General features: G+C 32.6%; 4 protein-coding genes across 6 annotated transcripts; 2 read left to right on the top strand and 2 right to left on the bottom strand.

Annotated features, from left to right (window-relative positions):
* Nucleotides 1–15050: 15050 nt before the first annotated feature.
* Nucleotides 15051–18340, top strand: LOC115722348 (tubby-like F-box protein 3). Of its 2 annotated transcripts, none has more exons than XM_030651541.2 (6): nucleotides 15051–15717; nucleotides 16830–16917; nucleotides 17047–17176; nucleotides 17267–17446; nucleotides 17528–18011; nucleotides 18108–18340. In XM_030651541.2, the coding sequence occupies exons 1-5, from the start codon at nucleotides 15415–15417 to the stop codon at nucleotides 17997–17999; spliced, it is 1173 nt and encodes a 390-aa protein (XP_030507401.2). In that variant the 5' UTR covers nucleotides 15051–15414; the 3' UTR covers nucleotides 18000–18011; nucleotides 18108–18340. The 2 variants fall into 2 exon arrangements, with proteins under 2 accessions (XP_030507401.2, XP_030507402.2); XM_030651542.2 differs by having other exon boundaries at nucleotides 15054–15717; nucleotides 18118–18340.
* Nucleotides 18341–18454: 114 nt separating this feature from the next.
* Nucleotides 18455–21447, bottom strand: LOC115722347 (inactive beta-amylase 9). The gene is made up of 3 exons (XM_030651540.2): nucleotides 20882–21447; nucleotides 19773–20255; nucleotides 18455–19671 (listed from the first exon to the last, which is right to left on the bottom strand). The coding sequence occupies exons 1-3, from the start codon at nucleotides 21125–21127 to the stop codon at nucleotides 18772–18774; spliced, it is 1629 nt and encodes a 542-aa protein (XP_030507400.2). The 5' UTR covers nucleotides 21128–21447; the 3' UTR covers nucleotides 18455–18771.
* A 503-nt stretch (nucleotides 21448–21950) lies between these two features.
* Nucleotides 21951–25932, top strand: LOC133031210 (uncharacterized). The gene is made up of 6 exons (XM_061104652.1): nucleotides 21951–21974; nucleotides 23052–23123; nucleotides 23214–23427; nucleotides 23869–23959; nucleotides 24507–25662; nucleotides 25759–25932. The coding sequence occupies exons 1-6, from the start codon at nucleotides 21951–21953 to the stop codon at nucleotides 25930–25932; spliced, it is 1731 nt and encodes a 576-aa protein (XP_060960635.1).
* Nucleotides 25933–44832: 18900 nt separating this feature from the next.
* LOC115722666 (protein KAKU4) lies at nucleotides 44833–52415 on the bottom strand. Of its 2 annotated transcripts, XM_030651930.2 has the most exons (12): nucleotides 52186–52415; nucleotides 51075–51178; nucleotides 49717–50020; nucleotides 48974–49038; nucleotides 48624–48739; nucleotides 47931–48043; nucleotides 47747–47847; nucleotides 46878–47060; nucleotides 46437–46699; nucleotides 46229–46323; nucleotides 45503–45578; nucleotides 44833–45418 (listed from the first exon to the last, which is right to left on the bottom strand). In XM_030651930.2, exons 3-12 carry the CDS (start codon nucleotides 49997–49999, stop codon nucleotides 45088–45090), a joined length of 1626 nt encoding a protein of 541 aa, XP_030507790.2. In that variant the 5' UTR covers nucleotides 50000–50020; nucleotides 51075–51178; nucleotides 52186–52415; the 3' UTR covers nucleotides 44833–45087. The 2 variants fall into 2 exon arrangements, with proteins under 2 accessions (XP_030507790.2, XP_030507789.2); XM_030651929.2 differs by lacking the exon at nucleotides 51075–51178 and having other exon boundaries at nucleotides 52186–52414.
* Between the last annotated feature and the right edge of the window lie 19674 nt (nucleotides 52416–72089).

Below are 72089 nucleotides of genomic sequence, written 5' to 3' on the forward strand. Positions count from 1 at the left end.
ATTTACAATATTTTTGTCTTCCAGCAAAAAAGAATAGTGTATTTATAATATTTGTCATCTTGTATTGTATTTGGTCAGCGATTTTTTATATTATTAAATTAAAATATGTGGAACCCGACATTACAATAAACAATAGTGGTATATCATTTCTTGTAGGAACGTACATAAATCATCCAATCCAATGACAACTCACCGATTCAATTACAACCGATTGCCAAATATTAGATATCTAATTGTGATCAGATTGGATGTTATTTTTAAATATCTAATTGGATTGGATCGGATGTTGGATGGGGTGTCCAAAAGTCCAATACATCTAACATTCAATTAAACTAATTAGTATTTTTATTTAATTTGGATAAATAATTAAATTTTATATTGTTATACGTAAAATATATGTATGTATATATAAAAATTAATATTAAAATTTTACTTTTTTTTTCTTGGATTGGATAGATCTAATCTAATCCAATACATGGACTTAAAAGGATCCGATCCGATCTAAAAAATATTAGGTCTAAAATATTGAATAAATCTAAATTAAACCAATAAATATATATATATATGAAATACATCCAACGGATAGAACCAATCCAATCCAACATCCAATGGATGTTGGATCAATTGGATGATTGAAATTAATTTGAGTGGATCAGAATAGTAAATTCTAACATCCAATATATAATTGGATCGAATATGGATAGATTTAAAAATATTGAATGTGAACTAATAAACACCCCTAAATTTTTTTATACTGATTGGCACCTTAGAGGCCTCTTATTATTTTTTTTTAATGCTTAATATGAAGGTTGCGACTTTGTGAGTATCGTTGGTATTTCCATATGGTTAATGTGAAAAAAAGTTAAAAAGTAACAATAAAAAAATTGAAACTTGGCAGGATTCACGATAATTAAAGTGTTGTGCATTACTTATATATGTTAATAATCAGAATATTTAGCATGTTTTCTAGGCGGCATAAACTAATGAGAATGGAATGTTTTGTTAGGTACTATCGACATCTACAATCGATCACATGTGGTAATAATTTTTTGTCTGTTTTTTCTCTGGGAAACATAATTTCTTCCTTGGCATGATAAAAAGTGATGATAGCTCCTTATGAAAAAAATATCATGAAGATAAAATATATTCCTTCCTTTCATCTTTAGTACTGAGTAGGTTTGGTATCATAATTTTTTATATGTTTTAGTTTTATATATAAGGTTAATGCCAAGAGAATGGTTCTTGTGATATCATTCCTCCATCTATAACATTATTCAAGCAATAAGAATTATTCTATCCCCTACTATTATAAACCAAAGCATATTTATCATATTTTTTTTTATAAAAGAAAAAGGAAAATTCTTGTTTTAAACTTTTACAACACAATTATATTAAAGTTGATATATGGTATAGGGTGATTCTACAATGCACACCTTTAGAAGGGATGTACTGATGCACCCTTAATTTGTTTTGGCATCCAAAAAAAAATTTTAGTCTAATTTTTTTTCATATTCATGTACGTTATAGCTATTTAAGATAACCTACAAAATTTTGAGAAATTCAGAATAATTTACAATATAGAAAACAATGTTCAAACAGTCTATTTTACACGCGTATAAAATAAAATAGTCACGCGTGCAACACACTGTTTGAATGTATTTTTCGGCGTGTTAAACTTTTTCAAATTTTTTAAAATTTTGTAGGATGTCTTAAATAATTATAACGTACATAACTATGAGAAAAAATTTAACTAAAAAATTATTTCAATTGTTTAAATAGATAAGGGTGCATCAATATATCCATTTTAAAAGGGTGTATGATAGAATTATCCTATAGTATATATATAATTCCCACTAATTTCTTTTCGTTAATGATATTTTTATTATTAGTCGCTTAAGAATTATAGATCTTAATCTTATCCAAAAGCATTTTCTTAGGGAGTTTCGATTTTGACAAAGACTTTCATAGATTAACAACCGACAGACAAAGCCCTCCTCCTAAAACTCCTATCTATTCCCTTTATTTACATATCACATCTTTTCATTTCACTCGTAATTTCGATTTTATTTCATAAAACACAAATACAAATTTATAGTATTTGTGTTTTTTTATTCGTAATTACTTATTTTATTTTTCATCACGTTGCCTTGCCATGGTAGTGTGATGGAGAGAAATAGAGAATAAGTTGTTTTTGGAGTGGCGGGCCCACCCAATTTTTTTGCCAACCTTTAGTAATCATAAAAAAAAAAATAATAATAGTAATAATAAAAAAGAAAGTAAGAATAACACATGTTATACTCGTATGGGTAAGGTATAAAATGTGAAATGCACGGTGATTTTGGTAAGTGGTAGTTTATGCAGTAACTTCAGTTTGTGGAAAAAATGGTTGAAATATGAATATTATATTTTAAATTATTTATGTAATAATCAAATAAATATATAGGGTAAATACCATTTTAGACCCTATGTTTTGCAAAAGTTACAGATTGGACCCTGTATTTTGTTAAATGACAAAATGGACCCTGTGTTTTCTAAAATAGTAAAAATAGAACCCTGAGCTTAATTTTTAACAACTTTTTTTTTAATACAACCAACTTGAAGACAATGCTTAATACGAACAGATACAAAAAAATGTAAACAGTTTTGTCATAACACTTTTAGATCGGATTATAATTAAACTTTATTTTGACAAAAAATTAATTCAGGGTCCTATTTGTACTATTTTAGAAAATACAGGGTCCATTTTATCATTTAACAAAACACAGGGTCCAGTTGGTAACTTTTGTAAAACAGAGGGTCCAAAATGGTATTTACCCAAATATATATAAAAAAAAAAGGTAAATACCATTTTAGACCCTGTGTTTGCAAAAATTACCAATTGGACTATGTGTTTTGTTAAATGACAAAATGGACCCTGTATTTTCTAAAATAGTACAAATAGGACCTTGAATTAATTTTTAAAGTTTAATTATAATCCGATCTAAAAGTGCTATGACAAAACTGTTTACATCTTTTGTATCTGTTCATATTAGGAATTGTCTTCAAGTTGGTTGTATTAAAAAAAATTGTCAAAAATTAAGCTCAGGGTCTTATTTTTACAATTTTAGAAAATACAGGGTCTATTTTATCATTTAACAAAACAGAGGGTCCAATCTATAATTTTTGCAAAACACAGGATCCAAAATGGTATTTACCCAAAAAAAACTATGAATTTTTGCAAGGTAGATTTTTTTTTTTTTTTTGCTGGGTAGAGTTTTTATTGTTGAATTGTGTCATTTTCATATCTCTTGAGTTTTAATTTTACTCAATTGGTCTATAGTATTATTGACATAAATACTAATAAAGTAATAACATAGAGAAAACATGCATAAACGAATGTATTATTTGATTCCATAAAAGAAAAATGTATAATGTTATGCAAAAAATATTTGTGTTTGTAATAAGTTAGAATAAAGTCTGATATATATTGAAGACTGACCAATTTTGCACCTTACGTGTTAGTATTAAAGGTACACATGAGATTCCGTACAACTCCATTTCTTTACTTAAAGTTAAGAAAAGAAAAAGTGATCTCAATTAGATTGAATGACATGTCATCGAGATCAGTTTTTATTGTTCGAATTTTAAATGAAAAAAAAAAAAAACTCAAAATGCTTTTTATCACAGTGATTTGGAGTTTGGACCATTTGGTTGTAATATTACATAGTAAGAATGCCACAAAAAAAAATGTTACATAGTAAGAAAATACAAGTAAATGTACATCTTGTTAGAAAAATTAATAATATACCCAAGATCTATTTGTATATAACATAGAACACAATAGTAATATATAATAATTAGGTATGTGTACCTGATTGATCCATAGCAATTATCTCTGATTGATCCACAGCAGTTACTCCAATTTGATAGTGCAATACTATCAACTAAGTCTTCCTCCCTAGATCTCTAAATCAGAAGGGCTTTGTTTTCTCGATTATCAAAAGGTATCCAATTGTGACGAGTCAATATGTATTTATGCAGTTAGGGAGGACTTAGCTACAAAACCCCATTGGCCGGGCTCGCTCATCAAAGGCTTCAGTCAACTAGAAAAGCCCACACTTCTGCTTCACCTAGACTTTACTCACAGATGCTAAGCCCATTAACAATTGATCACCAACAACATGGGCTAATACAGCAAAGAACTATCCAATCAACCCAAGTTTTAATAAAACCAATAAAACTTAATGTAAGCCCAAATAAAAGTCTAACATTCTCCCACTTGGGCTACATTGATTTTAATACATATATATTATATATCAAAATAATTTTGTTTGAAAACGACTCATGGGTTGAACAACAAGAAAACATTTGTGGCCACTTTAAAACCGATAGTTCTCTCGATAAGATCTCAACATACCTATTCAATTTAACCTTTGATAATGAACTATGACAGTCATATTGTTTTTAGCTCAACAAAAGACATTCATAATCACAAATACCAAAGTATTAAATCGACATGGTCAATAAGTCTAGTAGTGTGGTAAGGAATTATGTTCAACATGTGATCAATTTAAAATAACATAATATCCTTATCAGTCCTCAATTTCACTGATACCGTGATGCTTAATAAATAAGCCAGTGAAATTAAACATACACAACTTAATAAATAAGTCAGTGTCACTAAATTTGCTTAAGAATTAAGCCAACAACATATCATTGTCATTAAGCAAATATACTTAAAATACAATGATCACAACAAGATATGAACTACATGCTTTCAATTCAATTATTCTCGAGAATATAACAAAGCCTAACTGAAAGCATAAACATCCAATAATCAAAAAAGTATTGGCCCACAAAGTAGTTCATAACATCAACAAGTAAATTACATATAAATGTAATCTCAAAAGATAAAGCAAGAAACTCCCACTAACCCAAAGGAACAAAAGATTATAAAATGCTCATGTGAACAACATGTAATCAAACAATATGGCACTTAATCCTTTGGTTAGAGGATCTGCTAACAACAACTTGGTCTTTCAATATTCTATCACAATGTCTCCTTTCTTGACCAAGTCTCTAATAGTAAGATACTTTATTTCCATATGTTTAGAAGCACTACTAATCTCATTATTCTTTGAAAGAAAACAACAATATTATTATCACAATAGATTAGTATAGGAGAGGAAATAGGATCAATTAGTCGTATCTTTAAAATCAAATTCTTTAACCATAAAGCTTGCAAAGATGTCCCATAACATGCAACAAATTTAACATACATAGTAGATGATACGATTAAAGTCTATTTAACACTTTTTTCAAGAAATAGCAGCACCAACAAAAGTGAAAATATAGCCAGAAGTTGACTTTAAATCATCTACATAACCACCAAAATCTGAATAACCAACAACTTAAAGATTGTTGACATGCTTATACACAAGCATAAAACTCTTTGTTCTTTGCAAATATCTCAAAAACTTTCGTCGCAACCCAATGATCATGGTCAGGATCAGATAAATATCTCCCAAGAACATCGACCATGAAAGCAATGTCAAGGTCTAGTGCAAACCTAAGCATACATCAAACTCCCTACTACACTTGCATATGGGATATTCTTCATTGCTTCTCTTTCCAAGTCGTTCTTAGGACATTGCTGCTTAGTGAACTTGTCCCCTTTCAGAATAGGAACAGAACCGGCTTTACACAAATTCATGTTGAACCTTTTGAGCACACGATTAATGTAAGATTCTTGAGATAAGCTAAGAAATTTTCAATTCTTGTCACGATGGATCGCAATCCCCAAAAACATAGGATGCCTCTCCAAGATCTTTCATATCAAAATTGGTAGATAGAAAACTTTTGGTCTCATTTAGTAGTGACAAATCACTGCTGGCAAGTAAAATGTCATCTACATAAAGAACAAGAAAAATATGATGACTCCCACTGATCTTCATATAAATACACTAGTCAAACTTGTTCTCGATGAAACCCAACAGTGTCACAACCTTATTAAACTTCAAGTACCACTGGTGAGATGCCTGTTTGAGACTATAAATGGATCATTTCAATTTGCAAACCAAATTGTCATTTCCATTTTCCTCGAAGCCTTCAGGTTGAGACATATAGACTTCCTCATTCAATTCTCCATTCAGAAAAGCAGTTTTAACATCCATTTGATGCAACTCTAAATCAAAATGCGCAACTAAGGCCATAATAATTCTGAATGAATCTTTAGTGGAAACAGGTGAGAAAGTTTCAGTGTAATCAATACCTTCTCTTTGAGTAAAGCCTTTAGCCACTAAACACGCTTTAAACCTTTCAATCTGTCCCTTTTTATCCCTTTTAGTTCTTAAAAAAAATTCATTTGCAACCTATTGGTTTAAAACCATCAGGTAATAGAACTAACTTCCACATATACATTATGTTTGTCCATGAACTTAATCTCATCATCCATAGCTTCTATCCATTTTGAAGAATGTGGACAATTGGGTGCTTCACTATAAGTAAGAGGTTCCACAAAATGACCAAGATCACATTCACCTTCTCCAAGGTAAATAGATTTATCATCACACTTTATTGACATCTTATGTCTTTGAGATCTCCATATAGGAGGTACTTCTGGAATAACCTCTATTTATTGACCATCATTTTGAATGACATATTCCACAATTAGATTTCTCTGATAACAAGACCCTCATCAACAACAAAACCTTCTTCAATAATAGGTTCCTCATCAATAATAGGACCCTCGTCATCTTGGATAGTAGGAGCAATATATTCATCAGCAATGGGAGCGTTATCAACTAGAGTAAGAATAAGATCGCTATTATTATCATCTCTTGAAAAAGACATAGGAATAAAATTCCTTTAGATGACTCCCCCATTTCAAGAGATGGTGAATGAATATTTTTCAAGAACATCAAAATTTAGCAAATCGAGATTCAACAATTCGCGTACCACGAGTAGGACAGGAAAAGCGATAGCCTTTTTAGCGCATTGGATAACCAATGAAATAACAGCGATTTGTTCTCTGATCTAACTTTTTTCAAATTAGATCATAAATCTTTACTTCACTGACAACCCCATACACGAAGATGATTCAGACTAGGCTTCCGCCCTACCCACAACTCAAAAGCGGGTCTCTGGGAAATCATTTACCGGGAACATGATTTAAAATATAAGTTGCAGTCATAAGTGCTTCACCCCATAAAAACTCTGGAAGATTTGTTCTACTCATCATGCTTCTCACTAATTCATGAGAGTGCGGTTTCTCCTTTCAACAACGGCATTTTTCTCAGTGAACCTGACATATTGTATTGAGAAACTACACAAATTTCTGGAAAATATTCAGCAAAAGGCCTCATGTGTTGTTTAGATTCTATATAACAACCAGAATATTCTCCTCCGCGATCAAAATGAACAAATTTTATGACTCTTCCCAATGATTTCTCAAGAACATTTCGAAAGATTTTGACTTTATTAAAAGCGTTGGATTGTCTCTGATCAGGTAGGTGAGGCCATAAGAAGAAAAAACATCGATAAAAGTTATAAAATACTTGCCGTCGCACAACGTGTTGGAATAAGGTTTACCGATGTTAGGTGGATAATCTCTTATAAAGAGTGACTATAGTGAGTACCGTTTTCTTATTTTAGTCAATTTTTCACCAAGATAATCAACCGACAAGTATCACAACCGTAAACATCAATGTGAGAGAAAGAATTTTAGCTAGAAGTAATCGATCAATTCTTTCTTTAGAAATATGACCCGATTTATCGTGCCAGAATAATAAGGATGTTATCTTAATATATGAAATTCCGTATTTTAATATTCCCAGTTTGATTATTTAATTAAATGATTAATTAAATGCGGAATAATAAAATCGGTATCGAAATGTTTTCTGTAGTTACGTAATGCAACTCGTAACTCCGCAGAAACCTTAAAAACAAACAAGGCATAAAAGTAAAAACACACAAGATTTTTGTACGTGGTTTCAACAATCCTTTCAGATTGTTACTAGTCCACGGGCCACGCCTGCAGATAAGATTCATTAGATCGCATCAAAAATACAAAGTAATTGACTTATGCATAAATGTACCCCTCTTATTGTATGCCGCAAGCTTGATGTATTCCACCTACTAACCGAATCTTGATAAAACTCCAAGTGCTCGAACTCCCTTCGATCACCTTGAAGAGTGCTTGAATCCTCCCGATTCAAGGCTTAAAGGCTATCTCCCGAAAGCCTATACAACCATCTCCCGAAGGTTGTGCTTGTATCCTCCCGATGCAAGACTTCAAAAGCAATCTCCCGAAAGCTTGTAAATACCCTTCTCCCGAAGGTGCACTGATGTTCTTCTTCGTTGTAGACTTGAATACAGACTCAAGACAATACAAACAACAAATAAACAGAGTAAGAGTAGAACAACTCTTCTCTACAAATCAAAGACTCTCTTTTCTAAAGATATGAATGAAATTCAAAGATACAAGAGAGGTACCAAGAGAGGTACTAAACAAAGACACTCTTTCCTTAAGATATGAAAGCAATTCTAAGTGTGTGAAAGAGATACAAAACCTAGCAGCTATGGGATGTATTTATAATGAATATACATCTCATAGACAGCTTACATTCTCTGAACAAGACCTCAACCCACTAGAAACTTCCTAAAATAATTCTTCAATCACCAGAATTTCCGTTTCTGTACATACAGAATCGTGGGCAGTAACTACAACTTTCCTTTTATAGAAAAGGAAAGTCTAGCTCCGGTTTTCTCTTCAAGAAACCTGATCTAAGAAAATGGGAAACTCAATACAAGATCAGATTACACAGCTGGTTAGATAAAAACGAAATGGGTAACCAAACTTACCATTTTTACCTTTTTTCCAAAAATAGGAAAGCTAGACAACTTTCCTTTCAAGTTTGATTTACACAAATATGGAAACCATATCAATATATGCCAGCCGAAATATACATTAAATAATAAAATATTTTTGTCAATTAAATATGCCAAAAATGGAATTAACAATATAAGATTTCTTATCCACAATATTCACAATATTGAAAAAGGAAGCTACGGAAGTCAATGATAATTTGAAAAGAATATCAGAGTAAAAACAGTTTCCAATTATTCGGAGTCAAACATAATGTCAACACTATAATTGGCTAAACGAAAAGAAAATCATTGGTTCACTATAAGTTTTAAGCGAAACTGAATTACTTTAAAAGTAGGAATCAAGTAATTACTGTTCAAAACAATCTGAACACTAAACTGTAATTCAAGAATAAGTGTGCCAACATAAATAACGTCCACTCCAATATAAGTGTCCACTGTAAGCATTGACTCCCTCTCAATTGGCTTCTTGAAATCCCTTAGCCTCTGGTTGTTGTTGTTTCTCTTCATATTTTCTTTATCCTTTGTTGGGCTTGAGTTGAGAAACAAAGTGAGAAGACTCATTCTTTTCATTTTGTTAGCTTGCTTGTTTCAAACCTACACACCGAGAAATTAGATCACTAAAACTCCATGTTTTATTATAAGTGTTGCAGTCGTCTCGATAAGATCGAAAGAGGTGAAGTGCATGAAGAGCTCGATGAATAATGAAAGAGTCAGAAATAGGAATATTATGATCTTTCAACTTGGACTGAACATTCACCAATTTCAGAATAAAATCTCGCACTCCTTTTATTTTTCATACTTAATGGTTGCCATTTCATCCATAAGATGTCCAGCTTTAGCGATTTCACTAGTGTGAAATAGTTTTTCTAGTACTTTGAAAAACTCATTAGTATTTGAGGTGTTTGGCAAACCATCAAAAGATGTTCAGGAATTAAACGGTTCATAGCAATGAAACTAAGATGATTTGAATTTTTTTTTTTTTTAATGTGCATGAAGAATTTTTGGGCAACAATTCTGATATTAGAATAAGATCAGCAGATTTTTCTTCTCGAAGGCATAAGTCCAAATTTATTATGCCTAAAGTAATTTTCACATCTCGTTTCCATGTCTTAAAGTTGAAGCATTCAGAATTCAGATGAAAACGGTATTGTTGTTCGTAGAAAGGAGACCGAAAAATCCAAAAATTAAAATTAAAACTTGAATAAGCAATATGAGCAATGCATTAGAAAATATTGTAGAATCAACTGGTCATTATAAACTCCCCTTTGGGGTGAGAATATAACACACACATGATCTACCTTCATGAAGTTAACAATAAAGAAAAAAATACATATCATTTAAGAATTTATTACCTTTAGAAAAATAAATTTCTTAAAAATATGTATTAATTCAAGCAAAAAACAATAATAAATTTATATATTTAAATTAATACATTTGGGCAAATAATTAAAACATATACATTTAATATTAACTCACTTCATGGAATGTGAACTAATATATGTAAATACTACCTTTGGGCAAGTAATTACACATATAGTCAACCAAAAATATAATATTTTCTTCAACATGTGAAATTTGGTGATAAAACAATCATTGAAAATTAATAATTTTCAACCAAATTTCCAAAAGAGATATATAATTGCTTTTATTATATTGATAATAAAAAAAATAAAGTGTCCACCATAACACATTATTTTTATATCAAATAATCAAGTTTTATAACTTTAGAACAACAATTAATGGAAAAATATGAAATAAAGAAAATTGGTGGAGACTACATAGTCAAAACAAATTAAACAAGAGAGTGACTATGTCATATGGGACGAGAAGAAACTCAAAAAATTTTCTATGATTGACAAATTTCGAAAAATTATCAAAAAATATTTTTAATAATTTTTAACTACATAATTATCATTAAAATAATAATAATTATTAAACGGAGTCAAAAAATTAATTAAAAATCATAGAAAAATCAGAAATTTAATTTTAAGCACGATGGAAAAAAAAAACGTCGAAAACGGACCTCCCAGCCGGCCCCACGCGCCCCCACGCGCCGCCTGCGCGAGTGGGCTTCGCGGCTGGGAGTTGTCTTCTTCCTCCAGCACTGCAGATGGGTCCAAATAGCTCGGTCACGCGACCCGGCCTTCCGCAACCCGGGTCTCCGCAGCTTTTCCGGCCAAAAATTCGTCGAAAGGTGGGGATTTTGGATGGGTTTTGCTCGGGATTGAATTTCTAATTGATCTACGCTACTAATTTCGGGTATTAAAGGTTAAATCTCTAGATTTCATGACAAAAGCAATCCGAAAATTGAAGAACACAACAAAAAAAAATTGTAATGCTAATTTTAGTTTAAATTCGAAATTAATTATGTAGGAACAACCTTAAACAATTGATAATGAGTTATCTATAATCAATTTTAGATCAAAAACAATAAAATCAAAATACACAAAATATAATTTCATATTATAATCATATAAACCCTAAAACTTTAAATTTAAAATTCTCTTAATATACACAATGATTTTATGCATATAATATATCAATAGAACGAGAATTTAATAATAAACAAAACCCCTAAAGTTTTAAGATTTAAAAACAAAAAATTGCACATAAAATAATAACAAAATTCATATGTAATTATAGATAATTAACATATGCAAATTAATTATACTAATTATAGGTTCTAAATCATATACAATAGGCAATCTGATACCACATGTTAGAAAAATTAATAATATACCCAAGATCTATTTGTATATAACATAGAACACAATAGTAATATATAATAATTAGGTATGTGTACCTGATTGATCCATAGCAATTATCTCTGATTGATCCACAGCAGTTACTCCAATTTGATAGTGCAATACTATCAACTAAGTCTTCCTCCCTAGATCTCTAAATCAGAAGCAGTTTGTTTTCTCTGATTATCAAAAGGTATCCAATTGTGATGAGTCAATATGTATTTATAGAGTTAGGGAGGGGACTTAGCTACAAAACCCTACTGGCCATTCGCTCATCAAAGGCTTCAACTAACTAGAAAGCCTACACTTCTGCTTCACCTAGACTTTACTCACAGATGCTAAGCCCATTAACAATTGATCACCAACAACATGGGCTAATACAGCAAAGAACTATCCAATCAACCCAAGTTTTAATAAAACCAATAAAACTTAATGTAAGCCCAAATAAAAGTCTAACACATCTGATATTAATGATATAATTAATAAAATTGTATAACTTACACGAGATTTTAACATCATACTGCTTATTTAGATTGTTTACTAGCATTGAAGAAATTTTATTAATAATACATATAATACTAATTTTGTAGTTAGTATGCGATTATTCTCTGAATTAGATAATAATGTAGACTTTGTATTTTGCAAATAATTTTAATCAATATTTTAGACTTAATTTTAATCAAATAATTTTTTAATATAACTTAATATTAAATTTGACTTACATAGTAATTCTTGCCAAATTGAGTTCTGAGTATTAATTTATTAAAAAGTAATTTGGCATCTTTGAGCTTATGGTATTAATTTGATATAATTTGCAAAGTACGATGTTGTTGAGGCGTTGGGTATCTACTCTGGGGTTCTACTAGTTTGTTGTCTTGGCTATCAAAGGGTGATTTTGGAGTCTAATTGTGTTACGGTTATTAATATCATTCATCATAATAAGGTTGACCAGTCTTATTTAGGTTGTATTATTAGAGCTATTCTTGCTTATTGTAAACATTTTAGTGATATTTCTTTTATGTACTGTCCTAGGATTGCTAATAGTGTGGCTCACACTTTGGCAAAGTTAGCTTTGTCTTGTTCGGTGGTTTGACCATCCTAATTGTATTGCTTATGCTTTGTAGATAGACTTTTATGATTAATGTTATTATTTGACACTTTTTTTCCTCTTAAAGTTTCTCTCGTTGAATTTACTCTGAGGTTTTAGTGAAGTTTTTTTTTTTAAAAAAAAAAAACATAACACTCAATTGTGTATTTTTTTTTTAAAACTGCTCAATTGTGTATGTGAGAAGCTAAATTAGTATATTTCTTTTTTATTTTGCTTGGTGTTGTGTTCACCCCGAAATTAAAATTAATTTTGATTTCTTATACATGCCTAATTTTTTAAAAAATATCTGCCTAATTTAATATATTAAATCTGATATTTTTACAATTTTTAACAATAACATCAACATATTATTGAATTAGTGATATTATTATTATTAAAATTCTAAAAATATGTATTGTAAGTCAAATTATCTTTAATACACGGCGTGGACAATAAAAAGAGTGAATTTTGGGGTCCTAACTCCTAACCTGAATAATTTATTTAAAATTTAAATTGGGGTCCTAACTCGAAACCTCAAGTTGGAATCTTAATTTGCGGATAAATTAATTAAATTACATAATAAATGAAATTACTTGAAGTTGTCGTTTTATGGACGCGGCAATGGTTTTAGTAACCTTCGCCCGTCGTTTTGGACCCCTCATTTTTTAATGTTATGACATTTATTTACTTAACGAAGGTTCGAGGGAGGGAGTGGCACCCACCCTACATTTCAATTGGGAAAAAAAAATTACTTAAATAAATTATAAGAGATAATAATAATAATAATAATAATAATAATAATAAAAAATCAAGTTTTTTTTCATAATTGATAGGTGGGGCACTATCTCCCTGTCACCTACCACTCTCTCTCTTTCAATTTCTAGTTGAACCCCAAAATAAATGTAAATTAATAGAAATTCAGTTTATATATGGCCAAACTTGTAGAGTTTCAAGTATCCCATCAAATATCTTTGGTTCATAATGTCTAATTTTTTTAAAAAAATTATTAGAATTATTATTTTAATAATACATACAATATAATACTGAATATAACACAAGAAAGAGGAAATAAAATTATGTTGTTGTATCTAGAAGAGACCTTTTTCTATTTTTGCATATAAAAAATGTATATTAAATGTATTATTTTATGTGTAAAGAAGATTTCATATTTCATTGGAAGTTACTAAAACTCTTTTTAAATCCACCACCATTAATAAAATATATATATATATATATATATATATATAAGATGAAGCATTTCTTATATTAAAAATAATTAAAGCCCTACTATATTCATACCAAATCTCATACTTAACGCATACAATCAATAATTAATGCACATTTATTTATTTTTTTTACCGAAAGTTAATTAAATAAATTTTATTAATTTATGGGGTGAAAAATAACATTTTCCAAGTAGATATTTTAGTAATTGAAGTTTTATACAATTACTATCTAAACTCTAGCTCAACATCATAATAATGCTTTAATGATATTTTGGACACGTGTTAATGTTACAGATCAAATTAGATCAGAAACCAACCGCACTCCAATAAAGACCCAATTTATAAAAAAAGAAAAATTCTCACCCAACTAAAACTTAAGAAATTCAGAAGAAAAAAAAAAAAGAGCTAAAACTTAAGAAGAAAAAAAAACAGTAATTATCATTATTTATTTATTCTTTTTAGAAAAAGGACAAAAATACAGTATTACCATCACAAAAGCTTTAAATTTTTTATGTAAAGATATATAAGTAATAAAGGGAAATTTTTAATTTTTTATTTTTTTTTGGTTGTGGTGTAAATTTTGGGTAAATACTATTTTAGATCTTGTGTTTTGCGAAAAGTATTAATTGGACATTTTGTTTTGTTAAATGACAAAATAGACCTTATATTTTCTAAAATGGTACAAATAGGACTTTGAATTGATTTTTTGTCAAAATAAAATTTAATTATAATCTAATCTAAAAGTGTTATGACAAAACTGTTTATATTTCTGTATCTGTTCGTATTAGAAATTATATATTAAAAAAAATAAGTTGTCAAAAATTAAGCTCAGGGTCCTATTTTTACTATTTTGGAAAATACATGGTTCATTTTGTCATTTAACAAAACACAAGGTCCAATCGGTAACTTTTGTAAAACACAAAGTCTAAAATAATATTTACCCTAAATTTTGTTTCAAAAATATTGTGTTTTGTGTTAAATTTTTACTATTATTTTACTATTGTTTTATAGAAAGATAATATTTTTATAAAAAATTCTAGCAAAATTATAAAATTTTACAAAAATCTAATAATTTTATAAAAACTCCAACAATAAATAACAAATATTTTTCAAAACAAAAGATAAACATAACATTATAACATACATTTCATTCATTATTAATTATCATCATTTGTATCTTCCATTCCCTATCTCAAAAGCAACTCTCAATTTCCCTTTCTCACCTCACCTCTCTCACCCCACCAAAACAAAATTTCCACCTAAAACAAACAAAACATATTCATATATTGATTTTGATTTATATATATATGTATAGTGTGTGTGAGTGGGTGTGTATATAGAGTGTATATAGATAGATATTGGATATGGGTTTTTGTGGGAAACAAGATGGAAGAAGATTATAGAAGAAAAAACTGATCTTGTATATTTATTATTGTTGGGTGTGGGTTTTTCTTTCTAGAGACAAAAGTTTGAATTGAAGAAGAAAAAAATGCCGATAAAGAGTATAATACATGATATGAGGATGTCAAGGTCGCAGAGGGTAGTGCAGGACGTGTCGTCAGCTGCGGCGGCGGTGGTGGATGGGTTGAGCCAGAGTTGTTGGGCGAATATGCCTCAGGAGCTACTTAGAGAGGTGCTTATGAGAATTGAAGCGTCTGAGACCGCCTGGCCTCCGAGAAAGAACGTCGTCGCCTGTGCCGGAGTTTGCCGGAGCTGGAGACTGATTACTAAGGAGATCGTTAAGACTCCTGAACTTTCTGGAACCTTGACCTTTCCCATCTCTGTTAAACAGGTTTGTTTTCTGTTTTTTTTTTTTTTTTACATAATAAAAGGAAAAAAAATGATCTTGACTTAGTGTGTAGTTATTGTTGTTTTTCCCTTATCAATTTGTTATTAATTTTATGTGCATTTGGATTTGGATTTGGATTTGGATTGAGTCTGTTTTGAGTTGCTAAGTATTTGGAGAAAGAAGGAAAAAAAAAATCTTAATTTAGGGGCTGGATTTGAATTTGGTTATGGATAATCATGTTAGTAATGGGTATAATTAACTAAGATAACTTATTTTGGGGAAAATTGATTGAATTTGTTTTTCCCATCAGCTGAAATTTTTCTATTTTATCATATGTATAATCATTTTTTGAATTCAAAACTATAAAATAGGATCTTGAGTGTGGAAAAAAATGGTTTCAATTTTCTATCATACTGAAGAGTCCTTTTTATTTTTTTCTGTTATTTGTTATGTTTTTCATTGAGTGATTGAGGTTGAGACATGAGAGATCATTTGCTTAGTCTCTCTGAGAAATTATAAACTCTAAAAAATGGAAACATTAATCATAGGAATGTTTGCTTATTATGCTACATTATATTGTAGAAAAAATGTTTATGGAAATGGAATATCTCTGTTACACTAACATCAAATGATGGATTTAAGTGGAAATTCTCTGTTTTTGTTGCAGCAGAATGAAGTGAATTTTAGAATTTTCCAACCCAAGTAATTTGTCTATTAGCGAATCTTGGCAGACTTGTTTGTAAAAATATAAAACTTAGTGATTTCCGGACAAATTTTGGCACTGACACTGACCTAATAATCCTTGTATTTCATTTGGGAAATTACTAAGCAATTTCCATTTATTGTTTATGTAAGTTCATTTGGGGACCACAGTCAATGTCACTAATGCTTGAGCCTATAATGAAATAGTTTTTTACTTTTAAAGTGGAGGACTTGTTCTTATTAGCTTGCTCCACTTGTCTAATTGACTTATTTATTTATTTATGTTGGCGCATATGATGAATAGTGAAAAATTGCTCACTTTTGTTTAGTTACTTGCTTGTTATGGAACCATAATTTCTTTTCTCATTTTCTCTAATCAAGTTTTTTTTTTTCTTAATCTTTTTCTCTTGCAGCCTGGTCCGAGGGATTGTCTTGTCAAATGCTTTATAAAACGAATCCGTTCTACCCAAACTTATCTCCTTTTTCTCAGTCTGACTAATGGTGATCATTTGCTATCTTAATTTCTGAATTTTGAAGCTCATAATGTGTATAGGCTATGTATCGGATATACTATTTTGTCGTTTGAACCATGAAGATATTAACTTCTTTCTTGGCTTGCTTTCATGGCAGCACTAGCTGATGATGGAAAATTTCTCCTTGCCGCCCGCAAGTGTAGGCGTGCCACTTGCACAGATTATGTCATCTCGCTGCATGGTGATGACATGTCAAAGGGAAGCAGTGCATACATTGGGAAACTAAGGTGTGCAATAAGCATAGATATATCACTCTTTTTGATTCATAGTACCATTTGCAGCTATTATTTGATGTTTTCTCATTTGCCTTTATACAGGTCAAATTTTCTGGGGACCAAGTTTACAATCTTTGATGGGCAGCCTCCTCATGCAGGAGCTAAGATTTCGAAGAGTCGCTCCACTAAGCTGGTGAATTTGAAACAAGTGTCACCTCGAGTTCCTGCAGGCAACTACCCTGTGGCTCACATATCATACGAGTTAAATGTGTTGGGTTCTAGGTAAGAGTTAAAGTTTTGCAACAATATACTACTATCTTAAACTAGATGTTAAAGTAGCTTCTCTACATTGATTACAAGTAGGGGTCCAAGGAGAATGCAGTGTATCATGAACGCCATTCCTTCCTCTGCAATCGGGCCTGGTGGTGTTGCCCCCACGCAGAGTGATTTTTCCGTTAGCAGTTCAGATTCCTTTCCTTCACTCTCATTTTTCCGTTCAAAATCCAATCACGTAGAAAATTTCACATCAGGGCCTATGGCCAGTCAAAAAGATGGAGTTATGGTATTAAAGAATAAGTCTCCTAGATGGCACGAGCAGCTCCAGTGTTGGTGCTTGAACTTTCACGGACGAGTAACAGTTGCTTCAGTGAAAAACTTTCAATTGGTGGCCTCTCCAGAGAATGGAACTCCAGGGCCGGAACATGAGAAGATCATCCTCCAGTTTGGAAAAGTTGAGAAAGACTTATTTACCATGGATTACCGATACCCAATATCAGCTTTTCAAGCATTTGCTATTTGCCTCAGCAGCTTTGACACCAAGATAGCTTGCGAATGAAAAAGCATGCAAGTAAGAACTTCTTTGAAATCGTTTCTACTTTTGAACTGGCATCTTTCAAATTTCAATGAACTTGTTTGAAACTTTCTCTTAATCTTTTTTTTTTAGTTCTTGTCAGGATCAGCAAAGTTTGGTGGTTATGAGAAATAGGCTGCTAGCTTATTTTTGGCCAGATTAAACTTTGATGTTTTGCCTATATTTCATGGGAAGAGTTACATGAAACGAAAGTGGATTCGAGAGACTAGGGAACATAATCATCTACATCATCTGTTGTAAATTTTTAGCTTTTGTTTTTGTACATAGTAACTCTATATTTCAATATAAAGAAATTTGGCTTTGCATGTGATTTGTGTAACGAAGGAACGCATAAAGTCTAGGCTAGTACAAGCATTTTATATCATTCATTACTCACAAATTTATTCAAGTCTAGACAAATTCAATGCAAGGAAGAAAACTTTACAGATAACATCGTTGTGATTTTATATTCCAATCCAGGTAGCAAACTTCAATCCTACTTTGATAAATCGATTAACAAAAAAATAAAATGAATGTATATGAAGTCCCACACCATAAATAATTATATAAACGTCATCCTTGTAAAACTGGACTGGCTTATAATGGTTCATAGACACACATTTAATTATGTTGCCCCTATTTGGCTAACACCTTGTCATGTTTTGTCTAATAAAAGCTCTTCATTACAATGATATAAGATGTAATACGTTCAATATTTACATGACTATAAATAAATATAAGTTCTTTTACTCCTTACTTAAGCGGCTTGCATGTTGATGCTTGATTCTGAAGATTTAGGAATAGCCCCAACAGCTTCTTCTTCTTCTTCCTCCTCTTCCCTACGCAAGTCATCTGAGTGTAACTGTGGTTGATTGAGACTACGGACAAACATAGTGAATGAAGGAAAATGATCAGGTGAGAAGAAATATGCACCCATTCTCTGATAAGTGAACAGGTTCACCATATTCTCACTCAACAAATTCTTCTTGATCTGTTCAAATCCCCCTGGAGCACCTGAAACTGATGAGTTCTGTCCAGAAATCTCAACGCCGTGCCTTCTGCAAGCTTTCTTAATCTGTTTTAGTAATAACTCGGGACTCGAAAGTGAACCATGGTGTTGGTGTTCATCTAATAAGTCCATTCCTGGCAATATCATTGTGCTGGAGTTCTTTACAAAAACCTGTGCCACTTCTTCATATCCATCTCTAAGGCATGTGTTGTAAAACCCAGAAGTCAGCTCAGAAGGGTGAGACCTTGTTCTGTTCCATGAGTGCACAAGTGGGACTTTACCAGAAACTTCCACTTCAGTATCCTTGAAAACAGAAGAAGCCATAGAAAGTAGCCGATCACCGTGATTTAAGAGCTGGTTTGAATACCAAGAGAGGAAGAAGTCGCCATAGGGTGATTCCCATGATCCACCGTTGTCCTTGAAGAAACTATTTGAGGTTGGTAGCTGATCATAAGTGGATGCATCATGAGGACCGCCAAGTCCCCAACAAGGGTTCCCAGTTGCTTCAGCATGCTGCTTCAGATTGCTAAGCATGTTCTTGTCATAACACTGGAACTCTCCAACACCAGGGATTTTATTGTCTTTTGCTTTCTGATGATGAGAAGGATAGCAAAGCTCGCCGTCAGGTCCTAAGCCAATGGAAATACCCTGAAATTGGCAAAAACAAAAGCCATAGACTATGTCAGACCACATATCAAAACAAGAGAGATTCTTTCAAAGTAATCCAAAATCTATGTTCTTATTCTCACCTGGATTGTCGAACCCATGGAAGACAAGAATGAAGACTTGAAGCTTTCACAAAAGTCATTGTAAACTTGAACTGGGGTTTTTCCATTGAGAACAGGAAGTTCATCAACGGCCAATGATAAGCATTCTTTGTAGCACTTTCCTGATCGATCAGTGAAGAAGATACTTGGCTCGGATTCACCAATCTGAGACACCCAAGCTGGGAGTGGGATCTGTGGTTCTTTAGAGGCATGGAAACAGAGTGAGACATGGAGCTTGAGACCGGCATTCTTAACCATCTCTGCAATAGCCAGGTACCCCGACCACTCATACTTTCCCATAGCCTCTTGCTCAACTATCCCCCACCAAATTGGGAGCTCAACACCTTCAACACCTAAAAGCTTCAGAGCCTTTAGTCCAGCAGCAATTGCTCTTGCATGGTTAACAGTATTGCAGTCAGAAACTATATCCAAGGGCAATCCAACGTACAACTTTACACCATTAAGCTGCAAAGTAAACAACATACACTCAGTATATTATAAACTTCACCCATTTACAGTAAAAAGGCCATAGATCGGTAAGCTTTTGAAGCATACTAAAACTTTCAGCACCAATTCCGAGTAACTAGATAAATTTTCCTTTACATCTCCAACAAATTAATGCAATTCTATCCCTATATAAGATAAAAGCACAGCCAGATTTTTCAAGTTCTGAGAAAAAAGAAAGAAAAAAAAACTTTCTACTAGGCCACCACACACAGCATCTTTGGTCTAGAAATTTGGGCCTTTCTCCATAACCCATTATGCAGTCAATAATCTCTCTATTCCACCATATAGGAAACATAAAGAAAAGGACACAAAGAAAGTTGGTTCTGAAATCATTGTTATTATTAATATTTTATTTTAAAATATACTGAAATTAAATTAAATGTTCATTGAATGAAGGAGATTTAATATGATTAAACAAATTATAATAACAACAAAATTTAAATACAACCCTCTGTTTTTATACTTAAAAACTTATATTAGAACCTGTTTTTTCTTGTTTGGTTCGCAAGAAAAAAAAATATTGCAAAAAAAAAAGTAAATCATTTCCAATTTCTGAAAGGCCAAGACAATTAAGGAAAACTCACCAATTTGGACTTTCGGCTTCGCCCAGAAACTTCCGTTGACCGTACAGGTTCGGACTTTACAGCTTTAGGTGTAAATCGAAGCCTGGTGTTAATCTTCCACTTCCCAATCTGATCGAAACATACCTTGCTCCTCAAACTAACGACGTTAAGACTCTCAACTTTCGAGCTACAAAACCCTAGCTCCCTGTAACCCAACTCCGTCGCTCCAACCTTCGACTGAGAGCTACCAATCAAAGAAACCTCCATGAATTTTATAATTATTTTTTCAACGAAATTATTTCTACTTTTCCTTCTAAAATCAAAGTTTTTACTTTTCGCAAACGAAAATCACTTTTTGGATCTAAATCATCAGGTCCAAAAAAATTTCCCAGAAAACAAACAGAGCTTATAAGAAAGTATGATGATTTTTGTTTTCTGGGAAAAAAAATATATTAATTCACGAAAATATGGGACGAAAACGAAGAAAATAAGAGAAAATTGTTTTTTGATGTTAATATTTTGTTTAAGCAAAGAAAAACTGAGAGTCCGTGGCTATTTATATAATATAAAAAATATATAAATAATTCAAAAGCTAATATTAATAAAGTAATTATCTAGGGTCTGAGACGCGCTCTTTTTTAGGGACAAGTGGATTTTCATGTTGTTTTATACTGTTTTTAAAAAAGGACTAACCAGAATCTGCCACGTGTCATTCATCTAAGAACACCAAGTTGAGCTGCATATGTGTCATTTTTAACTGGATTTTAAAATAATAATAATAATTGTGATGGTATTATTGGAAAAGATAAGTTTTTTGTCCAATTTTATCCAAAACTAAAGGGTAGTTATATTTACACCCCATAAAATTATAATTACACCCCTAAAATATAATTACATATTTAACCTTATGTAAAATTACCAAAATAGATATTTTTAATAAAAATTATTTTTATTTTTTAATAAGTGCACCCCACCACTAAAAGAATAACTGAATGTTAAAATCTTTTAAAAAAAATAATTCAAAATAGAAAAGTTTAAACCCTAAAACTAAAATCCTTCATCAATGGAAGAGAGTTTGGAAATTTTATCAATGGAGCAATCTTCTAATACAAAAGTAAGATTATTATTATTATTATTATTATTATTATATATCTTTCAAAAAGTATTTATTGGTTCCTTACAACGTTTCTCCAAAATCTCCCTTCTATTTCACAAATCCCCTAACTCACATCTCCATCTCCATGTTTATGTGTCAATCTCTTCTCTCTGTACGTTCTCTCTCTCTCTCTCTAAAAAAAGATGTTCATGTAAATTCTGCATAAAATTTGGTTCCTTTGACGATTGATGTAGCTTATTAGCTTGCTTTTTGCGTATGAACGTTCAACATTTTGCCATTCAGTTCAGTTAATGTTGTTTTCCCTCTAGTAATTGAAATTAGCTTTTGTTGTAGGTAAATAATGAATTAAAAAGTAATTGAAAATGTGCCTAACTCTTGAAACCAGTTAGTTCGAACCCCTTAGACTCATTTGTCATCTCTCTTTTTCTTTTTTTTTTTTGAAAAAGATACTCATTTTTTTTTTTTTTGAAGGAAGAAAAAGATACTCATTAGTTATTTGTTATTTGTTATTTGGGAAAACACAATAAATACAAAATACACCATTCTCTTTGTAAATCAACTTCTTTAGTTTATTAGTCCCTCCTTAATGGAATTTAACTATTCAATGAAATAAATTTAGTGTTTAATAAAGTGTGTGTATATTGGATATGCCATAGAGTAATTTATTTATTCATTTCTTGAACCAGTCAGATCTTACTATATTTATATATATATATATATTTGATGAAATGCTTGAAAAATACGTTAGCTCATGTATGCATAGGATACAGTTGTTAAATAGGTTTCTTTAGACATCAAACAATATATGCCTTTCAATAGTGGCAAAGTTATAAAAAAGTTTGTGTGTTGCAAATTTACTCTCAAATTTGAGAAATAGCATACTCAACGTTGAGCTTTGATGGGCACAACTGTCATTTCGCTTACTTTCACATAGTTCATCAAGTCTAATTATACAGATTATTTTTGTGCTGAAGTAAATATTAACATTGAAATCATTAAATTTAATATCACTATTTGTTTGAATGAAAATAAATAAGATATTAATATTTATGGAATTTGAATTATATTTTGCAGGAAGAAGAAGTTGAAGTAAGCAATAATACTTCTTCAGAATTTGATTCTAGTGACATTTTTTCAACAAATTTGGTACTATAAAATATTTATTTTTTATATTTTGTTCACAAGTTTTAAGATATGCTTATGTTTTAATTGTTTCCATTTATTACTTTTATGTAGATTTTTCATTCGAGAACATCTCTTATTGAATGGACCAAAGATAAAGGAAAGCAACATGGAATTATTATAGTAATTAAGAGATCTGATTCAGGTGAAAGTCGAAAAGCAAGAATTAAATTTGCTTGTGAAAGGAGTGGCAGCTATCGACAACAGATGAAGACAATTGAAGGAAAAAAGAGAAAAATTGATAGGAGAACATCGACAAAGAAATGTGGTTGTCCATTTTTATTGAGTGCATAAAAATTAGCAACAGCTGATGATTGGATACTCACCATCGTGTGTGGATTTCATAACCATTCAATTGCAAAACATCTTGAAGGACATTCTTTCGCTGGGAGGTTGATTCTAGAAGAGACAAAGATATTAGTTGATATTGTCAAAGTGTAATATCATGCCAAGAGAAATTCTAGCTGTGATCAAAGAAAAAAAATAAATGTAATGTCTCAACGATAAGGACAATATACAATGCAAGACAAAAATACAGAATTCGAGAAAAGGCAAAGCGGATCCCAAATGCAACAATTGATGAGAAAGCTAAGTGAGCATAACTATATCGAGTGGCATAGATATGAAAAAGATACTAATACAGTTAGAGATATATTTTGGGCACATCCATTCGGAGTTGATTTACTTCATATTTTTCCTCATGTATTAGTTATGGATTGCACTTACAAGACTAACATGTATCGTTTTCCTTTGTTAGAGATTGTTGGAGTTACATCGACTGAATACACATTCTCTATTGCGTTTGTTTTTCTTAATTCAGAATAAGAGGATAACTACACTTGGGCATTGGATAGATTAAAAACTATGATGGGCATTGACTTTCTTCCTAATGTAATTGTCAGAGATAGAGAATTACGTTAATCAATGCTATTGAAAAGGTCTTTCCTACTGCAAAATATCTTTTGTGCCGATATCATATATCTAATAATGTGTTGATTAAATGTCGAAAAAAATTTGAGTCAAAAGAAAAGTGGGATAATTTTCTTTCTGATTGGAACATACTCACTTTATCATCATCAGAAAGTGAGTATAATAAGAGACTCAAAGCACTTGAAGAAAATTATGGTAGATATTCACAAGCAATTGATTATGTCAAAGATGTGTGGTTGAATAAATATAAAGAAAAATTTGTTTCTGCATGGACAAATTTAGTAATGCATTTTGGCACTACTACTACAAATAGGTATACATTATATCTTCCTTTATTATTATATTTTGAGTGCATTTGTATATAAATATTTATTTAAAATGTATTTAATTTATTTTTATCTTGTTTTATTTATACAGGGTAGAAAGTGCACATGCAAAGCTAAAGAGATACTTACGCTCATCACAAGGAAATTTTGAGACTTCATGGTCTACAATACATAATTTACTAGAGCTACAACACACAGAGATAAAAGCGTCGTTTGAGAAAAGTTTGACGACTGTTCAACATAATTTTAAGCCTACATTATTCAAAGAATTGAGAGGATTTATTTCAAGATGTGCCCTTGATAAGGTATTTCAAGAGTCAAAGCGAGGTGATTGGGTTGGATTTGATATTCATGCTTGTGGGTGTGTTATTCGTCGCACGCATGGATTGCCATGTGCCCATGAGATTAATGAATATCAGTTAGAAGGACGAGTTATTCCCTTAGCATGTATAAACTCTTATTGGAGGAAGCTTGACTTGGTAAAATCTACCAAAAATGAAGCTAACGAAATAAGTTGTGATGCAGAGATTGAATTATTTCTTAGACGGTTTCAAGAGGTCGATATTCCTACTAAATTACACTTACAAAGAAAGTTAAGGGAGTTAGCTGAACCATCAACAACTTTTCTTGTTGAACCAGAGGTTAAAATGAATACACGTGGTCGACCACCTTCAAAATTTGATCATTCTACTCGTCGAGATCCATCTGCTTTTGAATATGTTTCTGCTAAATACGATAAATCTTTTATTTCTTCTAATTTGAATACGAAGAATAAAGATGTACGTCAGAACACTTCACAGCACTCACAATCATATCTAAAGTCATTACCATGTGAGTTGAAACCATACATTCGTTTTGTTAAAGATGTAGAAAGTGATGGAAATTGTGGTTTTCGAGCTATTGCAGACTTGATGGGCATGGGTGAGGATAGTTGGATGCAAGTTAGAAAAGACTTAAAGAGTGAATTAGTTTCTCATAGAAATGACTATAATTTACTTTATGGTTGTCCTGATAGAGTGGATGAACTACTTCATATTTTATCATATTTTAAGAGCTACCCAAGCTTTAAATATTGGATGACCATGCCTGATATGGGACACATTATAGCTTCTCGTTATAATGTTGTCTTAGTGCACTTATCAATACAACAATGTCTGACATTTTTCCCACTTAGATCTAATCCTTTGCCAGCTATTTTACACAAAATCATTACAATTGGTTTCGTCAATAATAATCACTTCATTGAGGTAGATATTTCATTTATAATTTTTAAATACTAATTTATCATTTAATCTTATGAAGTAGTATATTATTCCCCTTATTTTATTATGTGTTTTGTGCAGGTATTCATGCAAAATAATTCTCCAATACCGCCCGTTGCTACTAATTGGGTTAGGTACCACTATTCATGTGCAGAAGGATGGCAAACTCCTTATGAAGTACGAATGAGAGTATTTCGTGACTTAGTTGGGAAAGAAGTAGCAACACAAGAGACTATTAATTTAGATACTCCATAAAATATTCTTTAGTTTTAATTTTCAATTAACTAGACTGTTAATTATTTTTAAGGATTTGGAGAACCAAGTATTGTTTAACAACAAAGATGAAAAATGCTTTGAAGATGTTATTTGCAAAAAACTTCTAAGACATTATTCTTTGTATCACATTAGAAGAATAAAAATATTATGTTTCAATATTATTAGTTGGCTAATTATGTAGTACCTCACTTCTGTTTGAGGTTTTGAACACCACAAATTGATGTGAGCGACAGGATGCTACAAAAATGTTACTTTTTAGAATCAAACCATTATGATTTCACCACAGTAAACTAAGGGTAAAAGAATTCTAAAATTGGGCAACCGGCGGTGTATATTGCCATTATTTCTGTTTTTTTAATGGAAAAAAATAGTAAAGTTATTCTTCACAGTTCACATTTTCTTCCATCTTCTTTACCTGTTTTTTTTTATGTCTGTAATTATGGAAAGGAAAGGTTGGGCAACAATGAAGATGAAAACAAGTGGGGAAAATAGATAGAAACTAGTTCTCTTCTTAGAAAAAAAAAAAAAAAAAGAACGTTTAGAGGAGACAAGAACGATGAATTCAATTGGGATACATACTCTCTAAATATCTATCTCATCCTCATGCTTAAATTCTATTCTTAGAACAAGGAAAAACATAAATATAACTAATATATGGTAAAAGCACAATTCCACACTACACCTTCATAGACTTGTTCCTTTGCCATCCAACAGAGAGTACTTGCAAATTGGGTGAATTTGATCTTCTCATTTTAGCTCCTACCTCCAAGAAATCAAGTCCACAACTGTCCTGGGATTGTCAAAACTGTAGAGTGTGACCCAAATACTAAGTCTATGTTTAGAAATATTAATAATGGTAGACCAAATAAATTGCTTTCTACAGTCAGGTTCACCACAATAGCAAGATAACTTTTAATGATTTTTTTTTTTTTTGAATGGGATGACTTTTAATAATTATTTGGTGAACTAATTTGAATGGGATGACTTTTAATAACCGAATCTTCCCTTTTTTTTGAGGGATTTTCTTATTTTAATAATTTGAAAAAAAAAATATTGGGGTTTACTAAATAATACCCTTTTGGTAAATAAAATGGGGTGTAGTTATAAAAAATAATTTTTAATGGGGTAAATTTAGTAATAGGGTGTATTTATAATTTTTAGGGGTGTGAATATAATCTCCCAAACTAAATTAGGTTTTTTATTTAAAAAGAAAAAAATAAAAATAGAGCGGGGTCATGTGATGTGATTCATTGTGTTGTGTTAAATGCTAATAAACTAAATAATTGAATTGTCCTTTTTACAATTATGGTGGAATAAAATATTTAAAAGCAATAAATAAATAATAAAGATTATCAAATTGTAAATTTGAATCCTAGGATTCTGAATTTCTGAATCCACTATCCAACGTGTGATCAGGAATCCAACACGTGTATATTTTCTTTTCTCTTATATTATTCAGAAGTGTAATACACTAATACTGTACAAATACAGTAATATTTATATATAAAAAAAAAAGTAATATAGCTTTTGAAAAAAATAATTTAAAAACTTAAATCTGGACTTTTTTGGGGAGTCTTTTCTTTTATATATATTCATCGACCATTTAGTCACACAAATTACCACAAATAGTAAGTAATTTGTGTGTCCAGTCACTCACTAAAATAGCTCATATATATAATATTAATTAATTAAAATTAAACAATATTTTAACACGTTAATTTTTACCGACAAAAATTTTGACAGCTAAATACACATTAATTGTTGAAAGACTAAAATTTACACTATTTTTTTTTTTTTTGAATCAACTAAAATTTACACTATTAATTATAGAGGAGTGCTAAGAAAACTCTCTATCCCACTCTCTTTTGCACTCTCTCTTTAATTTAATGACAAATGTCAAATTTTGAGTAAGGTTTATTTTTCTTTAATATTTAGTTATGATTTTCTAATGTTATTACAATTATACCATTCCAACTAAATTATTTTATAATAACTAGTTATTTATTATAATCTAATTACTTTATTAACTTTTTATTTTTACTTAATTATTAAAAAATATATATATATATTTGTAAGAAAAAAAATAACACATTAAAAAATAAAAAAGTACATATTTAAATTATACATAGATTAATCCCAAATTTTTATTTTAAAAAAATAATAAAAACTATAATAAGTTTAATGTATACAAAAGTTAATACAATTAAAAAAAAATCAATGACTTAAAACTATTGTTATTAATCGTTTTGTACTATTTATATTTTATTAGTTCTTTTATTATACAGTACTAGTTTTTTTTTCGAATTGATCACTCTGTTTTTAAGTTGTTTTTTATTTGTCTTATACAAGTGAAAATTCACTCTACTTCTAATACAGTATTTTTAAAATATTTTTTAATTATTTTCTTTATTTAATATAGCATAAAATGAGGTTTAATAAATTAATATACTAAGTCAATGATGTATTTTTTTTTAGAAAAAAAAAAGGTCAATGATAAAAAAAAAAAAAATAATAAAAGTATTATAGTAGCTATTTTTTATTTTAATTTGCTATACTTTTTACTATAGAATATATAGATAAATGTTTAAACTTACAATTTTTTTATAAATATTAATTGTTACTTTGTTTTATTTTAAAATATATGTATATATATTATTATATTTATTTTTAATGTGGTTAATTCTTTTATAAACAAAAAATTAGTAGAATAATTATAATAGAAGTAGCAATGGCACAATTGTAATAACATTAAAATATTATAACTAATTATTAAGTAAAATTAACTCTTACTAAAAATATGACATTTGTCATCACATTAAAGAGAGAGTGCAAAAGAGAGTAGGATAGAGAGTTCCCTTAGCACTCCTCATTAATTATAATATTTTTATCAAGAGTACACATTAATTATTAGCGTGTTAATTACACAATTTAGTAATTACACTATATTTTAAAATGTAAGGTGTGTTTGGGTATGAGGTAGTAATTACATATGAATTTCTATTTTATTTGGCAAAATAATTAGTAATTACATGGAAAAATAATATTTTTTTAGTAGTTAATGTTTAATATGGAAAGTTTTTAGTAATTACATGGTGTAATTACATTCAATTCTCATGGGGGGCCATGAGAATTGGAGGGTGTAATTGGAACCCCTCAATTACTTCCAATTACACAGTTACAGTGTAATTACATGGTCAGACAAACATACCAAATTGTGTAATTACCTCCAATTACACACAAATTTAATTACATTGTGGCTTTCCAAACATACCCTTAGTATAGCCGGTTTTGTTAACCGGGTGGGTTGGCACCAAGTCTTTTAATAATTATTTACTTAGATAGTTTAGTAATTTTATATGTATGGTATGACTATTTAAAAAATAATTAAAACTATTTTTTTTTGCTTAAAAGAAAATTGAAACTCATAAAACTACTATCTAATTTGCATTTAGTTATAATATTTTCTTTATTTTCAATTCTTTTATAAATAATTTAAATGTTTAAAATAATTATAATTAATAAATATTATATATTTGAAAAGTAATTGGCTTATAACTATTTAAACTCTAAAATTTGATACGTTATGCCCATTTATTAAATTGTTGGGGTTAAACCTTCCAAAGTTTACATCTATTTTAGTTTTTAGAGTTTCGTTAGTCAGCTGCTGCTGTTAAATGCCAAATAAATCTGTCATTATGTACGCATGGCAGGTTGTCATTGGTCCACATCATTATTTAAATATTATTAAAATAATTTAAAATATAAAAAATAGAGAATAAAAAATTAGATAAATAAATAAAAAAAAGTTCTTCTTCTCTCTGTCTCTCTCTGTCTCTCTATTATACTCGAAATTCGGCTGTACTTCAGAAAGTGACACGTATCAATCTCGTAGAATATGAACCAACAAATATAATAATAATAATACAAAATAGAATAACTCATTAAATATAAAATAAATAGAGTATATTCGTAACTCGCTGACTGTATAGTATTAAGCGAGACGAGGATATACAAACTATCGATTCATGTATTGACAAGAAACCATCTTACCTCGGAAGGCATAATCCCGAGAGAACTACAAACAATGCATAGCGAGACATCTATCTCGTTACGCATAAGAAATTATCGACGAGGCGAATTGGCTATTGAAGCACTTAGCGTATAACCCACATTATAATAACTGTGTAATAACTTGAGGACTTAAAGGACATGATTGTCCATTCTGCAAGACCTTATGGTCAAAGAGCAGTTCTTAAGTTTGCTCAGTACACTGGTACTCATCCCTTGCTGGAATACGTAGAAACCAAGTCATTCTTCTATGTACAAAGCGAGATGCCTCTAGCGAGATGCTTCTATCCCAAGCGAGACGCCTCAAGGTTTATTAATAAGTTAACGAAAATCTGCGTTAACAGTTTGGTGCTTTCGTTGAGAGCTTGCGTGATAAAAACTCAGAATAATCCCTCCTAACCAAAGAGGTTAGACAATAAGCTATCCTGGTTCAAAGAGGTTAGACGATAAGCTATCCTTGGGAGGCCAGCTAGAGGTCCGGCCAAGGTCTTTCCAATGCTTGTGTATCTCTATCTTTACTGGTGATTTTGATATCAAGATGAACTTGCTTCAGAACCTTGAAGATGTGGATCTTGTAAGTCTCCATGCTCTCCTTATCTGAGTCCATCTTACAACCCTCTGAAAGATTTTCCGCCATCAGTGATGACATCAGATCCCTTCCATGAATGATGATCAGAAGATTATTTCCTTGAGGCAGCTAGTTATTGCAGCTTCTCTTTTATGTCCACAATAGCCTTCTTATTCATCTCATCGTCTGAAGTCCTAGACTGCTTCCTGGAAATAAGGACTGACCCATTGCAGTCTGAAGAATCCTCTTCAACTTGTTCCATGGCACTTGTCGCAATGGCACGACAGCCAAAATAGGCTCTGTCAAGTCAATAACAGCATATAGGTTTCTTATGGTCGAATCCTTCAGACCAACCTCTTGATTCAATGGTGGAGGTGTTGGATTCTGAGATACATTCCCAGAGACTTGTGCAACTTTAACTTTGCTCTTGTTGTCTTTAGCCACTTCACAGACTTATTGGCCTTGGAGTTGATGACATCAAATAAATTATTCAGAATGCCCATCTAGAATGTGGTAGGTTGTTTTGTGAAAACAAATGAAGTGATGACATGTTAAATTATATCAAATACAATCACAATAAAAATTATCAAACAACATATCAAAACAATCTAAACTGTTTTATCTTAGCATAATTGGTCTTTCCACTAGAAAAATAGACAATGTCTTCTGACCTAAGTTAGTCTCATATTGGAAGACCCTAGAAAATAAATTCTACTAAGCACACACACTTTAAAATGGTGGTGTACTGGAGGAACGAAGTAGTTTGGACTTCTCATTATGTAGTCTACTTTATCTATGTTATCTGGGGAGCCTCCTAATAAGGAAGTTGCTTCTTGGAAAAGCATTTTCACAAAAGTATTGGTCGAACCCACCCTGATCAGTATGACTTAAATTTGCTAACGATGGAGCTCTAATTACACAAAAGGGTGTCTCACCACTTTCGGAGGCACTCGCTCCCAGAGTACCCTTATTTCAAACTACATCTTAAAAATAAATAGTGAGCTCTTCAGCCTCACTCATCTCTTTTGGAAACTTCCTCCTCCATTAAGCCAACCATTGGTCGTCAACTTTCATAGCTTTCAAGGCCTCCTCAACAAAAATGGCTGCAATGGCCTCTTTCATGTCATTAGGATCTCCTTAAAGAAATTCTTGGATGTTCTCCTTCACCGACATCGTGTCGTTACTTTGGTGGGGAGAAATTTTAGAGACTTTCGGTGGTTACAAGGTGAGCCACCTACAACTTCTTGGGTGACTATGAATTATAAAAGTAAAGTTTTCCTCCAACTCCAACTCTGGATTCATAGGTGATTGGGAAATGCAATCTAGAAAGAATAAAATAGACATCAGAACATGAAGATTTGTAAAGACGAGAAGTAAAATAAGGACAAAGATCGAATATTTACTGAATATACCGAAGTCCAAGCTGAGCGTTAAAACTCTCCTCAATGGGAAGTCAAAAGTATAGAACCAATAGTCTCGAAAATCATGAGAATACTTCACGTAGCTGATTGGGTGGGCCACTTTTTTGGAGTATCTTTCTAGCCTGTAAAAGCCAGTCTTCTCCTTGTGACCTCTCATGGGTTGAGATTTAATCTTGTAGAAATACAAGATCCCTTTAGGTGTTGGTACTGCTTTCTTGTGTCCCAAACAAAGAATGTAGCATACACATAAAAGATGATACACTTGTGGGATGAACTGGAAGGGTGCAACTCTGGCTACTGCACAAAAGTTAGCAAAGTAACACCTTAGCGGAAGGTGTGCACCCATTTCCACATGGGCCTAGCTCTAGATAACGAAGCTTCCATCAACACATTTGCTTGGTTTCTCTCCAAGAACGTGCCTATTCCAGTATAACCTAAGAACACTCTCAAGCCCTTGTCGAGTCTCGTATTCCCTAAGATTACCATAAATCCTAAACTTATTAACATACTGGTCTATTTCTCATGGACTGTCGTTCAACATCACATGACCTCCTCTTCCAGCTCAACCTCTTCTTGCTAGACCTTCTTGGACATGATTTCCGTGAAAAGAAAGAAAACCAAGCAGTTAGCTACCTTATATAGAGAGGGAGCAGGGGATTCTTCCCCCATAAATTGCTTGAAGAGGTCCCCACCGAATTCACTATCCAAGAACGAAAACCTTCAAGGGTCATCTGTTCCAGATAGGAAATTAGGAACATCAAGAGGAAGAAATTGACAAAGTACCCAGAACTAGAAAGATTCTGAGTGCGGAGAAATTTTATCAGTATTTTTGTAACAACACAACTATTTCCTAGAAGTTGCTAAGACTAAAACTCGAAAGCAATAAAATTCTTCATATTTACAAACTCCAACAGTATTGGTCACAGGTCTAAGAAATTTAAAATTCATTTGAAGGAAAAACATGCAAACCCTAACTTCTACAGTAGATTTAAAAACACATTTAAAAGGTGAAAAATTGAATAAACCTGTACCTGGTAATGAAGTCAAAGGCCCCTAATTGATCTTCGATGGTTCTGGATAGTGCAAGCAAGCATACCTTTTAGGAAGACGGTTGGCTAGGGAAATCAATGAGTCGATTTGAGAATTAAAATTGATATTCGCCAGTTCACTCCTCTGAAGATGCATAATCACTCGGGGTGAATGGTTTGGAAGAAGAAGATTTCTCAGGCAAAAAGCAATTCGAAGAAGATCATCGAGGGCTTGGTTCATTCACTACTAAAAAATTTCACCGTATTTTGCTCTCAAGAAAATTTGAATTTGAGCGAATAAAAATATGAAAGAAAAAAAGTGGTAAATTGTATCTTTTAGGGGTACTTATACTCGAGATAATTATCCATATGAAGAAAAATGAAGGATCCAAGATTGTCTCTCTAAAATGAATGATCCAAGAAAAATGAATGCTCCAAGATTGTCTCTCGGAAAGCACAAACATATCCAATCTAATGGCTCAAAAGTCTAACTGTCAGGCATGTCACGCATTTAATGCTCTCTGGAACCGAGGTCCAAATCAATGATGGAAATACTTTTCTTAATTTTTGCGCCAATGATAAACAACCGTCAAAATAAAGCTTTTCTAGAAAGTAACTCTTTGGTAAATAGCACCTGGAAAGCAATAAGAATATTACTTTTAACCTCCATATGTCCACTCATATGGATTGGGGCAAGCTTCCACAATACACATCATGCTGCAAGCTTAGGGGGTAAATGTTATTCGTGTTTCCAACAAGGGACGCGTGGATTCAGGTCAGCATTCAAAGCCCACCAGTGGGCCCAAAGAAGATAACTTGGGCCAAGCCCAAGTTTGGCAAGACCTTCTAGGAAAGTATCTTCCCACCTCGTTCAGGTGAGCTTCCGCCAAGGACCGCCCATACCCGGAAGCAATTTTAGTACCGCGCTTTCGGAAGGCCAGACAACGTATTCTTGGACACCTAGAATAATTTCATTTTAATAAAGTCCACAAAGTAAGGAGTTAACTTTCCTTAAATCTCAGCCAGAAGATTATATCAAGTTAAAATGGGAAACTACTTAAAATAAAGATCAAGTAATTAATTCGCATTAATTACCCACAATTATAAAACACGGTAATAACGATTTGATAGTGTTCAATTTGCCTAGTCAACACACCTATTATCTCATGGGTTGGGCCTCACGAATATATCTCTAACTTGTGTATTTTTTTTATGTACCCATTAAAAGGAAGAGAGAAACTAATTGAAGACATTAAAACACTAAAACTTTAAAGTATTTTGAAGACATTATAATTGTATTTTTCATTTTAGTTTGATTTTCAAGACATTATAATATTTTGAAAATTAAACTGAAATGAAATTGTAATAGTAATTTCTTTGGGGTTAAGATTATACCAAATGAAATAGAATAAGTAGATGTTTGCCGTGAATTATGACACTTATTACATAAGATTGCGTCATCTTAATTATTACTTTTTTTAAAGAATACTTCTCAAACTTTGAAACTAATTGTAAGTTTGTCCCTTTTGTCGCTTTTTGTTAAATTTTGCAAATAGTTTCCTGATGTAAGATTGAATTATATACTGTAATTTGAGAGTTCAGAAAAAAAATTGTAAATAATACTTTAATGGTAAAATATGAGATTGTATCATTAATATTAGAATTAATATTTAAATATTTAAGGTTATTATATTTAGTTTCAACTAGCTTAATTAGTTAAAAGAAACTCATACTATAATATGAGTAGTTTTGAAATCACATTAATAAATTATCAAAATAATTGAAATGTGACAAAAAAAAAATTTAATTATTTTCATAATTCAAGAAGAATTTATTACCAAAAAAAAATAGAAACCAAACATAATTTATATCTATTCAATCAAATATTGGGTTAGATATTCTCAACCAAAAAAATATATGAGAAATGTTAAAAAATAGGAGAATTACTCTATATATTATTTTATTAATTTTTTTTTTTTTTAAATTTACGGTTTGGGTTTCTAAAGTAGTTGCAGCGCTAGTTGCAATAGCGGTTTTATAAGATTTTTTGTTGCCATTTAGGTTGTAACGCTAGTTGCAATAGGAGTTTCTATGTAGAATTCCGTAAAAATGTAAAAAAAACTATTTTGAAGTGTAAAAATAAAAAAAACCCTTAAAAAATAGAATTAATTGCATCAACATACTGAAATTTAAAATTAATTGTCATAATATTGTTGGTCAATTAATTGGCATATATACCGTTACACGCATACCGTTAAAAAATTGTTTGTTTTTCTTACACTGACACTGACGCACACACTTCTCTAGTTTTTTTCTTTTTTTCTTTTTTCTTCTGACATTTTTTTTTTCTCCATGCATTAGTAATAATAAGTCTGATCATTCTCACATATCATCATTATAGCTTATATATATATAATTATACTTTTATTTTTGTCATGTCATGTCATTTAATTTTCTTTTTCTTTTTTTTGACCCATATAATAAAATATTTAATATTTATTAAAAAAATAATTAGCTTTTAAATTTTTTTATTTATTTTTTAATTTAAAAAGTAAATATATATTAAATAACTTCATATTACTAAAAAGTATTTTTTTTATATTTTATTAATAAATAAATAAACAACATTTAAATTTAAATAAAATTTGATGTATCAAAAAACTTATAAATTATTCAAAAAAATATATATTATTTATTTTTATATTAGACATTACAAGATTAAATAAAAAAATTATTTTTATAAAACTATTTTAATAGGTTTATAAAATAATTTGTAAATAAATTGAATAGTATCTGAAAAATCATATAAGTTACATTAAAAAAAAAATAACCTCAAGGTATCTTAAACAATAAAATAACATAATATATCCTAAAAATATAAAAAAGAAACAAAAAAGTTTCTTTTAATATTAGTATTCTTTTTTTAGAAACAAAAAAATATACATTGCTCACATATTAAAATATATTTTTTTTTTGAAAATAATGATTTTATTATTTATATATGTGTAAAATTCTGAAATAAAATTTTTAATGTAAAAGTAATCAATTGATATCTTATTCACATCAAAAGCAACTAAATAGTTACCTTTTCAAAGCTCCCAAAAAGCGAAAATTTCTGGAAACGAGATTTTTCCAATTTTTTCTATTTTCGGTAATTGTTTTGAATTTCGGTATGTATGCTGACGTGGCACAACGGTATTTGTGCAAATAATTTTCTTAAAGGTATTTTTATAAATAAAATCAATTTTAGGTATAATATTAAAAAAACCCCTAAAAAATATTAGTATTGTCTAATATTTTTTTTATGTGTTAATATTATTATTGTTCTAATTAAGTATTATTTCACATATAATTTAATATAATAATTTTTAAAAGAATATCGATAACTAATCACAAAATAACAAAATAACATGTGTAGAGATATTAAGTACCAAATTACCAATGGTACCCAAGTGTGATTTTTGAAACCTAGGTGAAAATGAGTAGAAAGAGAGTTGACTAGAGTGAGATGGATGATCCTTTAAAAGCCGTAAGAGTAGGACTAGGAGTAGGACCTTCTTCCTCTCCTCTCATCTCCTCGTATATAATATGTAATTATGGTTCAGAGGTTTAATGAATGCATGTGGAGTTTTGGTTTTGGATTGGCTTGCCACGTCATGTGTGTGCTGACTCATATCCAACGAGGACTGCTGCCTAAGTTTTTGGCATTTTCTTCTCTTCTCTCCTCTCCTCTCCTCTTTTCCTTTCATTGCCTACCACAATATATAATTATTATACATAGATTTTTTTTGTGGATAAGAAATATCGTAAATTTCCACACATGTAAGCTGAATCTGTCTTTTTTTCTCATAGGTGTCAAAATTTGATTTCAAAAGAAAAAAAAAAAAGTTGAGAAATTTGTCAAAATTTACTAAGGTTCTTCTTTTTGAATGAAATGGTCAAATAAAAATAATATGTTGCTTGGGTTAATTTTGTCAAACTTCCACTAAAAAAAATTGTCAAACTTTATTGGGTCTTCTTTCTTCTTTTCTAACTATGTAAATACATTTTTTTTTTATTCAAAAAAATAAAAACCAAGAATATTTTCAAGTAAAAAAATAAAAACCAAGAATATTTTCAAGTAAAAAAATATCAAATTTCAAATTTGAGAGTATACGTACTATTTTTATTTTCATGGCAAAAAATGAATGCTAGTTCACTTCTATTCTTTTATATTATTTTCTCTTATAATTTTAAACACACATAATATCCATCCTATTAAAACTCTAACACGGAGTGTTAGAATTTGAGGAATAAGATAAATGAGGTTCCATTCTAAAACCAATTGGCAATGGGAGGAGTAGCCCTTTTATCTTATATATCACAATTTATTTCCACACATTAGCAATATGGGACTAACTCTTAATACGGAGTTATAATTATTTTTCTTATTTCCTTTATTTTTTTTTTTTTGGTTACAAGAATTTTCTTTATAAGCTTCTTACACCTCAATCAAGCTAGTTGGCAGACTAAACTTTTGTTTAGGGCTCACTTAAAGTTCTCTAATTTTGTTTTCTTCTTTTAAAAAATATTACAAATTTTTTTTTTAAATAAAGACCTAAAATATTTTTTTTTTCCTATAGACTACTAAATTTTAAGACCAATCCTCACTTCAACACTACTTAATATTATTATTATTCTCTCAATCTCAAAACAATAAAGTTTAAGTTGAGGAAAACAAAACAAAAATATATAAGCCACACAATCCAATGCAATTTTCACATTTAATTTATCTTCCTTAATCTTTGAGAAAAGATATATAAATATTTATATATATATATGTATATACTAGGTAGAAGTTACGTGCCGAGGCACGTAAATATTAGTTTTATTTTAAGATTTAATTTTATTTTTATGTGTAATTTTAAAATAAATAATGTTCAATATAGAGTGACTATTGTAAATAACATATTAGTAATTTGGAAAAAAGATTAACTAATATATTGTGTAAAGTTTTAAGAAACATATAGTAATAATAGTTAATTTATGAAATTGAAAGTCAAATAATGAGTAAAGTGTTGATATTTATATTTTTTAAAAAAGAGAAAAATATGTGACAAGTTTTGTTAAATGAAAGAAAAAAAAAGTGTGAAGTTTTCAAAATTAACAAAAAAGCTAACAATTTTGATAATTTTGATAATTAAAGGGATGAATTATTAAATGAAGTGTTAAGAAAAAATAACTAAAAGAAAACACTATTGAAAAAGGCCCAAAATCTTTGGAAAGGGCATATAGTTGACCTTTTTTTTTTTTTTTTATATATATATATATAGGGGCATATATTTGAATTAAAAGGCATATAGTTGAAGATCTCTAGATAAAAGGATTCATAGAATATTTATTAATACATAGTGTATAAATTTTTATAAATAAGCAAAGAAACTGGATAGACCTTATAGGTATATGAAGTTGATTTTATATAATATGCATTTCATCGAATTCGTAAGATCTATAGAAACACAACAAAAGTGTACTGGCTCTCTTCTAAAATAATGAAGTGGGAGGCCTTTGCTTATAAACTTATTCTCTATTTATAAGTCATTATCCATGAAGTAGACTATAATAGTCCCTGCATAAACTTGGATTTGAGTGTTTTCTCTGCTTAGTTCTTATCTGATTATCAAATCTGTAATACCAATAAAAATATCAGAATGCAGTAGTACAATGATCTATACATGAGAACACTAACGCACAAAAATAATAATACAACATAAGCAGCAAATTTAAATGGAGCCCAATTAGGAATGACTTGCAAAGTGCCTATCTACAAGTACGACTACCACATGCATAGACAACAATCTAAATAATATAATAATGCTATTTTAATATCCAAAGACACCATTACAATTTATATTGTATACAAGATCGATACCAATTATTATAAAAGATGCGAATGTGGGGTTAGGGGAAGATCTCATCGGACCTTAACCCATCCTACGACAAAATAGAATCATCCTTCTCTTTCCACAATCCTTCCCTCTAACCCTCATTCTACCTTTAAATCCAATCTATATCGTATGGTATTTTAAATAAAAGTCAATTTATAGTGCTAATGAAGTACATACTCCTTTTAATCTGATTAACCAATACTAACAAAGAAAACAAACAACTAAATAATCAATCATGAATACATGAATACTATGACATCTTATAAAACATTTTTACCTCTACCTAATCAGTTGTCACTTTCCCATATCTAATCACAAGTTTGTGTTGCTGTGTTCCACACAAACATTTTTCACTCTACCTGATCTACATGATTTCAAGGAAAAATTATCTCATGCATGTGTTTTATAAAAGGAACTAACTAAGAAAAAATCTTAAAACAAATGAAGCGAATCAAATACATTTTCAAACAAAGAATCAGAAAAAACAAAAACAAAAAGACTAACCAGAACGATCAATTTGTCCTTCTCAGGCGCCGTTGGAGGAGTGTCTATCTTTAAGCCAATGTTGTCCAGAGGCTTAGCCAAGGGAACTGCTTCAAATACAGTTAGATGTTCATGGAACGAGTCCACCATTGGAAACCAGTGGTTGCTGTAATGTGTTCCTTTAGATGTGCTATCCCTTCGCATGTCGAATTCTTGCGAACAGAGCAAATGAATTATCTTCGGAAAATAACAAACTTGATGAAAAATATATATTTCAATAAAGCAAATGAACACATTAAAGCGACATTAACTTAAAAATAGATATTTCAATCTCACATAAACTTGATGGAAAATAACAAACCATGAGAAACTTTTTCAAGTCCTTTCCAGATGCAATATCACGTAAGACTGCAAAACCCTGATTGATTTCAATAGTAAGGGCAGAAACAACCTGAAGAAATGGATCTTCCAGAATCTGTACTTGTGGGATGCGAGGTGGACTCCTGTAATATCAAAGGAGTTTGCAATTAAGAAAAGAAGGAAGTGGGAGAGAGAGAGAGAGCTGAAGATAATGGGCACTTGAAGGAAAATAAAAGGGCAGACAAAAATGACTCATAAAAGTTATCATACTTGTTGATAAAGGTATGTGCCTTTGACCACAAGAACAAGAGACCAAGTGCAGCAATCAAAATGTGACAAACAAGAGTAAGTAGATGGTATTCGAGCAATTCAAAGAAGATCCAAGCTGCTGTCACACTCCCAAGAAAGCTTGCTGAAATCTTCTTGCTTCTCCACAATAGCACATCGGCAGCTGCACCAACCAACATATTGAGACAACAATAACATTAACATTAAGCTGAAAGTTGTGATATAAAATTGAAACAGGTAATCTTCCAGAAATTGAGTGAATAGGTCTCTGGATAGTTACATGGCCAACTATAGACTTACAAATGTTTTATCACAAGCATGAATTATGCCATAGACCATAGGTCAAACTTCTCAAAGAAACTCCATTAAATAAAAACTTGTTATTTAGCGTTGCTGTGTAGAGCAACAATACCCTTTACTGAGTTGTGTTCACACGATCTTCTAAGCAAATAAATTAATAATTTCTTTATTAAATAAAAGGAATATTCAATTTCCCAGTCCTTTGTGTCGTTCTATTTTATTTTAAGGCACAACGATATTTAAAGAATATCAACTGAAACTATCAAAGAATTCAACACAGATAATAAAACTCACAAATTCATTCCCTTCAATCAACTGCACAATCGCTAAAAAAAATTCAGCTGGAGCTATAACTTAAATAACAATCATATTTGATTATCAGCATTTTGTCATCATCCAAACAAATATTACGCTTTAAACAAGGTCTCAAAATCTATAGGCAATAAATCTAAGAGCGTAAGGTTAGCAAATTAGTGAAAGACCTAGAAGACAAAGCAAATCGGGATTGAAAAAAGAAAAAAGATAAAAATAGTGAAAGAGATCCTTACGTTTTCCTCCACCGAAAACTTGGTGAACTGGTCTTTCTCGCCCAAAAAGCCTGAAAATCTTAGTCTTAACAGAAGACGGAAATTCCGGTTTCACTTGCTCCGATTCAAAATCCTATACCCAAATACCCATAAACCTTCACAGTTTCCTGACACAAAATTTTTAAATTTTGAAATATTACATTGTAAATTACCAGTGATATTATTACTCAGCACAACTTCAATTAGAGAGCCATTAAGAAAAATGGAGAAGTAGGAGGCAGGAGATGCGAGTGCGAGAAGGAGAGAGAGATGAGTGAAACAGAGAGAGAAGGGTGGTGGAGATCGACGCCGACAATAGGAGCCGAGAAGAGAGAGGGAATCGTGTAGGGTGAGAGTGAGACGCAGAGAGAGGGAAAATTACAGTAATTTGCAGCAGCTTAATAAAAAAATATCAAAAATATACGGTTTGTTAGAGAGATATGTGGCTAAGGATTTTTTTAATTTAGAAAGAGATTATTAATATTTAAAAGATTGTTTAATTTTTTGGGTTTAATTATTAGATTTATTTGTTAACGGGAGATTAAACATAATCGTTAAATTTAACAGAATATTCTTTTATTTTGAAGTATAAAAAATGTCGTTAGATAGACACTTTTAATATATAAAGATATAGTATGTGAAGGTTTAGAAACTACAATATTATTTATGTCCTTATCATTTTGCACCGAGCAAAACTCATGTGCTTGAAATTGGATCCAAAAAGTTCATCAAAATTCAAAGGTGGTACCAAAACATTTCCATCATATATATATCATTCTAATGAAAATGATCCCTAAAACACATATATATTATTGGTGTATTCCCTTTTTATTTATTTATTTTTTTGAAAGCAATTATAGGTGTATTTAACGGTACAGTTTCTTCATATTCTCTCAACCATAAAATTAAGTATTTTGTCTCTTTTTGATAGTTTTCAACACCAATTTTTTTCGCTTTTTCTTTTTAGTATACATTTCTAGTACTCTCATTTAATAATTCCCCCACCACTTGTGTTATGAATATTTTGGTGTGTTCTTCATGTGGATTGTTGCTCACCAAGTGAAGGTCATAGCAAGTATGACTAATAAAACCAAACTAAAAGTAGGCTTCTTCATCGTAATATTAACTTTCTTTGTCAGTTTTTGTGCGAAAATTTGAAGCTTTTGAGGTTGCTTATTTTGAGGATTATTTGACCTTTAAAAAGGATAAGAGAGAGAGATAGAGAAAGAGAAGGATAGCCTCTAGTTTTCTGTATGTAATTTCTTCAAAGAAAAATAAATGTACAATACTTACCCAAAATTTAAAGTCTTCTTTTATATATTATTATTTTTTGGTTAATTAAGATTTTTATCCCGAACTTTAACATGTACCAAATCATGTTCCCTGAACTTTTAAGGTCGTTAAAAATGTCCCCTGAACTATTGAGATTGTTGGATTTAAGAACTTTTGTCTAATTTCAATAAAAAAAATCTAACATGGATGAAAGTTCAGGGGGCATGATTTAGTATATGTCAAAGTTCGAAGAATGGTTTAGTATACAAACAATAACTGAAATAGTAAATTGAATGAAATTAAATAAAAGTCCTTGAATCTAACAATTTCAATAGTTTAGGGGAAATTTTTAACGGTCAAAAAAGTTCAGGAGGCATGATTTAGTATATGTTAAAGTTAAGGGGGTAATATTGATTTGGATTACACAAAAAGTATATAAATCCGAATGAAACTAATTATGCCAACACCCCTACAATTAGGGGTGGGCATCTGATCCAATCTAACATTTTTTTTTTCTCATCCGATCCAATCCAATTAGTAATTAGATTTGGAAAATCATCATTCGATCCAATCCAATTAGACCTCAAAATCTAATCCAATCTAATTGGATATCCAATTATACACCTAAATTTCAATTTTTACTTAAAAATATGAAGAAAAAAAATACGTAAAAACTAAGTATCACCTTCTATTTAAGTTTAATACTTCATATACATACTATTCTTACAAGTGTAATGTAGCTAAAAATTTTAAATAATTAAAACAATAACATTTCTAAGTAATAAAATAGAACAAAATATCATGAAAATAAATATACAAAACAATCAAGTATTACAAATTTAACATACAAAAATCTAATAAAAATATAATAAATATATATTATATTTTTAATATTTTTTATTATATAAATAATTTTTTAATATATAAATAATTTTTTAATATATAAATGTAATTGGATTGGATCGGTTTTTAATTGGATTTTGAGATTGACATCTAATAGCCGATAATCTAATTAGAATCTAACTTTTAGCATCCAATCCAATCCAATTGTAATTGGATATCCAACTTTTATAATTGGATTAGATTGGTTTGGTTCAATTGGATTTTTTTTTTTTTTTGAAAGAACTTTAGTTCATTTAAGGCAAGGAGCGAAAATTGGGGATCACAGGGGGATCACCCTCCCCACAATACAAACCGGGGTTAATATTAGACCTTCTAATGTTTCTAGCCAGACAATCCGCTATAGTGTTCTGGCTTCTACCAATATAAAAAAACTTACAATCCATTACCGAATCAATTAACTCACTAACTTCTAAAGATGAATTAAAAAAATTCTAATCCAAGTGACACTTCTTTAAAGAGCAGGCTCTCAAAACATTCCTACAGTCCGATAAGACATGCACCTTTCTCCAGGAATTCTCTGCAATAAGGCTCAAAGCCATGCGAACTGCCAAGGTTTCCGCCTCCATGGCACTATCAGCCGTCAGATTCTCAACCTTGTAAAACCAAGAATTATCTACAAGATTGATAACTACCACCGCCAGACCACTTTGACCTTCATTCCAAGATGCATCCGTAAAGATGATGAACTCTGCATTTGCCAAAGTCTCAATCTGTTGGTCTGCAGGAGGGGGAGTATCCTGAATGGAAGGCCGAGATCTGCCTTCAAGAAACTCAAAACAGATGCTTTTAATTGTTCCTAGAGTTACATTGATATCATGCATTCCTCCTTTGAATTTAACCTTGTTCCTCCACTTCCAAATTTGTTGGAAAACACAGCCAACATAAGTCAATATCTCCAATCTTGAAGTACCAGTAAGCATCGGAACTAAGATTTCCAAGAAATCAGCCAAACTATTGCAAGTGACACGATCTACCGATACAGGAAAGAGGCCTGCAAACCAAATAGCCTTAGCAAAGGCACATTCTTTAAACAGATGGATAGTGTCTTCCACATCATTCCCACAAAGACAACAACCAATGCTTGTGAAAGTGGCAGTCTGTCTCCAGTAGGCAGAGCATCACTAAAAGCCTTCCAGAGGATTATAGATAACCTGTGATGGATTTCAGGTTCCCAAATCCAGTTCAATTGGATTGGAGTGGATGATATCCACCCCTACCTACAATTACACAAACACTTTAAGATAAGGGAGTGATGTTTTCCCCTTTACTCTTCCAATTGAGTTGTCATTTACTAATTTTATATTTTTTTCCAGATATTTTTTTTGGGAGTGGTCCTATTGAAAATAATAGGAATTAATCAACATTAATTAATGCATAATTGGGTAAATGTTATTTTGGTGTAATTACTGATTAAATCTATAAAAAAAATGCATAGGAAGAAACTTCCACGGAAAGGTTAAAAAAAAATTAAGCACAATACAAACTAAGAACACAAGGCCAAATACATCTGTAAATCATGCCACCACTTACCACTTACCACACACCACACCCACACCCACATATCAATATAATAAATTCTTATACAGAAATTATTTCCCAAACTAAATTCATATTCCACCACATGAATTTGCAATTGGTTAATGAGTTAAGACATGTCAATTAAATAATAATAATAATGAGTTAAATACAAGCCAATTAAAAAATAATCTTCATGGAGTACCACTCCCCAATTTAAAATAATTTTATTTTACACAAACACAATTTTTTTGCCCAAGCATAATGGAACAAACAGAATGAAAGTTGCAGAACTACTTAACATTCACAATCAACCTTTAGGTCTCTTTCCAATTCCAGACTACCTACTGCTAATACTAAGCTTAAATATCTCGTACACCAAAAAACTACCTAACAATAAAACCTACGTGATAGACACTAAGCTCAACTAATAAATTACAACTTTCTTTTACTGTTTCTGCTCAGTCTCTTTCCTTGTCGCTTTTCGGCATCAATGGTGGCATTCGTATTGGCTGCTGGTCCACGTTTCAAGTTTTGACGAGTTGTGACCCGAGGCGACACATTGCTCAAGCTTGGAGCACTTGGAGAGCCGTTTGAAATGTACTCATTCTCATTCATTGTATCACTCACATTTGGGATCTCGATGTAAGTTTCACTCAAAAGCTCACAGGTCTCGCCATCAAACTTGCCTGTAGCTGCGGGTTCCCCACCATCTGGCATTCCCTCATGATGATTGTGATCAGTACCTGCCACTCCTGCGGACAAACTGAAACCAGGAAAACCAATTCAACTAAATTCTCAACTCAACGAAAAAAGCCTTAACTACGAGGTAAATGATCATTTTCAGTACCCAGGCGAGCCGTTTTCGTTTTTAGACACATCTTCAGATGTTGTGCAGTTGTTCTCAAGCAATCTTGGATCTGTAACTGCATATGAAAGGACAATATATAAAAATCTGAGAAAGAAACAGTAAACGATGAATGAATAAAAGGAATTGAATAGATGTTCATGTGTTTTCTAAAACAATAAGTGCAATTAATAAGTACATGACAAATGTCCGCTCAATTCAGAATCCAACAGTGATAACTGTAATAATGTACAAGAAGCAACAAAATCTAGGCTGACCCGTATAAAAAAGCATCAAGAGATAATGACTAATATATGCTGAAATCCTTGCCTTGAATCAATATTGAGATAGGGATTTTTAGTATTTTAGAAAAATATACATATGGTACGCAACTAAAATCATTTGAGAATCCAACCAAGAAAACTAGGACTGGGAAAATGCATTGAAAAAATATTATCTTTGAATCACCACAATAGAACTCGCTTTAGTGCCAATTTTGTTTTCAGAATGACACAGAAAATTTATGTTCTCCTAATTATGCTCATCTAGCATATTTATATCAAATTCTCAAAATTTAGGTATCACAATGCTTTAGTGGAAGCATTTGAATACGAGTTCAATTTCAAAAGCAAGCCAAGTAATCAATAATATCACATAGATCATAATATTGAACATGCAAATGTAGAATTATTCTAACCCTAACAACTAACGGAGGGGTCCAAGACGTACCTCGCAGGCTTCCTTCTCCGATAGGGCGTCCCTGCTTGAGAGTTGCACTGGTGATTGTGTCATTGTAGTTAGGAACATCATCAATGCCAGCATTACTGCAAACCAAGATAATTTCAATATTTCAAGAATAGTGTCAATAATCTCATTAGCCATTAAAAAAAAAAGCAAAGGAAAATATACTTGTCAACCACAGAAAGAAAACTCAAACCTGGGGGATGTGTTCTTTATATCAGCTGTCTGCAAAGAAGCATCTATCGGGTTTGTACACTTATCCGGTTTTTCTCCTACATTAGCATCTATGTTTTCAGATAGCAACGAGCATGGAATAGCTCTATTTTCAAAACCAGACGCAGACCAATCAATTTTTTCAGATGGTAAATTCCTTAGCATCTCTTCAGTTGCTTTAGCACGCACTCTCTGTATTTCCTCTTGGATGTTCCAAGACCCCGTGTTAGGGGTATCCCATTTAGGCTGTGTTCAAATTTCAAAAAGTAAACCGTGATAAATATAGTTAATACAGAAGTGGTAGAACAAATACAGTAAATATCTCAATTGTTTCTTTGAGAGAACGTTTCAGTACATTTTAATCATCCCAAAGAAAAAGATAAAGAAACAAAAAATGTATAAGAATCAATGCTCAATATGGTACCTTAGATGACGACAAAGCATTACCATCATTTGAATAAGGTGTTTTCTCATTAAAAAGATGTGCACTTATTGGTGATGAAGATTTGATCTCTCTATTGTTGAAGGTAGGAGATGCCCATTGTGGACGTGTGCGCATATACACTTTGGCCATATCCACTGGAGAACCCACTTCAGCTTCAATAGCCTGCAATTAATCAGATCGATTTTGCAAATGCAACCAACAATATTATACTAGTGCGAAAAAGCTATACAGATTCCACATTGATACTATATTTCCTATTTTGGGAAAGGAAAAAATAATAATAATAGTTAACAGATTATATATATAGCTCAAATAATATCCAACTGCAAGAATGTAAAAAAATAATTATGATATGTTCATGTTACACTAGGATCATAGGATTTGACATTACTTGTACAATAGTATCTCTAAGCTTTTTATCCCGAAAATATTGAAAAGAATTATCTTCCATTCCTACTAATGCATATCTAATTTCTCTCTACTTCTGTTCTTTTTTACTAAGCAGCCTGAAGTAATAGACACCAGTTTCAATTTATCCATATTTAATTCTCAGTTAAAATTTTTTTAGACACCTCCCCACCAAAAAAGGGGAAAAGGTTCTTCAGCACCAGTTCAACTAATAACTTTGGAGCACATATCTTTTCAATGATTACTCTAATATATTCCAAAATTAACATTTATGCATATTAATAATTAAATGGTGCAATCAACATATATGCAAGAATTAACCTTTCAAACAGATATGAAAACTGCAAGAAAGGGAGTCATATTAGATGAAATTTAACAGTTAGCATTAACATTAAAGAAGACTGACTATGGAACAAAGCAGAATCAAACTGAAAGGTTACATTATGCAAATCAGATTTTGAAGCTGATTTTAATTTCTTTGCGGACGTCCATATTCTCGCTTCCATAATAGCTCTACATCGAAGATCTTGCATGTCTGTTTCTGCAACACAGGTAACACCATCAGCCATACATATGTAATAATTTTGCAAGCCAAAATATTTATTTTCTTTTAAGAAGTCCTACCTATGGATGCTTCATTTGGCATCAAAGTCACACTCCCATTTTCTGCATCTTTGGTGTTGAAACCATCTACAACTCTTGATTTAATAATCTTTATTAATTTATTACACTCTTCCCTGGTCAAAGGAAAAAAATCTCAATAAATATAGTAAAATCACTAAGAAACTCAATCCACCAGAAACTAGCATAGGAAAAAGAAAAAACATGTAAATTTATGAGATTGCAACTAACTTCAATTTGTAAAAACGATAACCCTTCAGTAAGCAAAAATAAGTCCTTACTAAGTATAGATTTAAGTTCATAAAATCAAGGACTGTGAAAGTACAAAACAATGTCAGGCAGCTAATCACAGAAAACCAATTGAATGTAATTTAATTCTCATTCTGAGATACGCCTTATGCTAAAAGTTTGAGGAGCTTGTAAAATATTGATAACAAAGACGGTGAAGAAAATAAGCTTAACACAGCACCAAAAAGAGTACCAGATAATGTGTGTGTGTGTGTGTGTGTGTGTGAGAGAGAGAGAGAGAGAGAGAGAGAGAGAGAGAGAGAGGAGGGGGGATGAAAACATTCCGACATTAATTTTAAAAACCTGAAGACATGCTCTTATATATATGTCGGAGGAGGGGTCAATCTTAGTCATTGGCCTCTTTCTCTTTTTCAAAAAAAAAAAACCTGAAGACATGCTCTTGATTACCTCGTGAAAGTCTCCTGCATAAGCAGCGCCTCGATTGCATGCTTGGTGTCTCTTTTTCTTAATGTTGGTTCAGGATCCTTCTTAAAGTAATTGATTACTTCTGATGTTCCCTTCCTCTGTTGCAGTTCACAATAATCAGATAAACAACCCACCATCGCACCATAAAATGTAATTATAGAAACTCAAATTTTAGTTTGATAGTTGTGTTGTCAACATACAAACACAGATGTAAATGACAAGTACTGTTAAAGTGACAAGTTGTTTGATGCACCAAACATACCAATATCAATTCAAAGAAGACAAGCATGCTTCCAAAAGAGCAAAAAAAAATGTTCAACATCCGCAATTACCTCATTTAAGATATCAGCTCCTTGAGATGAGATATCATCAACGTGATTATTGTCGCAATTTCCCTCTGTGTAAATAGAGACACATAATCTTGTGAGAAGATTGAAAAGAGACCCAAAGCAAATGCAAACTTTTGCCTGCTTTAATGAAGTACAAAGCTACCATGCTTCTTATAGCTAACTATTAAAATAGACATATACAAATGATACAGTTAACATGTCAATATAAGCACTGGTTCTCAGTTGTCACCTAAAACATAATATATTACTAGCTACAGCATTCAAGATCCTCGGCCAAAACAGTGAGAGGCAATGTAGACCAAGGTATTTAAATGTCTCCAAGAAGTAACAAACTAATATTAAAATAGCATTAAACAGATATCTTATACAATAGTGAACTTAAAATATCAGGCATAGGATATGGCACCATACAAAATCCAAACTCCAAGCCAACCACTCAAAACCCAAACCCTAAGTGGATCAGCACTTCTTTAACACAATATTCTCCAAATAATTCTGTTAAAGACAGCCGCTTCGACTGAATTCTCTACACTTTGATATAAAATAAAATAATGATACTTCTCTCCTTTTCATTTTCCCAAACTAAGTAAACATTAAAAAGAAAATCTTAGAGCTCAAATCTTTAAGAAAAAAAGAAAGGTCGTGAACTCTCAATTACCTAGAGAAACCAATCCAAGAAAAAATCCCCATTTCAACAATCCTTAAAATAATAAAACGTCACTTACCTGAATTGGAGTCAGAGCCCAAGGAAGAAGAAGATGATGATGAAGAAGAGGAAGAAGAATCCACATTAAAGACAGACGAGATGAGCTTTCCAGCACCGCTCGCAATCATACGAGTCGGAGATAAAATGATCTTGGAAAGCCAATTAGGGCTTTCGGGTTCCAGATTTGTCACTCTAGGCCGCTCATACGGTGTAGCCCTAGCACCAACAGTTCGCCTATTTCGAACAATCTTCCCACCTGACCTAGCTTCAAGGTTTTGTTGGGATCTAGGATTGGTCATCATGGTTATTTGAAGATAATTTAACTGGTCCACACAATAAAATAAACAAAGATGAGTAAATCTGTAGTTGCAAAGATTAGAGAATCATTGTGATTATGGACTCTTGCTACTACAATCAAAGAATGCGTCCTGTGCTTTAGAATGAGACGTCAATTATACAGGAATCAGTGTCCCATGCATTATACAGAAACTCACATGCCATGGCGTGTATATATACACACACATATATAAGTGAAATTAAATAATGGGCAACAGTTTCATTATCACGGCCAGCACATGCTTTGGCCTGTGCAAGTGCAACACCTAACACCAAACTGCGGTAATAAAGACAAGTAATTGCACCAAAACTGTTTGAACATATATAGCTTTCAAAAAATATGAAAAAGTATTCTTGTCAGTTGTCACACATTCTCCAAAAGAAACTACATTATCTCTGGTGTGAAGAGCCGAATATTTAATCATAGCTATGCCTATCAAATGTTGCTCCGGTTTCTCATTATAGACACTAGCAATAATATGTTGGGCATTTTGCTCTGCTGTTAGCGGCATCTGAATCAATGTCTAAAATAGCTCTTTTGAGGCAAGGCTTGCCTCAAAGCCAGGCATTCAGGAGTAGCTTTGATGCTTATGCCTTAGGCAAGAGAAGAAAGGCATAAGCCTCTCATTTTGAGGCACCCGAAAAACTAGTGCCTCAACATTATCATGAGGCCTTAACCTCACTTATTATTTCTTATTTTGGCCTGTTTAAAGTGGTGTGCCAACCAAACTAGCCAATAACAGTTACATTATATATTTTAGTGCAACAAAAATGACTTTCTAAGTATTGGGCCTAACAATAGTGCCTAGAATAGTACTATATACATAAAATCCTAGCATTCGTTAGGAAATACCACATGAAAGCACTCGAGGTTGATAGTTCTGAAATTTAATTAATTTTTTTCCCAAATTTGCCTTAATTTGTACTGTTGTTATCAACTATCATTTGTTTTTATGATTTATTAGTTTTGATTAATAGTGTTTAGATTTTTTTTCAAGAAAAAAAAAAGTAGAATTTTAGTATAAGATGTGAGGCTTACACCTTGCCTTGCCAAGACAAAACGCCTTGAGGCTTAAACTAGCCTTTTCAAACATAAACATTGATATGAATGTCTCCTTGCCCTGATCTTAACGGATCTGTGGCAACTACATAAAAGAAAATCTGTCATGAATCTCGTGAGATCATGAAGAAACTGCTATTATATAAATAAAATTTTATTTAAATGGTCAAATTGCTTTTCTATTTCATAAGAAAAATAAAGTATCTGCCTAAGAAAAAACTAATTGAATCATATTATCGTTGAGCAAGAAATTTTTGGAAACAAAGTTATAGTACCTGATGTAAAGATTTAGGAAAATAATAAATTTTACATAGGTATTCAAATTTGACAAGTTTACAACATACATAGAACATAACTCTTTTAAGCAACACTAGAATATATACTTTTTACGTACAAACATATATAAAGCACGAAGGTATAATTAAGCACTAAAATAGGTTGTCAGCCCAAAGACAAAAACAGTACAATAACAATAAAATAAATAAAGAGTAACAAAGCCACAAGAATAATATATAGAGCAAAAGCATACAAAACCCAGATATCAAGACTTCAACCAATATGTTAGAAACTAAATGCCATCAAATATGGTTATAACCAGATAAATTAAAAAACTGCCGTTACTTTATAACTAAGCCATATTTGAAAAGGGGCTGGATAACTTGAGACATTAAGACAAATAACCTAATAAATCCATTAAAGAGTGCCAGTAAAAAAAAACCATATGCTAAAAAACAAACAAAGAAAAGTTCTATACACTAATAGATGGATTAGTTAACTGCTTAACAAATCTAAGTATTCAACGAAATTGTTTATACATGAAATTGCGAATACAAACACAAATAAGTAACATGCCGGTTACACAACAGAAGCAACAAATTCGATATTTCCTAATACCAATCTCATAAGCGGCATTTTAACAAACACATTATGTGCAAACAAGGCAAGAAGAATCTGACCCAATAAAATACCAAAATATTTCTAAACATGGGCAAATCAAAGATACAGAACCTTAAACGAGATTTACAAACAAAATGTAACAAAAATTTCATTTGAAGCGAAAATGTGTTAATGAACTAAAAAACAACTTTGTACCTGTGAGAATGGTAAGTAATTTCCATGCGATGGTTATTATGACGAAGGGTGGGTGTTGCTAGTCGCGCCGAGGAGGAAAGTGACCGCGGTTGAGGTGAGAGAGTTAGTGGTCGGAGTTGGCCAGGAACGACGAACGAGACCGAATCTGAGAGGAAGAGGGGGCCAGAACTTGGCTAGGGATTTGGAGCGAGAGAGAGACTGTTATACCGTTTATTTCAAAAAAAAAATATATATATTTATTTATATATGATGAAAAAATACTAATAATAAATAATTATTCTCTTATTATTACACGAAAATAGTTATCCTTTTTTTTTTTTAATTAAGATAGTTATCCTTTTCTTGTGCTATCAGTTATGTGGTGGCGCGTGAGTTTCACGTGCTATTCACGGTACTGAATCTCTATAGTAAAAATTCTGCAAATAAAATGAAACTGCTATAAATATGGTGTGCCAATAAAATTGTAAGTATTAGTAGTAACTTATGTGTTTTTGAATTTTGATCATTTAAGATTATAATCATGTTTCAATTGTTTTTTGTTTTTCTGTTTTGAAATTTGTGTTCTTAGAAATAAGAACTACAAAAAACAGATATTGAAATTTTTAAAATATAATAAGTCACTTTTGTTTAGTTAATATTATTCAAAAACGATTTTTATTTTTAGTTTATTTGAAAATAACACTTCAATACTTTGAGACCCCGATATTAACAAGACCTGATCCAGACACGGATCCCAACTTCGGATACGGACCCCGACTCCAAACCCAAACTCAGACTCGGACTCGGCCCCGATCTTGACCCCAGACTCTGAATTGGCCTTGGACTCCAACCCCGGACCCGAACTTAATGAGAGGGAATGTGATAGTCAATAGTATGTGATCCGTAACGAAAAATACCGAGTAGTGCAATCTCACACCGCCTGAGAAAAGTCAAGTGTGATTATTCTGAAACTGTGTAGGTATGGGACTACACAGTTGAAGAAGGCTTAAATGGATTGATTGGTACTACCTATTGTTGACAGTGAGAATTCGTCAACTAACTTGTTGGCCAAAAAATCAAACTCTACTTCGAACTCAGAACTAAGATGAAGAAAAAGATGAAATACAAATTCAAGTATCTATCTCAAAGTAGAGATAAAATGAAAACTTTCAATTACTCTCAATACGGTAGTTACAAGAATGATTTTCCAACCCCATCTCTCATCTAAGAAATGGGTACTTATATGCTCTAATGGCATGAGATACATGGTGGTCCCAAGAAGACAAGTTGTTGCTTTCAGGCTGCAAATCTCAAGTGCAAGAGGTGGTCTTGCACCTCGTACCTTTTTCTGGTGTCGGTGGTCCTGGGTCGCAGGAGTAGTGGATGCAGAGTCCTGGTGGTCAGGGCGTCAGGGTATGTAGGAGCGATGCTCCCACTACTTGTACCTCCATGCTTTCAAAGCTTGTAGCAGGCGTGGTCATACGCTCCTTGCATGCACACCTTGTCCTTATGATTGTACCTTTTCGCTTCATTCTCCCTGTACTTGGGAGAGCTTTACTATGTTGAGCCACATTGTCATGGATGTCCTGTGTTGAGTGAGAAGTGCATGCACGTCGAGTGACTTGAGGATGCATGCATGTTAAGTGACTTGAGAATGCATGCATGTTGAGTGACCTCAAGGATGCATTCTAGCCGAGTAACTTAAGGATGCATGCATGTTGAGTGACTTGAGGATGCATGCATGCCTAGTGACTTAAGGATGCATGCATGGCGAGTGACCTTAAGGATGCATGCTAGTTGAGTGACTTGAAGGATGCATGCTAGCAGAGTGACTTGAGGATGTATGCATGCCGAGTGACTTAAGGATGCATGCATGCTGACTGACCTCAAGGATGCATGCTAGCCGAGTGACTTCAGGATGCATGCATGTCGAGTGACCTCATAGATGCATGCATGCCGAGTGATCTCAAGGATGCATGCTAGTTGAGTGACATTTGTGAGAAGCATGGTCAAGTAATTTTGAGCATGCATGGCCAAGTGACATTGAGCATGCATGTCGAGTGACTCTTGAGCATGCATGTTGAGTGACTCTTGAGCATGCATGTCGAGTGACTCTTGAGCATGCATGTTGAGTGACATTGAGCATTGATGGCGAGTGACTCTTGAGCATGCTTGTCGAGTGACTCTTGAGCATGCATGTCGAATGACTCTTGAGCATGTATGTCGAATGACTCTTGAGCATGCATGTTGAGTGACTTTTGAGCATGCATGGTCGAGTGACATTGAGCATGCTGAGTGACATGAAGCATGCATGTCGAGTGACTCTTTATGTCAAGTGACATTGAGCATGCATGCTGGGTGACTCTTGAGAATGCATGTCGAGTGACTTTTGAGCATGCATTCCGAGTGGCTTGCATGGCGGCCATGCTTGGGATCCCCTTCGGAGTGACTCTCTTAGCTTGTTCTCGTTAATCTTCTCAATTATTGGTTAACTAATCTCGAAAGTTAGCAGTGCTAATTTTTGGGATTAACAGGCCCCGGGCCATATGCGTGACTCAGTCATTCCTCAGCTAACTCTTAAAGTTGATGTCTCTCGCTTCTCGAGACTAATTGTTGACTAATCTCGATAATCAACCCTCTCGATTTCTAGGGTGAACACTTGCCCCCAATCTATAAGAACTCTTTTAAGTGTTCTTGTAAACTAAGTTCAATAAGCACTTTCCCTTCCGCTTGGTTCTATGGTTGTCTCTTTAGGTGCTTGCACCTTGAGATCTTTTGCATGAGGGAATTTTTTGCCACTTGGGCTTTCTCAACCTCTTATAAGGTGTAACCTCATTATTAAGGGAGTATAGACCATTTGTGTAGTCTCAACCTCTTGCTGGTTACTTATTGGATGTTAAGGGAGTTGTATAGCCTCTTTGGCCGCACTCAACCTTTTTCAAGTTTCTAATTGAAGGCTAAGGGAGTTTTTTAGCCTCTTGGATTGCGCTCTACCCTTTCTCAAGTTTTGTGATGCTATGGAGGGAGCTTGTAGCCCTTAAGCGACTCTCAACCTCTTATATTGCATTTGTGGCACTTAAAGTGCGTTTTGAATGTGAGAAAATATGTATTCCTTTTAGAGAGGCATCCCTCTCATAGTTATACCATTTTCCTTTTCTTTTTCTCCTCTTTTCTCGGCCTAACAAAAATGTAGCGATTCTTACGATATTGAACACTTAAGTTTCAGTCTCGAATATTATTCTTTCTCTTAGAAATGGGGAAGACTGAACATCCACTTTAAAGTGTTCTTATGAACACAATAACATAAATCCAAGATATCATTTTTCTTTCATCTTGCTTTACAATAAAGGGGGTGTAAAGATCCTTGTGGGGGCCTTTCCCTTGTTTACAATGAACTAAAAGATTAACATGACAATTGGGGTCACCCGAGGGGTTTCCACCTTGATTCACAACAAATTGAAATGTGAGACAAAGAAGATATCTTGGTGGCTTCTTTTTTACGACAATACCTCATTCCTTTTAATTTTCCTCCAGTATTCTTCTTGTCGCTCGTCCTCATACCTTTGGTCCTCTCTGCAGTACCCGCCCAAGTACCCTCGTTGTATTAACTCCTCAATTTAAATCTTGAGATCTTTGCATTCCTCTATAAAATGTCCAATGTCCTTGTGAAACTTGCAATATTTGTTCGGATCCCTTTTGGACTTATCTTTCTTCATGGGGATGGCTTCTTGAAAGGTATGTGGTTCTCATTAATCAAGAAAATGTGTTCTCTTGAGCTATTCAACTCTGTAAAGCATGTGTATTCGCAGGGTTATTGTTCCATCTCTTTCTTAACTTTTTTGCAGTGTTCGTCTCCCCAATGATCGAACTCTCTTTTCTTTAGTGTCTCATCAGTGGGGGATATCTTGGGCTAGCTATTTCTTCCCACATCTAGATTCTCATGTCCATCCTTCACTTGGATGTACCTATTGACTCTTTCGTAGAAGTCCTCCAAATTGCCTAATTCTCTCTTGAGCATGTTGTTCCATAACTTGATTCTTGGCTTGACTCCAGCGGCTATGGCCATCTTGTATTCATCTTTAGACAGTCTCCTAACCTTGGCCGCTTTAGCGGTGAAGCGTTGAATGTAGCTTTTCAGGCTTTATGTCTCTCCCTATTTGATGTTGGCCAAGCTTGTCCTTAGGACGATATAGTCTCACGAGGCATGGTGTTAGGCCAAGAATTCATCAGTGAATTGTTTCCACAAGGCAATTGATCCAGTAGCCAACCTATTATATCACTTATATGCTACACTTCTGAGCATCACGATAAAGAATTGACACCTTGCCTTGCTCGCCACCCTCTTCATTTTCATGATCTTAATGAAGGTATCTAAGTGATATTTTGGATCGATAATTCTCTCATAGGGTGGTATGTTTGGTTCCTTAAAATCTGGAGGTAGTAGCTCAAGTTAGATTTCCCTCGAGAAAGGTGATTCATCATCAAAGTCATCTTTTTCCCAATTGCATTCTTCGAATACAGCAGACGCTATCCTTCGTCAAAGGTCTTCCATCTCTCTATCAAGTTCTTGTCTTTTCTTGTTCAACTTTTCTCGGAGGTCTAGCAGTGTATTCCTCGATACCTCCCTAAGGCATGGATCAACCGGTGGCGGTGCTTATTTTTCAGTAGCGGCCCTTCGATTGAGGTTCCCCCTTAGATCATTGTGGATTTCTTTTGACTCAATTTTTCTTGGTCACGATGATGGCTCTGGTGTTGGAAATTATTTTACCAGGATCTTAGATCTACTCACAAGTATGTTGTTTAACACCCTAAATATGAACTTTCTAAAACGATGAAATAAACACATATAAAGTTTAGGAAACCTTACATTGGGTGCAGCGGAATTAAATGACTCCTTCCGTTCAGATCTCTAACCCTTGTATCCTTTCTGTCGCAGAGTATTATCAAGATCTGAACCTGGATCTCTTTCTCTGAATCTTTGATGCTGAAACTCCTTTTGCTGAAGATCTTTCTTCACGATCTTCCTCACTATGATTGAGGTATTACTTGTTGTGTGTGGGCACTACTCTAATCACTAAGGGTTTCGAAATATGAAGGAAGAAGAGAGAGAGAGAGTGGCGGCCAAAGGTAGAGAGAGAGGCTCAGGTTTTTCTGAATGAGAAGTGTAAAATTCCTGAAGCCTTCACTACCTATTTATAGCATTCCACTAGGGTTAGGTTTGAATTATTTGGCATTAAAATAATGAAAATATCAGAGGATAATACCTAAAAAAGTGGCCGGCCATGACTAATTGGATTTGGGCCTCACTTTTTGCAATTTTGCAGTTTTATCACTTTTGCATCTGATTTTCTCAAAAATGTCAATTTTCTAAATCAACCATTTAAATGCCAATTCTAACTATTTAATAACTATAAATAATTATTAAATAAGATTGTCATTTATCATATTTATTAATTGAACCATACAAAGTATCATAATTAACAAATATGCCCCTAACAACTCTTTCTTTACAATTTCGCCCTTACTTAGTGAAAAATTCACAAATAGACATAGTCTAACTTGAGAATTATAATTGATTAATCAAAACCAATTACATGAGTCTTACAAGCAATATTATCTCAACTAGTGTGGGGACCATGGGTCTATATAACCGAGCTTCCAATAAGTAGATCAAGAATTTATTACTAAAATTCACTAACTTATTAATTCTTCGTTGAATCCACGCATAGAACTTAGAATTGCACTCTCAGTATATAGAATGCTCTATATGTTCCACCATATAGACACATCATTAGTTATCCATTGTTATAATCCTAATTTGATCAATGATCCTCTATATGAATGATCTACACTGTAAAGGGATTAGATTACCATCACACCCTACTATGTATTTTATCCTTAAAACACTTGACCCCGTATAAATGATATTTCAGCTTATGTGAAATGAGTACTCCACCATTTATGTTCGTTTGGTCAAGCTCGAAGGAGATCATCATTTGCTTACTATTCGCCAGATTGAAGCTATAGATTCCATGTTTATGTTAGCGCTCCCACTCAATTGCACTACCGTGTTCCCAAAATGTACGTATCACCCTGACCTAAAAGTAGGCTTAACTAACAAATCAAAGAACACGAATAGCCTCCTGAGATTGAGCCTAATCATATCAGTAAAACCCTGTGTCTGATAAATCTAGGAAACTTTATTCACATAGTCATGTTTACTTTCCAAAGTGATGACAACACAATAAACAGGATCAAGTATGTGAAAAGGGTTTAAGATGAATTTATAAATCAAATAGACAATCAATTGATTAAGTGAACCAAAACATACACAAATGAATGAAAAATACTTCTGTTTCTTTATTGATGTTAAATAAAATAGATTACATTGAAATGGAGTTTTATTTAGGGCATAAAACTCAACAAACTCCCACTTGCACTAATATAAAACTAATCAGTACATATCAATTAATCCTAAATTCTGACGGTGCTTTTCAAATGCTGTCACGGCCAAGACTTTGGTAAATGGATCAGCTAGGTTGTCCTCTGTGTCAACTTTCTCAACTAGTACATCCCCTCTTGCCACGTATTCTCTGATAATGTGATACTTCCTTTCAATGTGTTTGCTTCTCTTGTGGCTTCGAGGTTCTTTACTGTTTGTTATTGCTCCATTGTTATCACAAAGTAGGACCAGAGGCTTTTCCATTCCAGGAATGACACCTATACTGATAAAGAACTTTCTTAGCCAGACAAGTTCTTTAGCAGCTTCGGCTGCAGCTATGTATTCAGCTTCCATAGTCGAGTCCGATATCGCGGTTTGTTTTGCACTTCTCCAAACCACTGCTCCACCCCCAAGAGTAAACACCATCCCAGATGTAGATTTCTTGTCTTCAAGACTTGCCTGGAAATCTGAATCAGTGTAGCCTATGGGATTTAAAGCACCACCCTTGTAGACTAACACAAGATTCCTTGTACTCTTTAAGTATTTTAGAATATACTTAACTGCATTCCAATGTTCATGTCCTGGATTAGACTGATACCTGCTCACGATTCCAACTGCATAGCAGATGTCAGGTCTAGTGCATAACATTGCATACATTAGACTTCCAACTGCAGAAGCATAGGGAATTTTTGACATGTCCTCTATCTCTTGAGGATCAGTCGGAGACTGTTCCTTAGATAGACGAATACCATATCTAGAAGGCATGTTTGCCCCATTGGTGTTATTCATGGAGAATCTCTCTAAAACTTTGTCAATGTAGGTTGTTTGAGAGAGAGCAAGAGATCTGTTCTTCCGGTTTCTGATAATCTGAATACCAAGAACATAGGCTGCTTCACCCAAATCTTTCATATCGAATTGAGTGTTGAGCCATTCCTTGATGTGAGTCATTTTCTTGACATTGTTTCCAATAATCAAAATGTCATCAACATAAAGGACCAGGAATACTACTACTTGGTCTTCCTTGAGTTGGTAAACACAAGGTTCATCTTCATTCAAAAGAAAGCCGTAGGTCTTGATGATTTCATCAAACCTTTTGTTCCATGAGCGAGAAGCTTGCTTAAGTCCATAGATAGACCTATTTAATTTGCAAACTTTCTTTTCCTGCCCAGGAAGGACATAGCCTTCTGGTTGCTCCATATAGATGGTTTCTTCAAGTACCCCATTGAGGAAGGTGTTACGAAAATTATGTTTACACGCAAGTGTACGCAATCAAGTAGTATCTCACGCAAGTGAGGTCGAACCACATGGAATTGGATTAAGTACTACTAAACTATACTTATGATTCTATTCGGTAAAATAATAAGATTGCAATTTTTTTAAAATAAATAACTCAGAAATTAAAGAGAAAATAAACGAAGATTAATCAAGATGAGAGATTAGGGAGGTGAATCCTGTTGTTAAGCTACCAATGTTAATACCTAATTGCTATCCTTATCTCAATGTGAATGACAGATTATAAATTAACCTAACTCTTTTCAGATCTTTTAGGTTCTAAATCTTATGTTCTCTAATTAACTTCTTAATTAAATCAACATAAAATCAGCATTAAGCAATAATCTATTAGTCACTGAGGCTATGTAAATACTTTCGTTTTACATCAAAACCTAGAATATCCAAATTTTAGCATTGTCAATTCTCACTTTTCAGATTTCGAATTGAGATCATTAAACATGTAAAAGGTGATCAAGCTTGCACATGGAATTAAACACAAATCTAGATAGTATTCACATATAAGATGAAGGAATGGCAATTATTTATTAACTAGGCATAAACTTAAACAACATTCATCATCCTCCCTTATTGGGAAATTTAGTTCATAATAACTCTAAAAACATCCATGATTAATTCAAAAATAAAAACAAACATAAAGAAGAATTAAAAGGGTAAAAGAAAGAACTAGAAGGTGATATCGCTCCGGGTCTTCAAGATAGCTTTCTCTCCACTTGCCTCCACTATTAGGTCTGTTTTTGCTTGCCTTTGACCTTCAATGTCGTATTCCTTATATAGGGATGAGTGGTGTGCCTCCAATTGAGAGAAAAATCAAAATTAGGTCAAATCTGCGATTTTCGTACCTAGTCGCGACTAGCATTTAAGCTGGTCGCGACTACAGGCAAAACTCGAAAAACCGAGTTTCTGCCAATTCTCGAAGTCGCGACCAGGGTCGCGACCGTAGAAAAGGGTCGCGACCTGGCTCAAAGGAGGTCGCGACTACTGATGCGTCTGGAGCCGAATTTTCTAATTTTTTTCAAGTTTGTCCCAGTTTTCCGCCATTTGACTGAATTCGAACTTTAACACCCCGGGAACCTGAAATCATGAAAATCAAGCGTAAAACTGCTCCAAAAGACACCAATAGACGAGATATTGCTAACTTTAAAGACCCGAAACATAGGCTAATTATAACCTAACAGAAGGCAGTCTTGATATCCATTTGTCAGATTTCATAATCGAAAGCAACGGCTATGGAGAGAAGAATTCGGATGGATTTGAGCATGGCAACAGGACTAAAAGTTTCCTCATAGTCCACGCCTTCTCTTTGGGTATAACCCTTGGCTACAAGTCTAGCTTTAAAAGTTTCGACTTCGCCTCCAGCTCCTCTTTTCTTCTTGTAAACCCACTTGCATCCTATCGGATGATAGTCGTCAGGTGCGTCTACATATTCCCAGACTTTATTCTTTTTCATGGAATCCATTTCTGAATCCATGCCGGCCGACCATCGTTTCCGTTGCGGACTAGCCATTTCCTGTTTATAGGTTAATGGATCGTCATCAATACCGTCACCTACGACCATATTGATTTCACCATCCAAGCCATAACGAGCTGGTTTTGTTGAAACCCTCCCACTACGACGAGGTGCGGTGATCTTCTGAACAGAAACTTTAGTAGTAGATTTCTCAGTTGGTTCGACTGAGGGAGTGGGATTGTCTTCTTCACGAGTGGAAGAGGACGGAACATTGGAAGGACTTATATCTGAAAGCAATTCCTCTAGAACAATTTTACTTTTCGGTTTGTTGTCTTTAATATAGTTCTCTTCAAGGAAAGTAGCATTTGTAGAAACAAACACTTTGTTATCCTTGTGACTATAAAATAGTCCACCCCTAGTCTCTTTAGAATTTCCGACAAACATGCATACTTCGGTACGTGATTCAAGTTTGCCTTTTTTCTTTCTTAAGACATGAGCAGGGCACCCCCAAATTCTGTAGTGGCATAAACTAGGTGTACGACCATTCCAAAGTTCGACGGGTGTCTTAGGGACTGCTTTAGATGGGATAACATTTAAAATGTCATTTGCCATCTGAATAGCATATCCCCAGAAGGACGTAGACAAAGTTGAATAACTCAGCATAGACTTAACCATTTCCAAAAGAGTGCGATTTCTTCTTTCTGCAACTCCATTTTGTTGTGGAGTGCTTGGGGCAGTGTATTGGGATTCAATTCCAAGTTCAATTAAATGATCTTTGAACTGCATATCCATATATTCTCCACCTCTATCAGTTCGCAAGATCTTTAATGATTTACCTAATTGGTTTTGAGCCAAAGCATGAAACTCCTGAAACTTTTCAAACGTTTCAGATTTCTTTTGCATTAGGTAAAGAAAACTATATCTAGAGTAATCGTCAATGAAAGTGACAAAATACTCATAACCACCTTGGGCTTTTACATTCAAAGGTCCGCAGACATCGGAATGCACTAACCCTAGTTGGATTTTGGCACGCTCTCCCTTTGCAGAGAAAGAACGTTTAGTCATTTTTCCTTCTAGGCAGGACTCATATACTGACAGTTCACCTAAGACGACATTTTTCAATGGACCGCCTTTGGTTAGCCTATTGAGTCTATCAAAGCCTATATGACCTAAACGTAAATGCCATAGATAAGTTTGATCATCATTATCAATCTCTTTTCTTTTGAGGTTTCTAGGTTTAGCTACATTGAAAAGTTCACTATTTAGTGAGATTTGTGTATTCGGTCTTAAAACATAAAGCCCTTGTTCCATGGTAGCAACACATATTTGAAATCTATTACGAGAAATTGAACAATTTGTACTCGAAAAATTCAATATGTAAGATTGTGTTTGCAAACATGAGACACTAATCAAGTTTTCACTAAAGTTTGGAATAAATAAAACATTTTCTAAAATTAAAAATCTTTGTTGAAACTTGATGCGGGCTTTTCCTCTAGCTTTGACCGATACTAATTCGCCATTGCCAACTTTAAGCTTTAACTCTCCTGGAAGCAGATTTTCCCAAGTTTCAAGCAACTGCAGTGAAGAACATACATGGTTAGTAGACCCAGAATCAACAATCCAGACGGATTTGTCGTTCTCTAAAACACATGATTCAAAGACAAAAGCATTACCTTCGTTTGAATTATTTAGAAGCCTGGGACATCGTTCTTCTTGATGTCCCTTTTCATTACAATTCAAACATAGAAGATTATGTTTGATAATTGTACTTGAAGAAGCACCTTTGCTAGATCCTTCATACCTAGTCCTTTTCCTCTGATTATGAATTGCAAACCCAGGGGGACCCATTGCAATCAGATTCCGTTCATGGGCTCGTAATTTTGCTTCGAGCTTGTCCATGTCGGAGGAGTTGAAATTGTTGATCATATAAGAAATAACAAATTCATTATACTCCGGGGGAAGACTATTAAGGATGAGTTGGACCCATTGTTCTCTTGATAAATCAATCCCTAGTAGATTTGTCTTTTGGAACTTCAGATTCATCATCAACAGGTGCGAGTTTATGCAACTACCAGGATGCATTTTCACACTATAGAGTTCTTTTGCTAAGATATTAACTAGGAGAGGATCGGGGTGAGGGTTATTCATAATGACACTACAACACATCAATAAAACAGAAGTAAGGTTTTGGTTCATAAATTCATACACATGTTCAGAAAATAACAAATAATCACATATGTTATAGAAATACTAAATCTAACATAGTTTATTTTCCAAGGTCTTTCAACAAACTAATACAGTGTCCCGTTTAGGCGAGAGTCAAAGCATCATCCATTGAATAGAGTTGTCAACTCATATAAAATGATAATCATTCTAGCAACCTTTTATTCGATCAAGATTGGAATTCAGCGTTGTCTCGTTTAGGCGAGAGTCAAGGCAATTCTATCTTATGAGCTTCCACCATTGTTTTATAATTTGCAAGTCAAGTATGGTCGCCACCATTAGGGTGATCCATACCATACAAAACACTTACAAACTACTTATCTTTTGAGATTAAAAGGTGCGAAATTGATAATGAACGTTCCTCCATTAGGGAGGATTACTCACTAAAACAAACGCGATGTAAAACCAACAATGGAGATCGAATGTCTCTTGATTAAAAGCTCATTATTTTAAAAAAAAAATATGTATTTTGTATAATCATTTTATTCGATATTATAATAATGAAAAATTACAAATTAAAGTTGGTTTAAATAAAAAATCAACTTTAATTAATTTTTAATTATTATTTAATTCGTAAAATAAATTCGAATAAATATCGAACAAGTTCCATATTATAATAATGAAAAATTACAAATCAAAGTTGGTTTAAATAAAAAAAAATCAACTTTAATTAAATTTCAATTATTATTTAAATTCAAAAAATAAATTCGAATATATAATGGAACAAATTTAAAAATATCTTGTTTAAGTTGTTTTAGAAGAATCTAAAAAATCAACTTAAATATCTTTCAAATTAGATTTAATTAAATTAAAATTAAGCTATAACCACTTAATTTAAAAATATTCCATTTTAAGTTAATATTCGAAAAGATATTAACTCAAAAAATATCTAAAATATTCTATTTTAAGTTAATATTCGAAAAGATATTTACTTAAAAAATATCTAAAGAATCTTAATAACCAATGCCTAAAATTCCTCAACTTAATTTGAAATTTTAAATCCAAAAGATATTCAGATTTAAGCTGGTTAGTTATAGATAACTAAATATCAACTTAAATAGGAATATTTAATGAAAAATTTAAATTAAGCTTCAGAAAGAATCTAGATGGTTATAATTCTATATTTAATTAAGGGTAAATACCATTTTGGACCCTGTGTTTTGCAAAAGTTACAGATTGGACCTTGTGTTTTGTTAAATGACAAATTGGACCCTGTATTTTCTAAAATAGTAAAAATAGGACCCTGAGCTTAATTTTTGATAACTTTTTTTTTTAATACAACCAACTTGAAGACAATGCTTAATACGAACAGATACAAAAAATGTAAACAGTTTTGTCATATAGCACTTTTAGATCGGATTATAATTAAACTTTATTTTGACAAAAAATCAATTCAGGGTCCTATTTGTACTATTTTAGAAAATACAAGGTCCATTTTGTCATTTAACAAAACACAGGGTCCAATTGATAACTTTTGTAAAACAGAGGGTCCAAAATGGTATTTACCCTTTAATTAAATACAAGAAAATACATATAGTTTAGCTTAGAATATAAAATTCTTTAAACTATGGTTTTCTTAAATTAATTTCAAAATAAATGAAATTAATTATGTTGCTAATCAATTTTATTAGGTTAAACTAATTTAATTAACATAGTACAGTTATTCAAATCAAGCAAATTCTTTGATGCTGATTCTCCTTGTTGTTTGGATTTTCCTACAGTCTTACACACTATGATTGAGATACCACTTGATGTGTGTGGGCACTACTCTATCACTCAAGTCTATTTCGAAATTGAAGAGAGGAAAAGAGAGAGAAAGAGGGGCGGCTATGGCTTTCTCTGAAAGAAACAATGTGCAAGTCATGAGTTTCCTGAAGCCAATACTTTCTATTTATCTAGGTTTAGGTTAGAAATGTATGACATTAAAATAATGGAAAAATTAAAGTGTAAAAGCTTGCATAGTGGCCGGCCCAAATAAGGAAATTGGGCCTCACTTTGCAACTTTCTCATTTTGTTATTTTTCATTCCCATTTTCTCAAAAATGCCAATTTTCCAATTTAACCATTTAAATGACAATTCTAATTATTAATAACTAAAAATTAATTATTAAATAATATAGTCATTTAATATATTTATTAATTTAGACATGTAAAGTCTCTTAATTAATAAATAAACCTAGAATCTCTTTTCTTTATAATTTCGCCCTTGCTTAGTGAAAATTCATAAAGTAGACATAGTCTAACTTTAGAATTATAATTGATTAATTAAAATCAATTAACTGAGTCTTACAAGCAGTATGGTCTCAACTAGTATGGGGACCATGGGCCTATATAAACTGAGCTTCCAATAAGTCGAACCGAATTTACCAAGTAAATTCCCTAACTTATTAATTCCTATATTGAATCCACACTTAGAACTTGGAATTGCACTCTCAATCATATAAAATGCTCTATATGTTCCACAATATAGATACGCTATTAATTATCCATTGTTATAATCCTAATTTGATCAATGACCCTCTAATAGATGATCTACATTGAATAGGAACTAAATTACCGTTACACCTTCAATGTATTTTATCCTTAAAACACTTAGCTCCGTATAAATGATATTTCAGCGAAGTGAAATGAGATCTCCACCAGTCATCTCTGTTTAGCCAAGCTCGAAAGATATCATCGTTTCACTTCTAAATTCCTATAGAAGTTATAGACTCCATATTTATGTTAGCGCTCCCACTCAATTATACTAGACCCAAAAGTAGGCTTAACTAACAAATCAAAGAACATGTATAGTACTCTTGAGATCGAACCTAATCATATCAGGATTAAGATCATTTGATCTAGGATCAACGGGTGATATTGAATTGAATAGATATTACGGTAAATTTTAATATATCTAATCAAAGTTCAATATCGGTCCCTTCCGATGTATACTCCATACATCCGATGCTGGTAACTTTGCCAATGCCCTGGAAAGGACATAACACTTATCTAAGGTGTAAGAATACCTATCGCTGATTATCATGTCAGTCTAAATCCAGTGAACTGACAAATCAGGGAATAAACTTTCGAACATATAATTAAATTTTTATTCCACTGTGCTGACAACACTATAATCATTAACAAATACATATGTTCTGTACTTAAATAGAATTCATACATTATATGTATATAATCATGAAATAAATCATGTGAACCATGCAACATAAAATATTATTTCTGATCTTTATTAATAAGTAAATCTGATTATATTGAAATGGGTTTTATTTAGGGCACAAAACCCAACATCATTTGCCTTAACTCACCTTCCTCCTCAGGTGGGTGTCTTATTGGCAACGATACCATTCGCCTTGACTCACCTTCACCTTCGGGTGTGATGGATGTGTAGCTCCATCTCGATGTATGTTTTTGAGGGTTCCTCAGGATGATAATTCCCCTCTCTCACTTGAGTTCTATGACCATTGAGACCCTCTTCTCCGGCGACGAGTGCTGAAGGATCTCGCCTTGAGGCGATGAGCTGAGTTTTGTCTAGACTTATCTCCACCTCTTAGAGATGACGGGAGTGTCAAGGCATTTTATGATGATTGTGCGTAAAGAAACAACTTGTCTTAAGCTTTTTGTTTCGACAAACGGTGCCAAACTTTTGACGGTGAGAATTTTCCAACTAGCTAGTTGGCCAGAAAATTAAACTCTACTTTGAACTCAGAACCAAGATGAAGAAAAGATGAAATATAAATTCAAGTGTCTATCTCAAAGTAGAGAAAAAATGAAAACTTTCTATTACTCTCAATATGGTGGTTAAAAGAATAATTTTCCAATCTCCTCTCTCACTTGAGAAAGGGGTATTTATAGGCTCTAATGGCCTAAGATACATGGTGGTCCCAAGGAGATATGTTGTTGCTTTCAGGCTGCAAATCTCAAGTTCAAGAGGTGGTCTTGTACCTCGTACCTTTGTCTAGTGTCAGGTGGTCCCGGGTTGCAGGTGGTTGGAGAGTCCTAGTGGTTGGGGCGTTAAGATATGTAGGAGTGAGTCCCCTATTACTTGTACCTCTATGCTTTCAGGGCTTACTGAAAGCATGGACGTCTGCAGCTCGCGTGCACACTTTTTCCTTGTGATCGTACCTTTGTCGCTTCATTCTCCCCATACTTGGGGATGCTTTACTAAATTAAGCCACATTGTCGTGGATGTCCTACATTGAGTGAGAAGTGCATGCACACCGAGTAACTTGAGGATGCATGCATGTCGAGTGACTTGAGGATACATGCATGTCGAGTGACCTCAAAGATGCACGCTAGGCGAGTGACTTGAGGATGCATGCATGCCTACCGAGTGACCTCAAAGATGCATGCTAGCTAAGTGACCTCAAGGATGCATGCTAGTCGAGTGACTTGAGGATGCATGCATGCCGAGTGACACGAGGATGCATGCATTCCGAGTGACACGAGGATGCATGCATGCCGAGTGACATGAGGATGCATGCATATCGAGTGATCTTAAGGATGCATGCTAGCTGATTGACATTTGTGAGAACCATGGCCAAGTGACTTTGAGCATGCATGGTTGAGTGACATTGAGCATGCATGCCGAGTGAATCTTGAGCATGCATGTCGAGTGACTCTTGAGCATGCATGCTGAGTGACATTGAGCATGTGTGTCGAGTGACTCTTTAGCATGCATGTTGAGTGACATTGAGCATGCATGCCGAGAGACTCTTGAGCATGCATGCCGAGTGACTTTTAAGCATGCATGGTCGAGTGACATATAGCATGCATGTTGAGTGACTCTTGAGCATACATGATGAGTGACTCTTGAGCATGCATGCTAAGTGACATTGAGCATGCCTATCGAGTGACTCTTGAGCATGCATGCCAAGTGACATTGAGCATGCATGTCGAGTGACTCTTGAGCATGCATGTTGAGTGACATTGAGCGGCATGCCGAGTGACTCTTAAGTATGCATGTGAAGTGACGTTTGAGCATGCATGCCAAGTGGCTTACATGGAAACCATGTGGGGGATCATGCATCGCTACCCCGCGGAGTGACTATCTTAGCTTGTTCTCGTTAATCTTCTCAATTGTCGGTTAACTAATCTCAAAAGTTAGCAGTGCTAGTTTTTGGGATTAACGGGCCTAGGGCCATATGTGTCAACTTGGTCATTCCTCGACTGACTCTTAAATTCGATGTCTCTCGCTTACCGAGAATAATTGTTGATTAATCTTGATAATCAACCCTACTAATTTTTGGAGTTCACACCTATATCAACAAGGTGCATCTTGTTTTTTGGTAGCTCAACACGAAAGAACTCCATAGTTAAGCGTGCTTGACTTGGAGTAATTTCAAGATGGGTGACATCTTAGGATGTTTTCTCAGGAATGCTGCGGGTGAGGACAAAGCACGTTAGAAACACTCGTGTTGGTCTATAGTGTTAGTTTTACTTAAATCAGGTACGCAGTGAAAGAGTTTGTTTCTGATTATCATTGTATCATATGCCCAAGATCACCATATGTGCATATACAAAACTAAAAGTAAACAGATGAAAATAATATTTACCTCTTGATGCCTATCAAGGTATCCTTGATTCTTTTTGCAAGTTGTATCCTTTCGAGTTGATTAGATACTCACACCGTAGTCTTCTAAATTGATCCACCACACACAAAGAGTAGTGTGGGCTACTAGGACAAAGTGTATATGAAGTTCTTGTTTTTATCTCAATACATGAGCAAAAATAATTTCTTTTTGTGATAGAGATAAAAATATTTTTAGGCTTTTAGAAAAGTTACGTGAAAATTTTATTCAAAAAAATTCTGTTGTTTAGAATTTTGTTATACAATATTTTAAATAAATCTAATAAATATTTTATTTAATTAATTATTTAAATTCAAATCTATCAATTAAATCATATTCAATCATTTGAATAAATAATATAATTGAATTCGATTATATATATTTATATCTTATAACTGATTGAAGGAATCTCTCAACCACTTGAGAAAAGATCTCAACTACTTTTTTAATTCAAATATTTATCTAATTGAATAAATTAATTGACTCAAAAAGACAAAGCTAATATGGACACCCCTCACTATACGGGGTGCATGCACTGTGTTTAGACACAGTCCGTGTGGTGCCTCCTTTGTCTTGCTTAGGACAAGGAATGTGCTTTTTGTCTTGCTAACTTTTGTCTTAATAACTTTTGTCTTGACAACTTTTATCTTTTTTTTCCTATTTAATTAATTTGAAAATAAATTATTTATTACGAAAATAAATAATTACTATTTCAATAATTCAAAATAGATCTTTTTTGAATTTTCATGTACAACTTTTATCTCAGTCCTTGACAGTATTTCAAGGTGTCGATCCTGGGACCATGGACTATAATTCTATGCTCCAGTAAACTAGATTTATTTATCGAATCTCATCAATCAAATAATCTCCTTTATTAATTCTACGATTATGCTACTACAAATATGGAATTGAACTCTTACTAATTATAGACCTATATCTACTACGTTTTACTATAGTGTCTATTGATATAATTAATTCCAGTGATTAACCCTCCTTGTGTCGTTTCGTGATTAGTTTTTGTTAAATTACTATTTTACCCTTGCAATTACTTCTTTATTCTTCAGTACTGTTAATTCACTAGTGAAAGTATAATTTAGATCAAATCTAAATTTGTGCACAACTTTTCAGTTTGAGAGGTAACACATAAAGGGAACTAACATTCAATTCGTTAGGAAAATTAGAATTCCATAATTATAGATCATGCTCCCAACCATCCACATTATTAGATTCCTAAAAAGAAATTGTAAGAATCATCTTCTCTGAGAAACTTTAACAAGTGAATTAAATAAACTAATAACATGAACAAGAGTTCATGATTACTCAGGATTTAGGTCGATCTACTATTGATCATCATTATAATATGAATTAGGTCTTTATAGTAAACGATAATTTTTATAAAGATAACTTTATTCATATCGGTCCTTGTCATATATAATCTCTCTTATATACAGTATATTCACTTAGATGTCGTGCTACATCAGTAATCTGAATTGAGATTACTTGCACCGAATAACAGGCATCAGTGAACTGTACTAGCAATCATTGATTAAAGATTCCTAAACTTTAATATGTTGTTGACAGTTTTATCAATTACTAAGTGATAATAATTCTCTGTACAATACAAGTCACAACCTCATGTATGAATATATTTTTTTTTATATATTTATATATAAGTTATTCAATACTAAATATTAATAATTTAACATTCATGCATATATCAAAACGTTCACCTCTTATTAATAATTAGAAATGTCATTACAGGGTTTTCAGGACATAAACTCTAACATGTAGGGCCAGCCGTCAGTCTAAGAAGCAGCCAAGAGTGACGTACTCGTGTATAAGAGCCATAAATATGTGGTGGAAGGGCCAATAGAGGCTTAAAGCAGGGACGTTACAGAGAAAGTGGTGAGAGACAAACTGATGAAAGAAAAAGTGTTGAGAGAGAAAATGAGGAGAGAGAAAATTATATGAGAAAGTGATGCGGGAGAAAGTGTTAACCCAAGATATATTTCTAAGAGGAGATTAATTAAAAATTTAAGCTAATTTCATAAATTTAAAAATCACAAACAAAATTTATGCAAATATTCAAATTTAATATAATCACATTGATAAACACAAGTATAAACAAATAACAAACTTGAAATGTAAAGAGTTTAGGGATAGAAATTATAAACTCTTAATTTTTACAAGGTTCGGTAGAACTAAGCCCCCTACGTCCTTAGTCGTCAAATTTATATATCTAGCTTTGAGTTCAACTATCGAGCCAAATTAACGGGCTTGACTAACCCTTACAACTAGGGAATTTTTCACCAAGGTTTTTCCCAAACCTCTCACAACAGTTTTCTTCTAAGGACTATCAACCTCAACGGATTGTTGAAGTGTCAATTTCACTAACCGAGTTGTTTCTCCACTAGTGTTAACTTCACCTCAACCAATAGTTTTCTAGAGGACTGTCAACCTATTCGGATTGTTGTAGTGACAATCTCACTCTTCTAGGGTTGTTTACTAAATTGATGTCAATCTTACCTACAACTAAGTTGTTTTTCTACTGATGCCAACCTCACCTCTCAATACTAGGGTTGAGCATAAAATCTAGAAAACTATAGAAACTGTTCAAATTGACCTACCGAACTGTTGGGTTTTGTGCCCTAAATAAAATCTATTCCAATATAATCAGATTTACAAATTAATAAAGATCAGAAATCATTTTATGTTGCATGGTTCACATGATTTATTTCATGATTATAAAATTTATTAGGTCCAGAACATATGTATTTGTTCATGATTATAGTGTTGTCAGCACAGTGGAATATAATCATGATTATATGTTCAAAAGTTTAATTCCCTGATTTGCCAGTTCACTGGTTTTAGACTGGCATGATAATCAGCGATAGGTATACTTACACATTGGATAAGTGTTATGTTCTTTTCAGGGCATTGACAAAGTTTACCAG

Source organism: Cannabis sativa, chromosome 9, assembly GCF_029168945.1.
Source record: "Cannabis sativa cultivar Pink pepper isolate KNU-18-1 chromosome 9, ASM2916894v1, whole genome shotgun sequence".
Classification (NCBI taxonomy): Eukaryota; Viridiplantae; Streptophyta; class Magnoliopsida; order Rosales; family Cannabaceae; genus Cannabis; species Cannabis sativa.

What these genes read in the sequence shown, in the direction of transcription:
- LOC115722348 (XM_030651541.2), top strand. Translation starts at nt 15,415, where the DNA reads ATGCCGATAAAGAGTATAATACATGATATGAGGATGTCAAGGTCGCAG. An exon ending in TTCCCATCTCTGTTAAACAG is followed by an intron (nt 15,718 to 16,829) that starts GTTTGTTTTCTG and finishes TTTCTCTTGCAG; the next exon opens with CCTGGTCCGAGGGATTGTCT. An exon ending in GCATACATTGGGAAACTAAG is followed by an intron (nt 17,177 to 17,266) that starts GTGTGCAATAAG and finishes GCCTTTATACAG; the next exon opens with GTCAAATTTTCTGGGGACCA.
- LOC115722347 (XM_030651540.2), bottom strand. Translation starts at nt 21,127, where the DNA reads ATGGAGGTTTCTTTGATTGGTAGCTCTCAGTCGAAGGTTGGAGCGACG. An exon ending in GAAGCCGAAAGTCCAAATTG is followed by an intron (nt 20,256 to 20,881) that starts GTGAGTTTTCCT and finishes TTTACTTTGCAG; the next exon opens with CTTAATGGTGTAAAGTTGTA. An exon ending in CCATGGGTTCGACAATCCAG is followed by an intron (nt 19,672 to 19,772) that starts GTGAGAATAAGA and finishes TGCCAATTTCAG; the next exon opens with GGTATTTCCATTGGCTTAGG.
- LOC133031210 (XM_061104652.1), top strand. Translation starts at nt 21,951, where the DNA reads ATGGAGCAATCTTCTAATACAAAA. An exon ending in AGCAATCTTCTAATACAAAA is followed by an intron (nt 21,975 to 23,051) that starts GTAAGATTATTA and finishes TATATTTTGCAG; the next exon opens with GAAGAAGAAGTTGAAGTAAG. An exon ending in ATAATAATCACTTCATTGAG is followed by an intron (nt 25,663 to 25,758) that starts GTAGATATTTCA and finishes TGTTTTGTGCAG; the next exon opens with GTATTCATGCAAAATAATTC.
- LOC115722666 (XM_030651930.2), bottom strand. Translation starts at nt 49,999, where the DNA reads ATGATGACCAATCCTAGATCCCAACAAAACCTTGAAGCTAGGTCAGGT. An exon ending in ATAAAGAACACATCCCCCAG is followed by an intron (nt 46,324 to 46,436) that starts GTTTGAGTTTTC and finishes CTTGGTTTGCAG; the next exon opens with TAATGCTGGCATTGATGATG. An exon ending in CGGAGAAGGAAGCCTGCGAG is followed by an intron (nt 45,579 to 46,228) that starts GTACGTCTTGGA and finishes TTTCATATGCAG; the next exon opens with TTACAGATCCAAGATTGCTT.